General features: G+C 44.9%; 2 protein-coding genes and 1 long non-coding RNA gene across 8 annotated transcripts in view; 1 reads left to right on the plus strand and 2 right to left on the minus strand.

The window, feature by feature from the left end:
* Positions 1 to 32,041: 32,041 nt before the first annotated feature.
* LOC306917027 (protein NLRC3-like) lies at positions 32,042 to 57,435 on the minus strand. 3 transcript variants are annotated; one of them, XM_079495146.1, is made up of 11 exons: positions 57,292 to 57,435; positions 50,694 to 50,718; positions 50,422 to 50,475; positions 38,856 to 39,096; positions 38,102 to 38,166; positions 35,948 to 37,835; positions 34,752 to 34,925; positions 34,098 to 34,271; positions 33,863 to 34,018; positions 33,247 to 33,296; positions 32,042 to 32,817 (listed from the first exon to the last, which is right to left on the minus strand). In XM_079495146.1, the coding sequence occupies exons 1-11, from the start codon at positions 57,325 to 57,327 to the stop codon at positions 32,285 to 32,287; spliced, it is 3,396 nt and encodes a 1,131-aa protein (XP_079351272.1). In that variant the 5' UTR covers positions 57,328 to 57,435; the 3' UTR covers positions 32,042 to 32,284. The 3 variants fall into 3 exon arrangements, with proteins under 3 accessions (XP_079351272.1, XP_079351273.1, XP_079351274.1); XM_079495147.1 differs by lacking the exon at positions 57,292 to 57,435 and adding an exon at positions 56,298 to 56,401; XM_079495148.1 differs by lacking the exon at positions 57,292 to 57,435 and adding an exon at positions 56,298 to 56,401 and having other exon boundaries at positions 50,417 to 50,475.
* LOC306917028 lies at positions 56,745 to 60,007 on the plus strand. Its single transcript, XR_013789085.1, has 3 exons — positions 56,745 to 56,854; positions 57,357 to 57,452; positions 59,707 to 60,007. It is a non-coding gene; the product is annotated as an uncharacterized lncRNA (long non-coding RNA).
* A 6,363-nt stretch (positions 60,008 to 66,370) lies between these two features.
* The window catches only part of LOC306917248 (general transcription factor 3C polypeptide 3-like), a 30,283-nt gene continuing 29,552 nt past the window's right edge, over positions 66,371 to 67,101 (minus strand). For all 4 annotated transcript variants that reach the window (XM_079495388.1, XM_079495389.1, XM_079495391.1 and 1 more), the window contains exon 20: positions 66,371 to 67,101. This exon is cut by the window's right edge and continues 720 nt beyond it. The gene's annotated coding sequence lies outside the window, so the exon portion shown is untranslated.

The following is a 67,101-nucleotide window of genomic DNA, read 5'->3' on the forward strand; positions in this document are numbered from 1 at the left end:
GCCCATTGGCTCTGTGTCTCTCCATTTGATGATGTTTGGCTGTAACCCAAACATGATCTGCAGATCAGCTTCCACCAACTTCTTCTAATAACAACTTCTAATACCACCTTCTTCTAAACACGTCCTTCTAACACTTCCTTCTAACACCACCTCCTACTAACACGTCCTAACACCACCTCCTAACACCACCTCCTTCCATGTTGGTGAAAGCTGATCTGCAGAAGACATATGATGATGTGAATTCACTCACTCCCACTGGTACCAGCGCCTGCCTTCTATGCAGGGGTCTTTAATTCCCAATACAAGGATTGGTGTTACAGCCAAACAGACACAGCCAGACACACAGCCAATGGGCCTCTAACGCCAACACATTGTTTGACCCCAAAGAAGCTTCTTCTCTGCACAATGAAACACCCATACCAACCCAGACCTGGCCTTTGTCGTGTGTCAGCAATGGAAATGCGTCAGTATCTCAGTCATGCCACTTGAACTGTTCACAAAAGACTCGCTAAAGGGTGAAAAAGTGCAGTATCTTGTTGACTTGTTTTGGAAGTCTTGAGGCGTTTGATATCGCTATAAAATTGCCTTGCTATTTTCCATTTGTTTAACCGTTCCGGTTGCTGTGAACTGTTGCTAGGGCCCCACACGCACCGTGTCTGTATGACCAACCACATTAGGTTCTGTTTTAGTCGCAGCCTTTGCACGCTTTTTCCTCTGAAACTAATGCGCTGTCCGTGCTTTTGAACAGATAGGTATTTTCTGATTATCTGGTGAGCGTGATGGGAACATTTTCTAGAGGAAGGATGGACCTAATTTTAGTTCACTAGCATTGATGCTATGCTTTAGCATCCAAGATGGAAGCCAAAAGCGGACACGCGTCATAGTGTTATAGCCTGAAATCACCAGCACCCAAGCGCCATACCACTTTCGTCCAGCAGGCGGCACTCATTGTGTTAACAGCCAACGTGAGTTACATAAATCCTTTATTTCGATGATAAGTCTGTTCTCTCACACACTTACTCAGTATATTGAACCATCTAGTGGCCTAACATTATGGACATTTTTAGGGTCGGGCCGAGCCTCGGGCCGACCCAGTTAGAGCGGTGTAGGGTAGGGTAGGGTAGGGTCGGGCCTGAAAATTAATTAAAATGAATGAGAACTCTATGTCTCCCCCTCCCCATCCCTCCTCCCCTCTCCTCCTCCCCCCCTTGGATGTGTGGTTTTTTTTCCCATCAGTGTGATTGTTATTAACACTGTACAGACTCATGGTCCACTAACTCGTCATCCGGGGAGCCACTCCCCGGAGTCTCTTTTTGTCTCCCACTCTGCAGTTCCATGGACTTGTATTATGGACCCCCAGCTGCCTATCAAGAGTGTGACCGTGGACGAGGCCTCTTCACGGATCCTTCAATGAGCTTATCAAGAGTGTGACTGTGGGCCAGGCCTCTTCACGGATCCTTCAATGAGCCTATCAAGAGTGTGACTGTGGACCCGCCCTCCTCACAGAGCACGGCCATGGACTGCTAGCATAGTATAGCATTATCTTAACATTACCAGTAAGACGCCTGAGGGTGAGGCGCAACCTCGCCCTAAAGGGCGACGTCGCGTGCACTTGCCATATATGGAGCGTGTCTTGAGTGCACATGGTTTGATGAGGTCAGATCAACATGGAATGTCAGAACAGGTCAGCTTTATGGGTGGCAGCGGTGGCATTGTCTTGAGTGTACACGGTTAACACGGAAAACAATACACGTAAGTGTCCGTCTCACAGATGAGGCATAGCTTGTTCACAGGTCTTTCCAGTGCGTTTGTCTTCATCTTGTCCTGCACACATCTGACAAGCCCCTTTCATCAGGTATCATATGTGACTCTTCCCTTTGCATCAGGTATCATCTGCTTGACTCTTCCCGACACCCACAAGCTCTGTGGCACTGAATCGTCCATAATCATAACGTCTGCTGTTGCCAGGTTCTTCCTGATCTGAGTCCACTTTTGTGGCACTTGAAGCAGAGAGAGGTACTCACCCATCTCTTCCAAAACAAGTCAACAATATACTGCACATTTTCTCCCTTCAGCATGTATAGGTGTCTTCTTTTGTGAACAGCTCAAGTGTCATGACTGAGGTGCTGCCATATTTCCATTATTGACCCACGGCAAAGGCCAGGTCTGGGTTGGTATGGGTGTTCCATCGTGCAGAGAAGAAGCTTGGGGGCACTTTTGGGTCAAAACAGTAGTGTGTTGGTGCTAGAGGCCCATTGGCTCTGTGTCTCTCCATTTGATGATGTTTGGCTGTAACACCAAACAAGATCAGCTTCCACCAACTTCTTCTAATATCACCAACACGTCCTAACACCACCTCCTAACACCACCTCCTTTCATGTTGGTGAAAGCTGATCTGCAGAAGACATATGATGATGTGAATTCACTCACTCCCACTGGTACCAGCGCCTGCTTTCTATGCAGGGGACTTCAATTCCCAATACAAGGATTGGCGTTACAGCCAATGGGCCTCTAACGCCAACACATTGTTTGACCCCAAAGAAGCTTCTTCTCTGCACAATGGAACACCCATACCAACCCAGACCTGGCCTTTGTCGTGTGTCAGCAATGGAAATGTGTCAGTACCTCAGTCATGCCACATGTTCACAAAAGACTTGTATACACACTGAAGGGTGAAATAGTGCAGTATCTTGTTGACTGTTTTGGAAGAGATGGGCGAGTACCTGTCTCTGCTTCAAGTGCCACAACAGTGGACTCAGATTAAGATGAACCTGGCAATGGGAGACCTTATGATTATGGACGATTCAGTGCCACAGAGCTTGTGGGTGTCGGGAAGAGTCAAGCAGATGACACCTGATGCAAAGTGAAGAGTCACATATGATACCTGATGAAAGGGGCTTGTCAGATGTACGTGCAGATGTACGTATGTGCATATCACCCAGCTAAGCAGCACAGTCAGTGTAGGTGAAGTCAGGGTTCATATCTACAGGTCACCATGACCACAGCGTCTCCATGCATGAGACATCAGACTTCCCATCTTGTGACTACGACGTCACTACGCTGCCACCACCACCATCACTGTGCTGAACCAACGAGGGGATGCCAACGATCTCCTCCACGTGGGTCATCGTCAGCTGACAGCAACATGGATTCATCTCAGCCAATCACGATAGAACAACAACATTCCGCCATGTTTGCTATAATTGTGTTATTCACGGAATAGAAACTTTATCCAGGACTCAGGAACGGACTTTGTAACTATGGAATAACGCTATGTCAAGCCTGGATCTGTAACATCTTTTCACTGAGAATCAATTTGTATAAATTCCACTAAACTTTATCATTTGGCATGGTCTGAATTCCTGCATCTTCCTAATTAGTTTTTAAGGGTCTTTTACCAAGGTGTTTTTTGCCTGGATTGTGTTCAGGCTTCAAGGGTTTTTCTAGGATTGGCAAAGGTTACTAAAGGATTTTAACCCATTTTGGGTGGGAACCCCTTTTGGTGTTTTAAAGCATGATGTTATACTTTAGCTATTGAAAAATAGCAGATTCAGATTCATTTGGTTCCATTCTAAGTTCTCTGAAAGGTTTATCCATTGTGCTATCTTAAACTGACAGCGCACTATATTTGACAACTACTAAGGTTTTCTAAAATGGTTCTTTAATTACTGCCTTAAACTGACAGTCCTATATTTTAACAATGAATCCATGAATTGAACAAGGTGGACCCTCTTGTAAACAAGTGTAATGCTTAATCGGGTCGTCCACTCACAGTCTTTGTATTGAAATTCAGGACCCTGATGAAGACCGTATAGGTTGAAACATGTCAGTTCAATAAAGTTTCCTCCTTTTAACATTAAGTGTGCCCGGATCTCCTCTTTGTTTTACAGTCGTTGTATTGAGTTTGTGCTTGAAGTGTAATGTCATTCTGCAAACTGTTAATAAATATTTCAATCAATATTTCAATCAAATTCTATAACTATTACCCTAGAGTTGGGTTCTGCTTGACGTTTCTTCCTAAGGGAGGGAGTTTTTTCCCGTTACCACTGTCGCAATATTGCTTGCTCTGGGCGGCTGTCCTTTGCTCTACATGTAAAGTGTCTTGAGACAACTTGTTGTGATTTGACAGTTTAATAAAATGGAATTGAATTGTGTATCAGGCATATATGCATGTGTTCTGACAGGTGGGTGAATATAATTGTGCAGTAAAATTGTACTATAAAACTATATTTGTACTTAAAGTATTTGTACGTATAAAGCTGTTTAATTGTGTTTTAAACCAATGCAAGGGAATGCTTGACGTGTCTCTGTAAAGATGTTTAATTGTTTTGAACCAATGCAAGGGAATGTTGGATGTGTCTCTCTGTAAAGATGTTTAATTGTTTTGAACCAATGCAAGGGAATGTTGGATGTGTCTCGGTATAGCGGATTAATTGTTCTGATGAACTAATGCAAAAATAACAAATGATTTTTTTATTTATTTTTTATTTTAACTCCTGTGTATTGTCTGTTTTTGTTAGACACATATTATAACCCACATTCAATACATCATCAATATATATCACCCACATTCAATACATCAACAAAGCCAATACGAAACAGGCTGTCTTAAACAACAAAGGGACACTACAAAGTGTGTATATTCTAAACATTTAAATAAAAGTACTGTATTTGAAGCCCCTAGTAGTAAATAGTAGTGCAAGTGATAGTTTTTGGTTAAATATGTTTATCGTAATTATTACAGTAATGATATTGGTTCTGTTCAGAATTTGTCGCGTCATGTCTTTCCACAAAATAATAGAAAAAGCTCAAAAGGGGCTCGATAAGACAGTTCGATAAGGTGCTAGTTATGAATACAAAATAACGAGCTCCATCGCTAGTCCTCCCTCACCAGCACGCTGGCGGGAGCTTCTTCACACCCCGACCAATCTATAAATCTTTGTGCATAGTTCAATTTGAACAAGGCCCTTTGCCTTACCAATCGCCCTATTTAGCTTTATTCAATGTCTTTGTTCTTAGATAACTTGATTGACTTTGAATGACGCTACAGGATAATAGGCACCACTATAATACGTTCTTTATGCATTATCTTTCTTGATAAGCACTTTTCTACCTTTTGAGGTTAAAGTAATATTAACGTACAAACATGAGTGATAATTGATTCTTATGCATTCTGTTAGCTGCTAAGCACACTTTACTAATTTAATTTACTCTCATTTTAGTTATACAAAAGTGTGCTTACCAAGCAGCTGTTTTGAAAGAAATCCCGGAGCTGTGTTAAACACTTAAGCCCTATATATACTTTGAGCGGTCACGACCAGAAGTGAGGAGGCAGAGGCAGAAGATACATCAAACCCCAAAGGTGGGCCCGTAAATGTCAGTGTCCATAACATACATGGTAACAATAAAACCTGCATGCATATCGGCCTTTAATACACCCCACCCTCAGGCGCTACCATCCACAGGGGTGCTCTAGCACATGGGTTCCCAAAGTGGGGTCCGGGGACCCCCAGCGGTCCTTGAGGGAGTTCCAGGGGGTCCCCAGCTAAATTATAGTTAGGAACCAAATGGACCCTTATGGGTATGTAACTCTGAGAGTGTACAAATAGAACCAACGGGTCCATTTGGTTCCATTTGCACACTCTCCGAGTTAAATTACAGACAGAGGCCAAACACATACTGCACCCTATAAGCATGTGGTCCGAGACCATGGACTATAGCCTGTCACTTTTCCGTGATTTTCACCTTTTTTTCAAATCCTCCGTAATCGTGAAAAATGGCATCCTATAGCATGCGGTCTGTAACAGCCGTTGGCTGTTTTTGGTATTATGTTTGATTAGTAGTGATAAATATGTATGGAGCTAATGCTAGTGTATCCATATATATTTATCAGTATAGGCTGCTTATTATGAGTTTCCTTGGACATGTTACTGTTTGGCAATTGTCCTCCACAGAAGATGTCCGTCGTGGGCCACTGTCCTGTGGGTGTGACGTAGGCCTGATCATCCGACTCTCCCCATTGGCCAGGCGGTCACGTGACTTTGCTGTCTTCCTGGAGTGTGGGCTTTATAACCACAGTCTGTGGCAACAGCTCTTCGAGTAGCAACGCAGCTCTCCCTGCAGCCGATGCCATGCTCTGTTAAGCCACTTGTCATTAGTTTGTGTTTCTGTTCTGCTTTGTTTGTGCCTGTGAGAGAGAACGTCTGTTTGGTAGGTGTAAGTTGTAGTTTTTGTCCCTGTATGCTTGTTAGGGTCAGATGTCCGAACTCTAGTCTTTTGTAAGTAACTATATTTACATATGCAAAGCCTTTGTAAATATTCTGATACCCAATATTCTGAGCCTTTGTAGATATATATTTCATTCATTCTGAGCCATTACATATATATCTATTTATTCTGTCATGAGCAAGTCTGTAAATAGCTATTTATTAAATAATTTTACATAAGTGACATCAGTTTCGTCCTTCCAACTATTATGGGCCAAGTTTGCCCCTAGACCAAGAGTGGTCCGTAATACGGTCCGAGACCATGGACTATAGCCTGTCGCTTTTCCGTGATTTTCACCTTTTTTTCAAATCCTCCGAAATGGTGAAAAATTGGCATGCTATAGCATGTGGTCCGAGACCATGGACTATAGCCTGTCGCTTTTCCGTGATTTTCACCTTTTATTCAAATCCTCCAGAATCATGAAAAATTGCACCCTATAGAGCGTCGCAGTCCCGCCCCCTACCAGGGCCCAGGAAATGATTCTCCGTTCATTTTCCTCATGGACATTTCAGAAAGTATTTATATAAAGATGTTTACGCCGCGGACCAAGCCAACTCTTGTCATGACAAATCATGACAACAAACACAATTTTTTGGGCCGAACAAATAATTAGAAAGAAGAAAAAAACGGCAGGTTACAACACTTTTTGTGTTGTTTTTCTTCTTTGTAATTGTTTGTTTGGTCCAAAATATTGTGTTTGTTGTCATGAGTTGTCACGACTCGAGTTGGCTTTGTCCGCGGCGTAACCGTCTTTAAATAAATACCTTTTGAAATGTCTATGGGAAAAATACATTGGGAATCATTTCCTGGGCCTGGCGTCGTCATGAAAGGGGGTGGGACTGCGACGCTCTATAGCATGCAGTCCGAGACCATGGACTATAGCCTGTTGCTTTTCCTTGGTTTTCACCTTTTTTCAAATCTTCCGAAATCGTGAAAATAGGTACACTATAGCATGCGGTCCGAGACCATGGACTATAGCCTGTCGCTTTTCCGTGATTTTCACCTTTTTTTTTAAATCCTCTGAAACCGTGAAAAATTTGCACCCTATAGCATGTGGTTCGAGACCATGGACTATAGCCTTTCGTTTTTCCGTGATTTTCACCTTTTTTTCAAATCATCCAAAATCGTGAAAAATGGCACCCTATAGCATGCGTTCCAAGACCATGGACTATAGCCTTTCATTTTTCCGTGATTTTCACCTTTTTTTTCAAATCATCCAAAATCGTGAAAAATTGCACCCTATAGCATGCGTTCCAAGACCATGGACTATAGCCTGTCGTTTTTCCGTGATTTTCACCTTTTTTTCAAATCCTCCGAAATCGTGAAAAATGGCACCCTATAGCATGCGGTCCAAGACCATGGACTAGCCTTTCGTTTTTCCGTGATTTTCACCTTTTATTCAAATCCTCCAGAATCATGAAAAATTGCACCCTATAGAGCGTCGCAGTCCCGCCCCCTACCAGGGCCCAGGAAATGATTCTCCGTTCATTTTCCTCATGGACATTTCAGAAAGTATTTATATAAAGATGTTTACGCCGCGGACCAAGCCAACTCTTGTCATGACAAATCATGACAACAAACACAATTTTTTGGGCCGAACAAATAATTAGAAAGAAGAAAAAAACGGCAGGTTACAACACTTTTTGTGTTGTTTTTCTTCTTTGTAATTATTTGTTTGGTCCAAAATATTGTGTTTGTTGTCATGAGTTGTCACGACTCGAGTTGGCTTTGTCCGCGGCGTAACCGTCTTTAAATAAATACCTTTTGAAATGTCTATGGGAAAAATACATTGGGAATCATTTCCTGGGCCTGGCGTCGTCATGAAAGGGGGTGGGACTGCGACGCTCTATAGCATGCAGTCCGAGACCATGGACTATAGCCTGTTGCTTTTCCTTGGTTTTCACCTTTTTTCAAATCCTCCGAAATCGTGAAAATAGGTACACTATAGCATGCGGTCCGAGACCATGGACTATAGCCTGTCGCTTTTCCGTGATTTTCACCTTTTTTTTAAATCCTCTGAAACCGTGAAAAATTTGCACCCTATAGCATGTGGTTCAAGACCATGGACTATAGCCTTTCGTTTTTCCGTGATTTTCACCTTTTTTTCAAATCATCCAAAATCGTGAAAAATGGCACCCTATAGCATGCGTTCCAAGACCATGGACTATAGCCTTTCATTTTTCCGTGATTTTCACCTTTTTTTCAAATCATCCAAAATCGTGAAAATTGCACCCTATAGCATGCGTTCCAAGACCATGGACTATAGCCTGTCGTTTTTCCGTGATTTTCACCTTTTTTTCAAATCCTCCAAAATCGTAAAAAATGGCACCCTATAGCATGCGGTCCGAGACCATGGACTATAGCCTGTCGCTTTTCCGTGATTTTCACCTTTTTTTCAAATCCTCCGAAATCGTAAAAAATGGCACCCTATAGCATGCGGTCCGAGACCATGGACTATAGCCTGTCGCTTTTCCGTGATTTTCACCTTTTTTCAAATCGTCCGAAATCGTGAAAAATGGCACCCTATAGCATGCGTTCCGAGACCATGGACTATAGCCTGTCGCTTTTCCGTGATTTTCACCTTTTTTCAAATCGTCCGAAATCGTGAAAAATGGCACCCTATAGCATGTGGTCCGAGACCATGGACTATAGCCTGTCGCTTTTCCGTGATTTTCACCTTTTTTTTTTAAATCCTCTGAAATCATGAAAAAATGGCACCCTATAGCATGTGTTCCGAGACCATGGACTATAGCCTTTCGTTTTTCCGTGATTCTCTTAAATTGCCCAGACTCTTCTTCAACAAAGATGGCGAAAGCAAACATTCTTTGTTCGGTACTCATACAATAGTATGGTACAAAACACTGAAGTCCTTAAACCAGAAACCTAACCCTAGTTGTCTGGTACCAGATTGGTTACCAGATGGTACTAGAAGAAAACCAACAAAAAAGCAGTGTGAATTGTCTGGACCCAGTGGCTCAGTGTGTTAGGACGCTGCCACATGATCAGATGGTGAGTTCAAACCCCACTCAAGTCGGACATTGTCAGGACCGGGATTCGAACCCAGGACCTTCTGCTTTCCAGGCAGCCTCTCTACCCATTCAGCTGCCTCTTCTCATCAACACAATGATTCTCAAACATCTTCATGTGAAGGACACCCAAATGAATAATAGGTATTTGGCCAAAGACCCCCATCTATGATTCAGATAGAAGAGCCTTGTCTGGGTTTGAACCCACAACCTGAGGATCATGTACATTGTACACAGTGTCTTAACAGAGGGATCCACCAAGTTCTCTCTAATCATCCACACTTTTAGGGTGTTCTTTGGGTGTCCCTCTTTAAAACATGTGTTGGGCAGAAAGACATGAGCTGGACTTGAACCCATGACCTGTGGCTCACATACACAGCAGTTTAACCCAGAGAGCCACCATGCTCCTCCTCTGCTTTGCATCTTTTTCCAGTGTTCTTCTCCAAAACATGCTCCAGAGTGAAAGAAGAATGAGCTCAGCTGGGTTTGAACTCACAACCTCTGGCTCACATAGACATTGCCTTAACACGGGAGCCACAGAGCTCACTTTGATTCAGCTCTCTGAGATTCCTCATAGTTTGGCTTCTGTTTTAGGTTCTTCTGGTTGTCACTTCAAATGGGGCCTTGGGATCATATACAGAGCATCTTAACAGCGTTTGCTGTTCCATCACATGTGTCTTTAGTGCCTTTAAGTGTTATCATGGATGTTAGTCAGATAATACAGAGGAGAAACCATGACAGAACACAGAGAGCCCGGTAGCTCAGTGTGTTACATGGCTGAACACATGATCCAGACGTTGTGGGTTCGAATCCCGCTCTGCTCTTTGCTCTGAAACTTTACTTTGAAGAACGAAGAAGATATAAGCGCCCGGAAATCTCACTCAGACAGGAGAACGCTGTGGTGGCGCAATGGTTAGAGACCCTACCTGCACCAGCGGAAAGACTCTACCTGCTCCATCACTCGCGAGTTCTCCTACCGGTTGATAAGTCATGGACCATGTATGGGCCCGGGACCATGTATGGGAGTGGGCGGTGGTGCCCCCTGGTGGTCTAGGACAATAAAACAAGGTGGTTATGAAAATAAAATCCAGATCTGGCTGAAATCTTAATACAAGGAGAGAGAGAGAGACAGGAAGTGGTGTGACTAGAGAGAGGAAGTGAGAGAGAGGAAGGGGGTGTGGATAGAGAGGAAGGGGTGTGACTACAGAGAGGAAGTGAGAGAGAGGAAGGGGGTGTGGCTAGAGAAAGGAAATGAGAGAGAGGAAGTGAGAGAGAGGAAGGGGGTGTGACTAGAGAGAGGAAGGGGGTGTGGCTAGAGAAAGGAAGTGAGAGAGAGAAAGGGGTGTGGCAGAGAGGAAGGGGGTGTGGCTAGAGAAAGGAAATGAGAGAGAGGAAGTGAGAGAGAGGAAGGGGGTGTGACTAGAGAGAGGAAGGGGGTGTGGCTAGAGAAAGGAAGTGAGAGAGAGAAAGGGGTGTGGCAGAGAGGAAGGGGGTGTGGCTAGAGAAAGGAAATGAGAGAGAGGAAGGGGGTGTGACTAGAGAGAGGAAGGGGGTGTGACTAGAGAGAGGAAGGGGGTGTGGCTAGAGAAAGGAGTGTGGCAGAGAGCAAGGGGGTGTGGCTAGAGACAGGAAGTGGTGTGACTAGAGAAAGGAAGTGAGAGAGAGGAAGTGGGTGTGGATAGAGAGGAAGGGGTGTGACTACAGAGAGGAAGTGAGAGAGAGGAAGGGGGTGTGGCTAGAGACAGGAAGTGGTGTGACTAGAGAAAGGAAGTGAGAGAGAGGAAGTGGGTGTGGATAGAGAGGAAGGGGTGTGACTACAGAGAGAGAGAGAGAGAGGGGGGTGTGGCTAGAGACAGGAAGTGGTGTGACTAGAGAAAGGAAGTGAGAGAGGAAGTGGGTGTGGATAGAGAGGAAGGGGTGTGACTACAGAGAGGAAGTGGGTGTGGATAGAGAGGAAGGGGTGTGACTACAGAGAGGAAGTGAGAGAGAGGAAGGGGGTGTGGCTAGAGAAAGGAAATGAGAGAGAGGAAGTGAGAGAGAGGAAGGGGGTGTGACTAGAGAGAGGAAGGGGGTGTGGCTAGAGAAAGGAGTGTGGCAGAGAGGAAGGGGGTGTGGCTAGAGACAGGAAGTGGTGTGACTAGAGAAAGGAAGTGAGAGAGAGGAAGTGGGTGTGACTACAGAGAGGAAGTGAGAGAGAGGAAGGGGGTGTGGCTAGAGAAAGGAAATGAGAGAGATAGAGAGAGACAGAGAGGGTGGGGGGGGGGGGTGTGGCGAGAGAGAGAGGGGTGTGTGGCTAGAGACAGGAAGTGGTGTGACTAGAGAAAGGAAGTGAGAGAGAGGAAGGGGTGTGACTACAGAGGAAGTGAGAGAGAGGAAGGGGGTGTGGCTAGAGAGAGAGAGAGAGAGAGAGAGAGAGAGAGAGAGAGAGAGAGAGAGAGAGAGAGAGAGAGAGAGAGAGAGAGAGAGAGAGAGAGAGAGAGAGAGAGAGAGGGGTGTGGGGAGAGAGAGGAAGGGGGTGTGGCTAGAGAGAGAGAGAGAGAGAAAAGAAACTAGAGAGAGAAGAGAGACACTAGAGAAGACACTAGAGAAGGAAGAAAGAAAGAAACTAGAGAGAGAAGAAAGAAACTAGAGAAGACACTAGAGAGAGAAGAAAGACACTAGAGAAGAAAGACACTAGAGAGAAAATAGAGAAGACACTAGAGAGAGAAGACACTAGAGAAGAAAGAAAGACACTAGAGAGAGAAGAAAGAGAATAGAGAAGACACTAGAGAAGGAAGAAAGAAAGAAACTAGAGAGAGAAGAAAGAAACTAGAGAAGACACTAGAGAGAGAAGAAAGACACTAGAGAAGAAAGACACTAGAGAGAAAATAGAGAAGACACTAGAGAGAGAAGACACTAGAGAAGAAAGAAAGACACTAGAGAGAGAAGAAAGAGAATAGAGAAGACACTAGAGAGAGAAGAGAGACACTAGAGAAGACACTAGAGAGAGAAGAAAGACACTAGAGAAGAAAGACACTAGAGAGAAAATAGAGAAGACACTAGAGAAGAAAGAAACTAGATAGAGAAGACACTAGAGAGAGAAGACACTAGAGAAGGAAGAAAGAAAGACACTAGAGAGAGAAGAAAGAAACTAGAGAGAAAATAGAGAAGACACTAGAGAAGAAAGACACTAGAGAAGAAAGAAACTAGAGAGAGAAGAAACTAGAGAGAAAATAGAGAAGACACTAGAGAAGAAAGAAACTAGAGAGAGAAGAAACTAGAGAGAAAATAGAGAAGACACTAGAGAAGAAAGAAACTAGAGAGAGAAGAGAGACACTAGAGAGAAAATAGAGAAGACACTAGAGAAGAAAGAAACTAGAGAGAGAAGAGAGACACTAGAGAAGAAACTAGAGAGAGAAGAAAGACACTAGAGAGAAAATAGAGAAGACACTAGAGAGAGAAGACACTAGAGAAGAAAGAAAGACACTAGAGAGAGAAGAAAGAGAATAGAGAAGACACTAGAGAGAGAAGAGAGACACTAGAGAAGACACTAGAGAGAGAAGAAAGACACTAGAGAAGAAAGACACTAGAGAGAAAATAGAGAAGACACTAGAGAAGAAAGAAACTAGATAGAGAAGACACTAGAGAGAGAAGACACTAGAGAAGGAAGAAAGAAAGACACTAGAGAGAGAAGAAAGAAACTAGAGAGAAAATAGAGAAGACACTAGAGAAGAAAGACACTAGAGAAGAAAGAAACTAGAGAGAGAAGAAACTAGAGAGAAAATAGAGAAGACACTAGAGAAGAAAGAAACTAGAGAGAGAAGAAACTAGAGAGAAAATAGAGAAGACACTAGAGAAGAAAGAAACTAGAGAGAGAAGAGAGACACTAGAGAGAAAATAGAGAAGACACTAGAGAAGAAAGAAACTAGAGAGAGAAGAGAGACACTAGAGAAGAAACTAGAGAGAGAAGAGAGACACTAGAGAAGAAAGACACTAGAGAGAAAATAGAGAAGACACTAGAGAAGGAAGAGAGAAACTAGAGAGAAGAAAGAAACTAGAGAAGACACTAGAGAAGGAAGAGAGAAACAAACTAGAGAGAGAAGAAAAGAGAGAAACTAGAGAAGAAGACACTAACATTGTTTCATAGAAAGTGAGTTTCATAATATGTTTCATAGGAGTTTCTCTCTTAGAAAGTGAGTTTCATAGTAAGTTAGAAATATGTGTGTTTCATAGGAAGTTTCTCTCATAGAAAGTGAGTTTCATAGTAAGTTATAAATATGTGTGTTTCATAGGAAGTTTCTCTCATAGAAAGTGAGTTTCATAGTAAGTTAGAAATATGTGTGTCACAGTCATCAAGTAGACAGGGTTTTTGTATTTTTTTATACAGATTTACAGTTAAATAGTACTTAAAGTGTATCCTTATACCTGGGTGACATTTTTGTATGCATTGCTTATCTCAACACATAACTCTTATTCCAGGGATAAGCTAGCATATCACAAGATCTACCATCAGTGTAGTATCCTTCATGATTTTTTAAATCCTCGAATCAAAAATTTACTTTCCCTGCATTCCGTATGACCTATCCGATTAAAACACACCACAGGCAGAATAGTCCGTATATCGTTCAAAGTCCACCCCAAATTTCATTCACATGGTGGTTTAAGAAATTCCATCCGTAGGGGGGCGCCTATTGCAAAAACATGCTTTTTGGTATAAATCCACTATGTTTGCAACAGCGAGACACTGTACATAATTTGGGTAAATAAACATAATTTGGGTAAAGCCCTTCAGGTACTCTTCTCGATCCACTGCTGGTGTAGAGGTGTCCTCATGATGCATCAGGCAACCCAGAAAAAATAAAATAAAAGCAAAAGATTTAGTACATAGACATAACAATTAACATCCCTAGCTGGAATACTGTAATAGGCATAATGCAGTTGTGTCTAGGTCTCCCTGTCGAGTCTCGACTAATCCAATAGTTATGAAATAATCACTAAGAAAATGAGCTATTGCAGCCATAGTTTGGCTTAATGTTCTCTCCCGTGTCACTGACAGAGTCACTATGTCGTGAAGTCCTTCAGGACCTCCAGAACTTTGAGTAGAACTCAGCTGTATGACACCTTCTTCCAGCTGCCGCCAGCACTATGAGTAAAACTTCCACTGTATGACAACTTGGTGCGGTACCTTGGTACTACACGGCACAGTGACTCTGTCAGTGACACGGACAGAACATTGGAGCAAAACTAGGTCTGCAATAGCTCATTTTCTTAGTGATTATTCCATAACTATTGGATTAGTAGACAAGGAGTCCTGTGCCCGGCCTCGACACAACTACATTATGCCAGCTGTAGACTCTGTCCACTGCTATGTGGTTCACAATTACATTATGCCAGCTGTAGACTCTGTCCACTGCTATGTGGTTAGAACTCAGCTGTATGGCACCTTCAGGACTTTGGTAATTTACAGTATATATATATGGTTAAATTATTACCCTCAGGCAGGGTCTGGTGTTTTCCACTGAGGTCAAACACAAAGGTCATGGGTCACAAAGCGAAGCACACAGTTATATTTATAATCCATTCATTTCAACAGTAGAATAATGAGATGTGTGGCTGTGTGGCCCGGTTGAAAAAAATAAAAAGAATCACCTAGTATTGTCTCAGTTAACTAGGATCACAGGTAAACCAATAACAACATCGGCCTGTATATTAAGTTATTAAACCTGAACCTGTGAACCATGAATACAATAAATAGCTCACATGTCAGTATCAGATACAGTCGCCCCTAAACCATCTCGCCCCGTGATTTTTTTACGCCGGCCGCTCGGTGCCGCGGTTCTTGAATTCTTAATTTTGTTTTACTTAGAATAAGGTTAGAAATAAGTTTAGGGTTAGGCATAGTTTTACTAGGGTTCAGTTTAGGTACAGTGTTAGGTTTAGGCATAGTTTTACTAGGGTTCAGTTTAGGTACAGTGTTAGGTTTAGGCATAGTTTTACTGGGGTTTAGTTTAGGTACACTGTTAGGTTTAGGCATAGTTTTACTGGGGTTCAGTTTAGGTACAGTGTTAGGTTTAGGCATAGTTTTACTGGGGTTCAGTTTAGGTACAGTGTTAGGTTTAGGCATAGTTTTACTGGGGTTCAGTTTAGGTACAGTGTTAGGTTTAGGCATAGTTTTACTGGGGTTCAGTTTAGGTACACTGTTAGGTTTAGGCATAGTTTTACTGAGGTTAAGGTTAGGAATAAGGTTAGGTTTAAAAGATTAAGCATCATTTACTTCAGGAATACCAGGCCGCGCAGTTCCACCAGCTGTACGCCCGGGGCGAGTTGGTAAAGGGGCGACTCGTCTGGTGTCTTGCACTTTGCCTGTGGTCCGTGACACCGTGACAATGCACGTTTATGACAGCCTATGTTAGATAGCCTCGCTGCAGTGGCTGGGGCTGTCAATTATATGAATGCGTAACCTAAACATTAACGTCTGTGGTACTGGTGGTGGTGGGCTGGCTGGCGGATCTACAAGAGCTTGTAGATCTGCTATTTTTGAAAATGTGGCACTATTTTTGAAAATGTGGCGCAAATCTTTGAATATATTCTTTCAGTGCGAACATTTTAACTCAAATCTTTGCATCTGGGGGCGTCCCTGGAACAATCATATTTTCCGATGGGGAAATTTTATATATATTTTGGTGGTCCTTGACATTAAAATGTTTGAGAACCATATTGACATAGAAACAGGTTTTTTCAGAAAACTGTCTAAATGGGTTAAACGAGGACAAGACGAGGAGATTGCACAGAACTCCTAAAAGACACGGGCCTGCTGTAGATCACAGTACCGTTGGGAGACTTGACTCTCCAGCTGCAGCAGTATCCACTCTCCAACCAATCCTCCAATCCTAAAAACAGGGCTTGGGGACAGCCTTACGTTACACCCCTGGGCATGATAAACCATCAGCCTTGATGGCTTGGATTGCAGCCAGAAAATAAGTTGTATGATTTTTTTCCAGACAATTATGGGGAAAATGAAAGTCTTTCAATCTGTGGCATTGCAAAATGGCCGTCACTGCTATGTCCTATTCCCACCTTCTTGTAACGACAGTGCAACCCATTTCTGGAAGTAATGGGACCAATTTATTGGAAATAACTATAATAAGGCAACTTCCAAACCACTTTCAAAACAAATGGTGGCACTGCCACCAAAGACCCCCTCCCTCAAACAATGCAGATCACTTACATCTGTTAAAACAGGCCTGAAAATGCACCTTTCAGGAGGCCCAAGGGAGAGGAAATGATCACTTCTCCCATAAACAGGTGATCGCCCCCCCCCCATTTTTTCCAACTCTGTACATTTTTTCTTGTGATTATATTGAATTTTGTTGTTATTCTTCATATTCATGTCATGTCTATATGAATTGATTGCATAGGACCCAAATGGAAACAAGATCCTTTTTTTGGTGCAATCCCTTTTGGACTATTGTGTTTGATTGCTGTTTTTGCATTGCTGTCTAATAAACTGTTCAAAGATAAATAGTGCTAAATATAGATGGCAACAATTTTGTCGACTAAATCTAAATAGTAACCAAGTAAAAACTAAGCTATGATGAGTGAAACTATGACTATATAGTCAGAACCTTATTGGGGTTGTACTGGACAGTCAGCTCTCATTCAAAGCACACATTACTGTGCCAGCGGTCACTCCATCCTGTAGGTTTACACTCTATAACATTCAAAGGATTAAACTCTTCCTCGGTCAGACCAGCTATTGTAACTCCCTCCCTCCTTACTGGCCTACTGGCATGTGCCTCCAATTGGTCCAGATTGCCACAGCACAGCACACTTGGTCTTCAACCAGCCCAAATTCTAGCATGTATCTCCCCTTCTCCACTGGCTCCACCAATGCCAACACAGAGCCCTCCACTGGCTCCACCAAGGCCAACACAGAGCCCTCCACTGGCTCCACCAAGGCCAACACAGAGCCCTCCACTTGCTCCACCAAGGCCAACACAGAGCCCTCCACTGGCTCCACCAAGGCCAACACAGAGCCCTCCACTGGCTCCACCAAGGCCAACACAGAGCCCTCCACTGGCTCCACCAAGGCCAACACAGAGCCCTCCACTGGCTCCACCAAGGCCAACACAGAGCCCTCCACTGGCTCCACCAAGGCCAACACAGAGCTAGGTAAAACAGCCTTCGGTCTACAAACGGCATCTTCAAGCTCCTGAATGGTCTGTTCATTTCAAAATAACAGCTCACAAACTTTTCAGGCCGTGACCCAAATTTAACTGCTACTTTTACTTTTAAGTAAAACATCTGAGTACTTCTTCCACCACTGAATATAAAATATGATGCTGCGTGTTTGTGCACGGTTAGGCCTCACTCACATGGTCGCAACAGATTGCTGTATGCTTGTTGTATACAAAGGGTGTGACACAGCTTGCCCCAATGCATTTCCAATGAGAGTCACATGGTTTGACACATTTGTGTTGTATGAGGGGGAGGGGCGCAGTCGAAACACAGCCGAAAGCCATACAACAGCTTGTAGTCCAAAATGTGGACTACAAACCATGTGACTTCCATTGGAAATGCATTGGGGCGGCCATGACACTCACAACATTCATACAACAAGCATGCATCAATGTTTTAAAGGTCTGAGTGAGGCCTTAGGGTGCACTCACACGGTTCATGCAATTCTCTGTGCTCGTTGGGTGTTGTGTCATGGCCGCCCAGCGGCCCAATGCATTTCCAATGGAGGTCACATGGTTTGACCCAACATTGTGTTGTGTGAGGGGGAGGGGCGCAGTCGTCCGCCCCTCCCCCTCACACAACACAATGTTGGGTCAAACCATGTGACCTCCATTGGAAATGCATTGGGCCGCTGGGCGGCCATGACACAACACCCAACGAGCACAGAGAATTGCATGAAAGGTGTGAGCTCAGCCTTAGGGTGCACTCACACCTTTAATGCAATGCTCTGTGCTCGTTGGATCAATGCTGTGTAGTATCATGGCCGCCCAATGCATTTCCAATGGAGGTCACATGGTTTGACACAACATAGGGGGAGGGGTCTGTTGTATGGCTTTCAGCTGTGTTTCGACTGCGCCCCTCCCCCTCACACAACACAATGTTGTGTCAAACCATGTGACCTCCATTGGAAATGCATTGGGCGGCCATGACACTACACAGCATTGATCCAACGAGCACGAGAATTGCATTAAAGGTGTGAGCTCAGCCTTAGAGAGAGAGCAGGGGGTCCATTACTGATCATTCAAAAAAGGTTTCTGAGAATGATTTCACATTCAAATCGGTATGAGCCGCCTGCCCCGCTCTTTATTAAATATTCACTATTACCGACATTGACAAAGTAAACGTTTTTCAGACCCGTTTATTTATGTTTAAATTAAAAAAATGCAAACAAGACATTCCCTCTTCTTTTCACATTTTTTTCCGTGTTACTTCTGACATTCACTCCTACCCCACAAGGCACCGCCGCCCCCTAGTGGCCACTCCTACCCCACAAGGCACCGCCGCCCCCTAGTTTTGTGTGTTTGTTGTTGTATTGTTTATTTCCCTTTTTTGTGCAGTCTGTGTTTTTATTTCTTTATTGCACAGCTGCCCCCCTTTGCCAACTTGTAAACTTTTGTACTGTTCTTAATGAACTTTTAATCTGTTTAAATCAATGACCTCTTCCATACAGGAAAGGATTCCAAATAAGCCAGCTGGCTTCTTCCCTTCCTTGCATTGTATTTTTGTTCTTTGATATGTTAATTGTTACTACGTGCTAAATAAATAAACCTAAACCTACTCACTGCATGTTTCTCATCCATCCTGGGTCGTCCATCCTGTCTGCGCAGCGGGTCTTTGCTCTGTCTGCGCAGTGGGTCGTTGCTATGTCTGTCTTCGCAGGAGTAGCGAAGACAACCTTGTTGTCCATAAACTGTTCCCTACACACGTAAAAAATAAATAAAAATGTGTTAAAAGATACTGATAACGGATTCACTCTTCTGTTGAATAATCATAATAACCTTTTTGATTGTCAAGTTAGAATTGATGAGGTGAAACGCTGGCATGTGTTCTAAAAGAAATGATACATGGAAGAGTTCCTGTCGATGAGGGCTAGGTGTACTACAATAGACAAAGTAAAAGATTGCAATTATGCAGATGTTTTAATTAATGATGTATGTAAGGAACCTGTTACGGTGAGTAGGGATGAGGACTCAAATGCAGGATACACCACTGAGGCAGAACAATTAAACTTAGAAGGATTCATTAATCAAACTCAGGATCTTCCATAACTGGGCAAAAGGCAGATAAAACTCAAAATGCATAACAGGAACTCATCCAACAGGGAACTAACAAACCAACAGGAACAATGCAAACACAGGACTTAAATAGACCCAGGATAACAGGGTACAGGTGAACTCAACTGACAATCAACACTGGGATAGGCTGGGGGACTAACAGGACACAGGTGGAAACACTGACCAATTACAAGGTTAGACAAGGCAGGAAACACTAGGAACAATACTACAAAATAAGACGAACAAAACCAGGCAACAGTGTAAAAAAACAGAACAGTCAGGAACACATGACCAAAGACCAAAACAGAGCATACTGAAATGACAAATCTTATCTTAAGTCCAAAACCTAAATAAGGACAGTCAAAGTCCATGGTGCGAGGAGCGGACCGTGACAGAATCTCAATGTTCGAAAACATATCCTAATGTTTATGTAGCAGGGCTAATATATTATAGGAGATAATGACTACACCACCCTCACAGATAGGAGTGAGGGATCCTACAAACACATTAACCATATATTGTATTTATTTTGGACAAGGTAAGTGAACAAAGGTAAGGTACCCCAAATTGGTTAAGTGTTCAGAATGAACAGAACCAGAGGCTGATGTACCAAAAAGGTTTATTCAACATCAAGTTTATTGAATCTTAAAAAGGAAGTCGTGTTAAAATACGAAGGGAAGGAGGGGTTATTATAATCATAAAAAATGGGACTATAAGGCAGCCCACAAGTGTTAAATTGGTGATAAGCAGTGAAGGCTTCAGGGCCTACTGGGGCCTCTAAACGAATCGCACACAGCAAATAAACAAATCAAAATAAGATATATATGCCAACCAAATTCACATAAAGTAAAAATATTGCAACCCTTGTTCGCAGATTACTATGAAAATCTGCAAAACCTGTCGTGCCGTCAGTCCCTGTACACTCAAGACACTGCCCCCGCTGCCACCCTTAGATCTCCATATATGGAGCTGACCTGTTCCGACATTCCATGTTGATCTGACCTCATCAAACCCTGTACGCTCAAGACACACTCCATAAATGGCCAGTAGGCTACAGAATTCATTCCATATGTTGATCTGACGCCCCATGCCAAAGCGCCAGCGCTCGCCCAGCAGTCTGCTGTCACCCAGGTGGATGCGTGCACGCGACCTCAGTAGCCGTCAGGGCACCTTACTGGTTAAAGGAAAACTTGTTAATGGCGTTTAGAAGATTTAGAACACTTTCCTGGGGGTCTTTATGTTTGTAATGTGTGGTTTTAGATTTTAGCAGTGATCCCAGTGTCTCTGATGTCATGTCAATTTTTTTTCTACTTGAAGGACCACTTCACCACATTTCAACCCATTTTCATATAATTGGTCCTCACTAAAACAGCAAATTTTTGTCCTACTCAGTCTGTGTCTCATTGGAGGGCTGTGGGCAGTTCAGAAACCCGTCCAGCAGTGACATCATCGTTAGGCAGATTGTTTTAAAACAAGATAAAAAAAAAAAAAGTATATATATATATATATATATATATATATTCAGATTTTAATTATCGTGAGAACTGTTTTCCATTTTTGCATTGCAACTTTTCAGGAATAGAAAGCCTGCAGTTTCTATTAGCTTGTATTACCAATCGATGATGTCACTGGTGGACGGGTTCCTGAACTGCCCACAGCCCTCCTATAGAGACACACAGGAACTACAAATTTCACGCCCCCAAATGAGACAGCGGCCCCACTTCTGGTCCGTTTCAACTGTGTACTGCAGCTGCCAATGCAATCCCTATGAGAGGCATCATAAAATACCCTAATTTCACTGGTTCATTACTGAGGCTATAGCGATTTCTTTTGTGTTCTAATAAAGTGTCCCATATGTTTAATTTGTCCTTTTCAATGTCACATACCTGCCATTTCAATATACATCCTACAATGTACTATAATATACTCCATCAGTTTGTGAAAAGTGCTAGCATTGTAAATCTCAAGTCAAAGTGGTCGCACGGTATATACGTCACGGATGCATCCCTTGAGGTTTTCAATACCCAGATATATTTGTTGTATTTCGTTTTATATGCTATGTATTTGTTGAAAATGATCTAAACAGCATCTTGCAAGACTATTATTAATACTCATCTGGAGAATTCACTAGGTAGTTGAAAATGTCAGGATGTCACTCCTCCATTTAGCTGGGTTATTTTCCCATGCAACTATTCAGCAAAGTTAATTATACAACAAGTTGACAGCGGTAAAACACACCGTCGGAGCTCCGTGGTAGGTAGAACATATATAGTAATCCTGTGACATGTTCAAAATATAGACATGAATAACAAAGTCAGTCGGGATCGGGATGTATATTGAGTTCCACTCTTCAAAGTCGGCGCTCGTAGCCTCGTAAAGGCAGTGACGTCCCGTAGGTTCTCTGTCTGCCGTCAACCCTCTGCTCCGTTAACATTATGGGTAACTCATTCAAGTGGTAAATTAAATGTGAAATACATCCTCTATTGAGAAAACAACAATATATGTTGACAAAGACACTTCATACATTTGGAAACATATTTTTATTCAAATCAATATAGTCTTCAGTTCATTTCATATTATTTTAAAAGTAGGCTAACTACAGTTGAATTTCAATGGACTTCTATGGGCTGGCCTGCAGTATCCGTGCCAACGGACCAGAAGTGGGGACGCTGTCTAATTTGGGGGCGTGACATTTGCAGTCCCTGTGTGTCTCTATGAGACACAGACTGAGTAAAAAGAAATTGTGCTATTTTATCTTGCTCATTAGTGAGGACCAATTATATGAAGATAGGTTGAAAAGTGGTGAAGTGGTCCTTTAACAATTACTACGAATCTGAATCTCCCGTCAGTCACGCCTCGTGACACGCTCCATATATGGCCAATACCGAATTCATTCCATATGTTGATCTGACCTCATCAAATCCAAAGTAAAATAATCTATACTGCAATATAGAAATACTATGTTACAAGTAAAAGTCTGGAATTCAAAATGTACTCGAGTAAAAGTACAAAAGTATTGACATGAAAATGTACTTGAAGTACCAAGAGTAAAAGTACTCATTATGCAGAATGCATGGAAATCTTTTGAAAATAGATCTACAAAATAAATATGGCAAAGCAAAAGCACAAAGTAAATAAGTAACGACAGCCCAATTAAAACCCAATCTCAAATATACATAAAATATGGCACGGGAACAGTGAACGGTTAGTCCGGACTACAATAAATCACAAATACAACATTTTATGGTTCAGCCCTCAATACCAATTCATCCCAGCAACAAAAATACAAAACAACAAAAAACATACATATAGGCTCTCTCTGATAGAAACATACATACTCAAGGCTCCCTCTGATACACTACAATGTGATAACCCAGGAAGGCTCTGGGAGATAAGAGTATAAAGTAGGCTAACAGCTAGCCGCAATTTGCAACTCTAGATTTTTTTATAATGGGATGAATCTAGAGTTGCAATACCCTCCATTGACTCCCCACTCATCATTTTGCGTTTGCGATCTGCTTGTCTTAAACGACGTTAAACTCACCAACATTGCAGCTGTAGTCCAAGCTTGAATTATTCTCTTTCAATCTGCAAAGCTTGTTTTTCATAAAAATCCCCCGTAGACATGTTATGAGCTACTTTCTGTCAAGAAGAAGAAATGTTGGAGTTTGGAAGCGCTCGTTTGTATTAAGGGGTCGCGCTGCTGCCTCCTGCATTATGTGCAAATGCAAAACAGATGCATGCAGGGACGTTCAGTGACTTACGACGAGCGCTTCCAAACACCAGCACTTAGAAAAATAATCACTTGCACGGAATTTCTTGACAGAAAGTAGCTCATAACATGTCTACGGGGGATTTTTATGAAAAACAAGCTTTGCAGATTGAAAGAGAATAATTCAAGCTTGGACTACAGCTGCAATGTTGGTGAGTTTAACGTCGTTTAAGACAAGCAGATCGCAAACGCAAAATGATGAGTGGGGAGTCAATGGAGGGTATTGCAACTCTAGATTCATCCCATTATAAAAAAATCTAGAGTTGCAAATTGCGGCTAGCTAACAGCAGGCCTAGCATTTTGAACATTATCAAAAATCCTCTTAAAACCCATCCTCCCTACCCTGTATTCATGCCAGTGTCCCAGCTCTGCAAAATACAACTCTATAAAAGGGAATATAGTATATGCCACCGATTCCAAACATATCCCCATATTGCCAAACTGATTAAAGCATCAACATTATTTGCTCCAGGTTTTCTCTCTTCTGGCAAACAGAAGGCCGCAATACTAGCCACCCCTTTTATGCACTCCCCTTAAAGGGGCAGCAGGTCTTAATGGGTTATGTATAATTTTAGATTTGAGCTAAACAGTCCCTCACGCCTCGTGACATGTCACGCCACCATATGGCCGTCAGTGAAGATCATGACACTGTCCTCATCAAACCCTGGATAGTGGATAACCATACATAGAGAAGACTGGATTATCACCTAGATCTGCATATATGGAGCCGGCCAGCAACTCTACATCTGACCTCAAACCTCAAACACATTGATCTCCATATATGGAGCTGACCAGTTTTGACCTTGATCCATCCCTACCCATCCTTCCTCTTCGATGTCTCCCTTTTGACTGATACCTGTCCATTCAAACTCTAGACGGGCCTGCCCCAAAATCTTATGAATGACATTTTAAACATGAAGACAGTCTGTTGCGCGCTGGTGTCTAATCGTGTGGTTCAAACGATTGTCGTGCTGCATTGGGGACCCCCTGGAACCCACCCAAAGACCCCTGGGTGTCCCCAGACCCCACTTTGAGAATCACTGGTGCAAAACAATAATTTCCATGAATAAATCAATGAAAACGGTAAGAAGTAGTGAAAATAGCAGCTCCACCAGAGTGCTCCAGACTTCCCTCTCCAGAGCAACATTAGTGACTTCCTCCTGGGGGATCCCGAGACGTTCCAAGGCCAGTGAGTCGATGTGTTTCCTCCAACTGCGCCTTTGTCTTCCCCGGGGGTCTCCTCCCAGTGGGATGTGCATCGAGGACCTTCCTAGGGAGATGATCGAGAGGCATCTTAACCAGATGCCCGAACGACCTAAGGCTGTCTTCTAAATCCTGACAGTTTTCTGAAATACCTCGTTTCTGTATCAGTGGTTCTCAATATTTCATGTCAAGGAACCATGTAATTGGCCGCCGACCCCCCCATCTGAAAATATGTTGTTCCAGTAACCCCTCAGAAGCTAAGATTTGAGTTAAAAACGTTCGTTCTGAAAGAATATATATTCAAAGATGTATATTATTAAGCATTGGAACACACTAGTGGCACACTAATTAATAAAAAAATAAATGTATAATAATTCTTCTTTACCACTTGCACCACAGCAAACCTATTCTGTGGGAACATTCACCAAAAGCAGATGATCTACAAGCTCACAAACTGTCATGATGAGGTTGTGCAGCCTATATATTTTGGTTCTTTGATTTTGTATATAGTGCTTAAATTAGTCCTTTAATGCAGACCGATTAAAACAAGGCAACATAAACCCATAATAATTGAATAAGTGTAGCAAAAATCATTGGTTTGTGATCAGATTGACTGCTTAATGAACAGTAAAGACATCAGGATTAGGTTAAACCTGGCTGTTAGCCTGGTCCGGAGCAGGCTAAATCCACAGCATTAGTTTCCATGGTAACTAGTGTGGCATTGCTTTCATGAAACCGGTTAATCGCTGATCCAGGATATATTAAACCAGGATAAATTAAATCCCGGTTTAATCTCTAATCCAAGTTTTGTGAAACGGGCCCCTGGACTCAAACAAGCAAATAAAGTAAGATGTTATGACATGATTAGCATTAGCAACACATGGTTAGCATTAGCAACAGGCTTTGGGCCTAGTGTGGCACTAAACTTGACTGAATTCTCTTTGCTTCAGGATCACAGTCTGGACTCCAATATAAAATAATAATAATATAATGGCTCATTAGCTGTTATGAATGATGGAAATGTGTTTTTTCATACCAGTTAGTTGTTAACAGCTTGTTCATCTCAGCAACCATCAATGACCTGGAAGGAAGTGAAGCTTACAGAACAGGAAGCAGTTTCTCAATATATATAGTATAGGGGCCCTCTGGTGGGAACAACATGCAACGACACCTATAAATATTTTAAACATTTGAAAACTTGTGAAATGGGACGTTCTGAATACTGAGTGTACTTTCTACTTTTGGTACTTTAAGTACATTTTGATGCCAATACTTTTGTACTTTTACTCAAGTAACCTTTCACCTTTGACCTGTAGTAACCTCTTCTAATAAATCATGTTTACTGAAGAGACGTTACTGACCCGAGTCTCACCGTTTCACCATCCATCCATCTTCAACCACTTATCCATAGTCGGGTCACAGGGGCAACAGCTCCACCAGAGAGCTCCAGACTTCCCTCTTCACAGCAAACTGTAGTAACTTCCTCCTGGGGGATCCCGAGACGTTCCAAGCCAGTGAGTCGATGTGTTTCCTCCAACTGCTCCTTGCTCTGCCCCGGGGTCTCCTCCCAGTGGGACGTGCCTCGAGGACCTCCCTAGGGAGACGCCCGAGAGGCATCCTAACCAGATGCCCCGAACCACCTAAGCTGGCTCCTTTCCAGGCGAAGAAGCAGCGACTCTACTCCGAGTCTCTCTCGTGTGACTGAACTTCTCACCCTATCTCTAAGGGAGATGAACCTCTCACCCTATCTCTAAGGGAGATGAACCTCTCACCCATCTCTAAAGGAGATGCCAGCCACCTGTCGGAGAAAACTCATTTCGGCCGCTTGTATTCGTGACCTTATTCTTTGGGTCATGACCCACACTTCATGACCATATATAGAGTAGGAACACTTCATGACCATATATAGAGTAGGAACACTTCATGACCATAAGGAACACTTCATGACCATATAAGGTGAGAGTAGGAAGGGAGATTGCTCGGTAGACAGAGAGCTCCCTGTTTTTCATTCTGCAACATCACATCAAGAACATCACCCTCCTGTTGTCATGTAGCTGTGGCCATATGTGATCAGATTTGACTGAGAGCCTGTCATCGTGCAACCTCCAGCTTTTCACCAGAGGAGAAAAACAGATTTATTTATTTTATCCAAAGAGTTAATAGCACAGGCAGACTCTTCACATACTAGAGCATGTCTGAAATAAATGGCAGAGCTGAAATTGACATGTAAATATGAAATAAATGCTTAAACATGTAGCTAGGTGTAATGTTAGAGTCCATAGAAGACATGTAAATATGAAATAAATGCTTAAACATGTAGCTAGGTGTAATGTTAAGAGTCCACAGAAGACATGTAAATATGAAATAAATGCTTAAACATGTAGCTAGGTGTAATGTTAGAGACCACAGAAGACATGTAAATATGAAATACATGCTTAAACATGTAGCTAGGTGTAATGTTAGAGACCACAGAAGACATGTAAATATGAAATAAATGCTTAAACATGTAGCTAGGTGTAATGTTAAGAGTCCACAGAAGTGAACCTGCTGTCAAGCCTGTTTTCTCAACTCGCTGTTTCTCTGCAAGACATTACTCTATAAGCCATATCTCCTAAACTGGTGGGTTTGAATTTGAAGCTGGGAGTCCCTGCTTTCACATGACATGAAAAAAACAAAAGTAATACAAAAGATCCAATGACTTACTGTTGTGTCAAGTTTGGTCACATATATTGTCATGACAACACTATGAATATTAATAAAGAACAATATCAGACGTTCAAGAATCAGTTTATTGAACAATTAAACACTTTTACAAAATGTGATCATCAGAATAATGAATATTAATGATCACACAATAACATCTGAATTCTGAATATGAATGATCAGACAACAACATCAGAATTATCCCACTACCAGAATCACAAGAGGAATCACCTGGTGTCTGGTTGCTAGGGGTGGGGTTGTGTCTGGTTGCTAGGGGGTGGAGTCTGGTTGCTAGGGGGTGGTGTCTGGTTGCTAGGGCTGAGCTTACCAGCACTCCACTTGCCTCCACACTAACACAGACTCTGCCTTGGGTCTAGGCTAATTATCCCTCAATGTCTTCACATATTGTACAGTTAATATAAAACAACATAATTCAGGCACATTTCAGCCACCTCATTTTGCCCATTAGGACCACTAGTCTACGCAACGTCATCAAACAGCGGCGTGCAACTACGGTAACATCATTCTACAGGCCACAGGTTTCTGTGCTACACCTATGGTAACATCGTTCTACAGGTCAGAGGTTTCTGTGTTACACCTATGGTAACATCGTTCTACAGTTCACATGTTTCTGTGTTACACCTATGGTTACATCGTTCTACAGGTCACAGGTTTCTGTGTTACACCTATGGTAACATCGTTCTACAGGTCACAGGTTTCTGTGTTACACCTATGGTAACATATTTCTACAGGCCACAGGTTTCTGTGTTACACCTATGGTAACATCTTTCTACAGGTCACAGGTTTCTGTGTTACACTTGTTTCCCTCCGTGGCGCTAGAGCGAGACCGGCCGCAGGCCGTCGAGCTTCTAGTCTGAATAATGAGAATAATATGGAATTAATATTCAAATGAAAAGAAAACAAAAGAAAACAAAACAATGGAATGACTGCCAATGATTCAACAGATGAACAATGAATGATCTGAATGTCATTAAAGAATGAATGCAGACATTTAGCAGATGTTTGAATCCAGAGTGATTTACAAAGTCCACCATGAGAGTAAACGACATGAAGTCTAGTCGACCAATCAACACGGTCACAGCAGGAAAAAAAGGAGGGGTGCCGAGTACGGAACCCTGTGGGACCCCAGTCAGCAAAGTCAACAGGGTTTCAGTGGTTCAGTATAAAGGTTTATATACAATAAAAGGTTCTAAAACATGTTTTGGCCCACGCAGGGACCACTTGGAGGGGAGAAATATTTACAAGTACCCCTTCATCCTCGCCATCCACCGATGAGCATCTTACAACCTTACATTTAGATGCCACTGGAACGGCTTGTATTAAAAACCTTTCAATCAAAGTCATGTCATAGTCAAACAGAAACCATACTTCAGGGCTGTTCAACTAGTTGTTCAGGAGGTCACGTTGGCAGAAACCCAAAGGGGTCTGGACTGCCCCCCAAAAAGATATTCATCTCATATGTAGCCTACAACTTGATACAACATAACTGACTATTCATCTCATACAGTATGTACAACTGACACAACATAACTGACTATTCATCTCATTATGTACAACTGACACAACATAACTGACTATTCATCTCATTATGTACAACTGACACATCATAACTGACTATTCGACTTCGTGGCAATAAACAGAGTCTGAGTCGACACCAGATTTCATCTTCTTTCGTTTTTTTTCTTCTCATTTTCATCTTCAAGATGTTGTGACAATAGCCTGTTTTACAAACTCACATGCAGAGCTTGTAGATCTGATATATTAAAATATCTGATGTAGAGGTTAAAGTGGTTGAACTGAAGTTGTTGCTATATTAATTTAACTCATTCACTGCCGTCTACCAAGGACAACTTTTAACACCTTTTTCTCTTTCTTTAGCCCCTCCTATATACAGCTTTTGTCCTCACACGTCTCATATTTGCCATTGACAATGAAAGGAGAAATTATTAGGACGAATATCCGCCAAATTTCACGTAAATTTGTGGCAACACAAACATTAAATGCCATTGACAATGAAGGGAAAGTTTACGTGATATGTAGGCTAACCAATCACATACATTCAGTTGTTCATGACATGATGTTTAATGATTGTTACTAAAACATGAGTTTCGGGTAAATTAAAATAAGATCAACGCCTTCAAAATAAAAGACTGAAAGGACAAAATAAGGGGCAAAATAAATCTAGCAGTGAATGAGTGAGACCCTCTGGAGCCCCCTCAAGGACCCCTGGGGGTCCACAGCCATAGACACATGCAACACACACACACACACACACACACACACACACACACACACACACACACACACACACACACACACACACACACACACACACACACACACACACACACACACACACACACACACACACACACACACACACACACACACACGATGAAAACTATGGCGTAGAATGTTGGTCGACTACGTTTTTTGACATGACGTAGTTTACGACTGACGAAAACTAGATTACTAAATAAAAACTAATATGATGACTAAAACTATGACTAAATAAATATATTGATAATTTGGTCGACAAATGTATGTCAAGGAAGGACTAGTGGAGAAGAGATCCAGTATAACTAAATGTTAGGGAGGGACTAGTGGAGGAGAGATCCAGTAGAACTAAATGTTAGGGAGGGACTAGTGGAGGAGAGATCCAGTAGAACTAAATGTCAGGGAGGGACTAGTGGAGAAGAGATCCAGTAGAACTAAATGTTAGGGAGGGACTAGTGGAGGAGAGATCCAGTAGAACTAAATGTCAGGGAAGGACTAGTGAAGAAGAGATCCAGTAGAACTAAATGTCAGGGAGGGACTAGTGGAGAAGAGATCCAGTAGAACTAAATGTCAGGGAGGGACTAGTGGAGAAGAGATCCAGTAGAACTAAATGTCAGGGAGGGACTAGTGGAGAAGAGATCCAGTAGAACTAAATGTCAGGGAGGGACTAGTGGAGAAGAGATCCAGTAGAACTAAATGTCAGGGAGGGACTAGTGGACTAGAGAAGAGATCCAGTAGAACTAAATGTTAGGGAGGGACTAGTGGAGAAGAGATCCAGTAGAACTAAATGTCATGGAGGGACTAGTGGAGAAGAGATCCAGTAGAACTAAATGTTAGGGAGGGACTAGTGGAGAAGAGATCCAGTAGAACTAAATGTTAGGGAGGGACTAGTGGAGAAGAGATCCAGTAGAACTAAATGTCAGGGAGGGACTAGTGGAGAAGAGATCCAGTAGAACTAAATGTCAGGGAGGGACTAGTGGAGAAGAGATCCAGTAGAACTAAATGTCAGGGAGGGACTAGTGGACTAGAGAAGAGATCCAGTAGAACTAAATGTTAGGGAGGGACTAGTGGAGAAGAGATCCAGTAGAACTAAATGTCATGGAGGGACTAGTGGAGAAGAGATCCAGTAGAACTAAATGTTAGGGAGGGACTAGTGGAGAAGAGATCCAGTAGAACTAAATGTTAGGGAGGGACTAGTGGAGAAGAGATCCAGTAGAACTAAATGTCAGGGAGGGACTAGTGGAGAAGAGATCCTGTAGAACTAAATGTTAGGGAGGGACTAGTGGAGGAGAGATCCAGTAGAACTAAATGTCAGTGAGTGACTAGTGGAGAAGAGATCCAGTAGAACTAAAAGACAAGTAATTTCATGTTTGGTTGTGCTCTGAAAAATAACAGACCTACAAGCTCACACCATAGTTGCAGCGCGACACGTTATGACCTTGTAGATCTGCTATTTTCAGTAAAATCAGTCACCATAACGGCAAGCCAAAATGCATTTTAGTCGACTAAATCAACTGAACATTTAGCAGATTAAAATCCTATGATATTTAGTCGACTAAAAATGTAGACTAAAAGCACACACACACACACACACACACACACACACACACACACACACACACACACACAAGTGTTGATGTCGTCGACTAAAACTAAGACGAAAAAAGTTCGTCAAATACCTTCTTCCACTGACGAAAACTAAAAGGAAACTAAATTAAAACTAAGCTATGATGACTAAAACTAAGACTAAATATACTGACAATATCATCAACAAATGAAAACTAGACTAAAATGTTAGGAAGGGACTAGTGGACAAGAGATCCAATACAAGTCATTTTACACTTGGTTGCATGCTGAAAATAGCAGATCTACAAGCTGACAATGCATCGCAGCGCGACTCGTTGTGAGCTTGTAGATCGGCTATTTTCAGCAAGTGTAAAAACAGTCATTACGACAGCATCAAGGCCAGCCAAAATACATTTTAGTCGACTAAATCACCTGTAGATTTAGTCGACTAAAACTATAGACTAACACTAAAACATTCCAGCTGACTTAAAACTAAATGAAAACTATTCAACAGACTATATATGACTAAAACACAAATATGCTGCCAAAAACAACACTGACACACACACACACACACACACACACACACACACACACACACACACACACACACACACACACACACACACACACACACACACACACACACACACACACACACACACACACACACACACACACACACACACGGTCTCAAAGTAAGGTCCAGGGACCCCCGAGACGGTTCCAGGGGGTCCTAAGAGCATAATGATAAATAACCTAAAATAACTTTAACCTAAATACATCACTATTTCAAATTAGCAGATCTACAAAATGGCAGATCTACAAGATCTACAAAATAGCAGATCTACAAGCTCACAACGCACCGTCATGTGACGCGTTGTGAGCTTGTAGATCTGCTATTGAAAACAAATCCTCTCAAAGCCTCTCTGATGTCAGTGTGTCTCTGCTTGTCTTATTTATGATGACATCACAATGATGTCAGTCTGAGTCAATATGTCCAAATATGGAGTTCTATGATGTCACCACGAGTCAGTCATGTCCAAATATGGAGTTCTATGATGTCAGACTTAGCCGCTGTCAAAGGGTCCACTATTAGGCGACAGTGGTAACCATGACAACATGGACTCACCCAAACATGTTGAGTAACCATGGCGACCTGAAGTCACATGGAGACTCTATCTCTGCTCACACAGAGACACAGAGGAGTCATCCCCAACGCAGAACCCAGCGAACAGAGGTTCAGTGAAGGTGTTCTGGAAGGTGTACAGGTGAGTCAGAGTGTCCTCTAACACTCTGTAGAAGGACAGAGTCCCAGCGGGACGGTCCAGATACACTGCTACTCTGGTGGAGCCAGAGGGACGGATAGGAAGGACAGTACCCTTACTATTGTGGCTGACATAGTAACGGTCATCGCCATCACTGCAGAACAGACTCCAGGACTGTTTATACTCTCCAAGCTCATCACCCTCTCCTTTCCTACTGATGTCTCTGTCAGTCACTCCTATCCCAACCAGTCCACTGAACTCCATCTCACTGTAGGAGCATTCATCTAGACTATCTGAACTCAGAACCTGCTCATAGACCTCAAACCTGTCAGGATGATCAGGATATGAATGATCCTGACCATCCCATGTCACCTTCCTGTTGTCCTCAGACAGAGAGAGGAGTCTGTGTGGTGTGTTTGTGTCCAGAGTGAGACGCTGGAAATCTGATGAGAAAACAACCCAGTACACATTATAATATATCATTCACTGAGCGACACGCATGCACACGGTCACACGCACGCACACGCACACATGCACACACACTATATTTTTAACTTTAAGAGTTAAGAGTTAAAAAGCCCTCAGCACGCCACGCAGTCATGTGAGCTTGTAGATCTGCTATTTGACAGACAGACAGACTGTTAAACAGACAGGCTCACAGGCTCACAGGCTCACACACACACACACACACACACACACACACACACACACACACACACACACACACACACACACACACACACACACACACACACACACACACACACACACACACACACACACACACACACACACACACACACACACACACACACACACACACACACACACACAATATTTTTTCAGACAGACAGACAGACAGACAGACTCACGTGTTGTAAGGAGTTGAGGTTTAGTCCAGTGTTCTCCTCCATGATTCACACTGTAGGAAGTAGAACAACAATGAATCAAGTCAAAACCTCTGCTGCTTAATGTTTCACATCGGCCTGTTTCGTCCCACCAAAACACATTTTGTCATCATTCTCCCACAGACTCTGTCCAAACATCACACACACCAATATCTCTATGGTCATGTGATCTCTCAAATTTGGATAGGATTGAGGAGTGTCTCGTTTTGAACAAAATGCAACGCGCCACGCCACACGCCCTTCACCTCCCCGTCTCCTCCCCCTGCCCGCCAGGCACACCCTCCTCGGCAGCAATGCCTCGCAGGGACCGACACAGCGTGCCCCCTCCCCCTTCCCCTGACCCGGGACAACGCGCCCCCTCCCTGGACTTGGCACAGCGTGCCCCCTCCCTGGAGACGGCACAGCGTGCCCCCTCCCTGAGGACGGCACAGCGTTCCCCCTCCCCCCTCCCTGAAGACGGCACAGCGTTCTCCCTCCCCCGACTCACCACAGCGTGCCCCCTCCCTCGACACGGCACTGTGTGCCCCCTCCCTCGGTCGACTCACTGACCAACATGGACACAGTCCTATAGTCGACTCACTTGACAGTCTCCAGAGCAGCAGACAGCTTCTTCAGAGCAGACTCTCCTAAGTGGCTGAAGTTCAAGTCCAGCTGTTTCAGCTGGGAGGAGGGGTTGGAGGTCACAGCTGAAGCCAGATAAGAACAGCCTTCCTCTGTGACTCCACAGCCTGACAACCTGCAGAGAAATACACATTTAACAAAGTGCTGTTGATGTTCGAGTAGAGATCCACACAGAGAGAACACACATTCTTTACCCCAGGATCTGCAGTCCACACTGTGGACTCTTCAGTAACGCAGAGAGCTGGAGCAGTTGTGATTCCTGCAGGCAGATGAAACTGAGGTCCAATTCTCTCAGATGGAGAAGATTAGAGCTGAGAGCTGAGAGCAGAACTTCAAATCCTGTCTGTGTGATGGTACAGCCAGCAAGTCTGTAATTACATATGAAATATCTGTCAGAGTTTTGGAGTAAAGACACCAAGAGATGGAAAGAGAAGGCAGGCCGGAATAATGTGAAGTAAATCATCTTAATCTGAATCTTCCAACAGGTAGTGTGTGTGAGTGTGAGTGTGAGTGTGAGTGTGTGTGTGTGTGTGTGTGTGTGTGTGTGTGTGTGTGTGTGTGTGTGTGTGCGCATGTCAACATGACTCTACATACTGTAATCACTGTACCTCATTAGTTCACATATTGTAGTTACTGTACCGTAGCGTTGATAATGATAATTCCCTAGCAGCCATGATGGATTACATATTGTAGTTACTGTGATGTGAGAGTGTGAACTAGACAACACAAACTCTCACCATATTATTATTCTAATCAATGTGGGATACCATGATGTCAACTTTATTCACACTCTTCTTAATATCAAACAATAAATAATAAAACAGAACTAATCAAAATAATAATCTGACCTCAGTATCTCCAGTTGACAGTTTGGACTCTTCAATGCAGCAGAGAGCAGGTCCATGGATGGATCCGTTATGTCATTATAACCGATGTCCAATTCTCTCAGATGTGAAGGATTAGAGCTGAGCGCTGAAGACACAATCTCATAGTCTGCCTTTTGGAGGTCACAGCCAACAAGTCTGTAAATGTAGATGATGTAAAATCAGTGATTATCAACACAGATTAGATCAAGTTCATGTTCAAGGAAATTAACTATAAAGTGTAATGTAAATGTAAAATGTCTAGTTGGTCAGATATTGACCAACTAGACATTTTGTTGAAAACCGTGAAAACCTTTGAGTCAAAAGGCCCAATCGAAATAACACCATTTTAGTATGTTTTTTTTGGGGGGGGTCATGGCACTCTGTCTTTAAGGAATATCCATTTGACCAAGAGACACTTTTATGTTTTAAATTATGTTATTTTTGAGGGGTGCTACCCCCTCCTATGTCCAGCTTTGAGGGTTTGTGTAAACAAACGTTGAAGACAAATTGTGATTGGCCGGAATGAGATGATGTATGATGATAAGAGCGCCCCTCACTTCACACAGGTGTGATTTTATATAATACAATAATAATAATCTATTATATGTTTTCCTGTTAGCTCCACTAGAGGGGGTTACAGAGCAGGAGGGGAAATGATACATTCATCTTTTCCCGGTGAATCTGTGTGAGACGTGATGTGTCTGCTGTGCCTGTAGCCATGAGGATTTACAATGAACATTCATCACTGTAAAAGCCCTCAAAGACCTGAGGATGCGTCACGTTGTGGGCTTGTAGATCGGCTAAGTTCACCCCGCGACACCGCCGTACGGACAAAGTACAAACCAGGTGTTACCGTAATTCCTCCAAGAATCGCGCATAATACCAAAATCTATTAATACATTTTGTTGGGGGGGGGGGGGGGGGGGAGAAGAGTGGAAAATAATCCAACCTTATCTATCCTTACTGACTGAGAGCGATGAACCCAGTGTGTGTGTGTGTGTGCGTGCGTGCGTGCGTGTGTGCGTGCGTGCGTGCGTGCATCTCAACATGACTCTACATACTGTAATCACTGTACCTTATTAGTTCACATATTGTAGTTACTGTACCGCCTGCCTGCCTGCCTGCCTGCCTGCGTGTGTGATTCCGTGCGTGCCTGCATGCCTGCGTGTGTTACTAACCTTGCTTTTTTGAAGATCCTCACAGCTGGGATGAGTCTCCGTTGACAAATCATGTCTGTGTTGTATGTGTGCAGGTCCAACTCTTCCAGAACCTCCTCTGACATCTGCAGCATGGAGGCCAGAGCTGAACACTGGGTCTCAGAGAGTTTCTTCCCTGAGCTGCTCTCTGACTCCAGGTACTGTTGGATCCCTTGACTTAATGACGGGTCGTTCATCTCCATCAGACATTGGAAGATGTTGATGCATCTGTCAGGAGAGAAGTCGTCATCATTCATCTCCTTCAGGTTGTTGATGGCTCTCTGGATCTCCTCTGGACTGTTCTTTGTCTGACCCAGCAGGCCTCCTAACAGACTCTGGTTGGACTCCAGTGAGAGGCCATGAAGGAAGCGGACGAAGAGGTCCAGGTGGCCACTTTCACTCTTCAGGGATTTTTCCATAGCAGCTTTCAGGAAGTCAGAGAGGGAGCTGAAACTGTCTGAAATGTCACTGTTATCGTTCAGGAATGTCTTCAGGACCTCCATCTTCTTGTTGGTCTTTGTGAACATTTGCCTCTTGTTCCTCTTTGTGAAACAGTGGAACAGGTAGACTGCAGCCAGGAACTCCTGGATGCTCAGGTGAACAAAGCAGTAGACTGTTTGGTCGAAAGAAGCACCATCTTCTTTGAAGAATGCTGTGCACATGCCTGACTTTAGCACGGCCTTGTAGGCATCAAGACCACAGGCTTCCAGGTCTTTCTGGTAGAACAGGATCTGATCTTTGATCAGTTGGTTAAATGCCAACTTGCCCAGCTTCAGAATGAACTGTCCTTCTGCCTTCATGAGCTTCTTTTTAGTCGTCTCATCTGATTTACCATACTTCTTCTCCATCTGCTTTGTCAGAGCCGTCAGGAACTCACAGTACATCTGAACCAGGGTCTCAGGTAGCTTGTCTTTCATGTCTCTGTGCTGCACAACAAAAGCAAGGATCCAACAGAAGACTGGGATTTCACACATGGTGGAGAGGATCTTTGATTTCTTGATGTGTGACATGATTGAGCTGGTCATCGAGTTGGCCTTGTTCTCATCATTGAAGATCTTCATGAACCTCTTCTTGAAGTACTCCTTCTTCTGCTCATCTGTGATGAACCCTTTTATTTCTGTCATCCTGTCAACAAACTTCTTAGGGATCTGATCGACTGCTGCAGGCCGTGAGGTGAGCCAGATGCGAGCGGAGGGAAGCAGTTCACCCTTGATAAGGTTTACAATCAGCTCCTTGACTGGCAGGGATACGTCAACATTAGTGATGGAGGATTCTTTCTTGAAATCCAGCCGAAACCTGTTTTCATCGAGCCCATCAATCATGAACATGACTTTGCAGGGACATGTGTTGTAGTCGTTTGACTCCTGCACTATGCTGAAGATGTCATTCAGAGCTTCTTCCTTAATGCATCTGGTTTCCTTGACACATTCGTGAAGTAGCTTCGCCAGAGAAAAGCGTTTTCCCTCGAGAAGATTTAACTGGCGGAACGTCAATAGGAACACGAGATGGGGGTCTCGGGGGAAACGGTCCATGGTCCAGTCGTGAATAAATTTGTGTAAGAGGAAGGATTTTCCAATTCCTGCGACACCAACAGTGAGCACTGCTCTTTCATTTATTCCAGAATTATACAATTCCGTGAGTTGGATTGGTTCGTCCAGTCCTGCCCTGTTCATCTCCATCTGTCTGACCTCATGATACCTGTGCATGCCTGTGAAGCTGGTGTTTATGTTGTAGATCAGGACAAAGACGTCGTCAAACTTCATCTTGGACTCATTGTCCAATTGTACACATAGATATGTGTTTTTCATCTTGTTCTGAAACATGCGTTCGTAGCCAGTAATGGAACCGCCGGATATTTTCACCAACACATCTGTAATGAACAAAGCAATTCTTAAACAGCTTCAGGAGAAAGAGATCTGCCAGATCAAGCCCTACAACACAATATAACATTTACCATTTAAATCTTTCTTTTCACTAACATGTTTGTTAACAATGTTGTTAAACTCTAAGTCTGGCAGAATTAACTATGGACCTTCCGATACCCAGAATGCCTCTCTATCCATTCAGATATGTCTGCCCCTGTTTCCATGTTTCTTAGACCTTTCTGCTGTGATAAGACACTTATTGTTAGCTCACCTTCAGCAGAGGCAGATGCAGCTTCTGCTTCGGGTTGTGATGGAGGAGAAGACTGAGTGGACCTGCTGTGGAATGAAAAACATGTTATACTGACTATGAATTCATCTACCAATCCTATAGAAATACTACATGTTATACTGACTATGAATTCATCTACCAATCCTATAGAAATAGTACATGTTATACTGACTATGAATTAATCTACCAATCCTATAGAAATACTACATGTTATACTGACTATATAAATAGTACAACATGTTATACTGACTATAGAAATACTACAACATGATATACTGACTATGTATTCATCTATCAATGTCATCAGCTTTTGTCAAAGTTTGCTACATGTAACATTAGCATCAGAGCGCATGCTACATGTAACATTAGCATCAGAGCGCATGCTACATGTAACATTAGCATCAGAGCACATGCTACATCTAACATTAGCATCAGAGCGCATGCTACATGTAACATTAGCATCCCAATGAAAAATTACAACCCTGTCATGATTATGAACATCCTGGCTAAAAGTAACACTGCTATTTTAAAAGGATCTCTGGCTAATAAGACACCTTAAAACATTATACTTGCCCTCTATAACTAACCAGGGATCCTTTTAAGAATTAAGATCAACATGTGACTGTGGAGCATAGTGAGTGTACATTATCTTGTACTGATGTCATTATCTTAATGCATTATCTTGTATTATCTTACAGAACGTAATAGAAAATGTATTTAAATCACAATTACTTACAGATCTTCTAGAAGACACGTCTCCTGTGTCTCAAGACATTGGTAGAAAATGTATTTAGACGTTCTGTTGTTCAGGTGGTCATAGAGTTCCCTCATCTTCTCCTCATTGGTGGACTTGGACCTCACATTATTGTAGCCCTCTTTGGTGATGGCCTTCTTCTCAAGGAGCAGATCCAGGATGGGGTCGACCATTGTCACTCCCTGAATGAGCTTTGTCCGGTGTTGGTCAACAAAGTGACCCGCTGAAGATAAGTGGAATGAACATTTGTTGGTTGTTGTTGGTGAAACTGTTAGTATTTCCCTCCACACCAAATCTCTTCTTCCCTCTAAGACCCTCTTTACACGAGAACGGTGTTCATAAGAACGGCAGAAAAACGTATCGCTTGCTGGGGTCCCTTTAGACGAGAATGGCGATTTCAAAACACAACAAAGTGAAACCACCTTCCAGAGTGGAAGTCTTTGAAAACGCTGTTTCCTCCCGTCTCCGTGTAAACGGACAAAACAATGAATCCGCAAAACTTGTGACATCATCATGGCTCACGTGGGTTCTCAACGCATGTTTTTATTACATCGATGCAGACCCGTAGGCCATATTTGGAGTTCCTAGAATGAGCAAGTACTCCCTCGCCCACTCATCCTACAATGTAGCGACTAGTGATGGTGAATGTTAACCATGAGGAAAACAAACAGCCTTGACAGGAAGTCGGACGGAACGGTGTTTCTTGTACATGGGTGACTGGTCTATCTGGCAGTCCGTCAGCGCCACCTAGCGACCTGGCATGCACCCCACAGTCCGTCAGCACCACCTAGCGACCTGGCATGGACCCCACAGTCCGTCAGCACCACCTAGCGTTCTGGCATGCACCCCACAGTCCGTCAGCACCACCTAGCGTTCTGGCATGCACCCCACAGTCCGTAAGCGCCACCTAGCGTTCTGGCATGCACCCCACAGTCCGTCATCACCACCTAGCGTTCTGGCATGCACCCCACAGTTCGTCAGCGCCACCTAGCGTTCTGGCATGCACCCCACAGTCCGTCAGCGCCACCTAGCGTTCTGGCATGCACCCCACAGTCCGTCAGCGCCACCTAGCGACCTGGCATGCACCTCACAGTCCGTCAGCGCCACCTAGCGTTCTGGCATGCACCCCACAGTCCGTCAGCACCACCTAGCGTTCTGGCATGCACCCCACAGTCCGTCACGGCCACCTAGCGACCTGGCATGCACCCCACAGTCCGTCAGCACCACCTAGCGTTCTGGCATGCACCACACAGTCCGTCAGCGCCACCTAGCGACCTGGCATGAACCCCACAGTCCGTCACGGCCACCTAGCGACCTGGCATGAACCCCACAGTCCATCACGGCCACCTAGCGACCTGGCATGCACCCCACAGTCCGTCAGCGCCACCTAGCGTTCTGGCATGCACCCCACAGTCCGTCAGCACCACCTAGCGTTCTGGCATGCACCCCACAGTCCGTCACCACCACCTAGCGTTCTGGCATGCACCCCACAGTCCGTCAGCGCCACCTAGCGTTCTGGCATGCACCCCACAGTCCGTCAGCGCCACCTAAAGTTCAGGCATGCACCCCACAGTCCGTCACGGCCACCTAGCGACCTGGCATGCACCCCACAGTCCGTCAGCACCACCTAGCGTTCTGGCATGCACCCCACAGTCCATCACGGCCACCTAGCGACCTGGCATGAACCCCACAGTCCGTCACGGCCAACTAGTGACCTGGCATGCACCCCACAGTCCATCACGGCCACCTAGCGACCTGGCATGCACCCCACAGTCCGTCAGCGCCACCTAGCGTTCTGGCATGCACCCCACAGTCCGTCACCACCACCTAGCGTTCTGGCATGCACCCCACAATCCGTCAGTGCCACCTAGCGTTCTGGCATGCACCCCACAGTCCGTCACGGCCACCTAGCGACCTGGCATGCACCCCACAGTCCGTCACGGCCACCTAGCGACCTGGCATGCACCCCACAGTCCGTCAGCACCACCTAGCGTTCTGGCATGCACCCCACAGTCCGTCACGGCCACCTAGCGACCTGGCATGAACCCCACAGTCCGTCACGGCCAACTAGTGACCTGGCATGCACCCCACAGTCCATCACGGCCACCTAGCGACCTGGCATGCACCCCACAGTCCGTCAGCGCCACCTAGCGTTCTGGCATGCACCCCACAGTCCGTCACGGCCACCTAGCGACCTGGCATGCACCCCACAGTCCGTCAGCGCCACCTAGCGTTCTGGCATGCACCCCACAGTCCGTCAGCACCACCTAGCGTTCTGGCATGCACCCCACAGTCCGTCAGCTCCACCTAGCGTTCTGGCATGCACCCCACAGTCCGTCAGCGCCACCTAGCGACCTGGCATGCACCCCACAGTCCGTCAGCACCACCTAGCGTTCTGGCATGCACCCCACAGTCCGTCAGCTCCACCTAGCGTTCTGGCATGCACCCCACAGTCCGTCAGCGCCACCTAGCGTTCTGGCATGCACCCCACAGTCCGTCAGCTCCACCTAGCGTTCTGGCATGCACCCCACAGTCCGTCAGCGCCACCTAGCGACCTGGCATGCACCCCACAGTCCGTCAGCGCCACCTAGCGTTCTGGCATGCACCCCACAGTCCGTCAGCGCCACCTAGCGACCTGGCATGAATCCCACAGTCCGTCAGCGCCACCTAGCGTTCTGGCATGCACCCCACAGTCCGTCAGCGCCACCTAGCGACCTGGCATGCACCCCACAGTCCGTCAGCACCACCTAGCGACCTGGCATGCACCCCACAGTCCGTCACGGCCACCTAGCGTTCTGGCATGCACCCCACAGTCCGTCAGCGCCACCTAGCGTTCTGGCATGCACCCCACAGTCCGTCAGCGCCACCTAGCGTTCTGGCATGCACCCCACAGTCCGTCACGGCCACCTAGCGACCTGGCATGCACCCCACAGTCCGTCACGGCCACCTAGCGACCTGGCATGCACCCCACAGTCCGTCAGCACCACCTAGCGTTCTGGCATGCACCCCACAGTCCATCACGGCCACCTAGCGACCTGGCATGAACCCCACAGTCCGTCACGGCCAACTAGTGACCTGGCATGCACCCCACAGTCCATCACGGCCACCTAGCGACCTGGCATGCACCCCACAGTCCGTCAGCGCCACCTAGCGTTCTGGCATGCACCCCACAGTCCGTCACGGCCACCTAGCGACCTGGCATGCACCCCACAGTCCGTCAGCGCCACCTAGCGTTCTGGCATGCACCCCACAGTCCGTCACGGCCACCTAGCGACCTGGCATGCACCCCACAGTCCGTCAGCGCCACCTAGCGTTCTGGCATGCACCCCACAGTCCGTCAGCACCACCTAGCGTTCTGGCATGCACCCCACAGTCCGTCAGCTCCACCTAGCGTTCTGGCATGCACCCCACAGTCCGTCAGCGCCACCTAGCGTTCTGGCATGCACCCCACAGTCCGTCAGCTCCACCTAGCGTTCTGGCATGCACCCCACAGTCCGTCAGCGCCACCTAGCGTTCTGGCATGCACCCCACAGTCCGTCAGCTCCACCTAGCGTTCTGGCATGCACCCCACAGTCCGTCAGCGCCACCTAGCGACCTGGCATGCACCCCACAGTCCGTCAGCGCCACCTAGCGTTCTGGCATGCACCCCACAGTCCGTCAGCGCCACCTAGCGACCTGGCATGAATCCCACAGTCCGTCAGCGCCACCTAGCGTTCTGGCATGCACCCCACAGTCCGTCAGCGCCACCTAGCGACCTGGCATGCACCCCACAGTCCGTCAGCACCACCTAGCGACCTGGCATGCACCCCACAGTCCGTCACGGCCACCTAGCGTTCTGGCATGCACCCCACAGTCCGTCAGCGCCACCTAGCGTTCTGGCATGCACCCCACAGTCCGTCAGCGCCACCTAGCGTTCTGGCATGCACCCCACAGTCCGTCACGGCCACCTAGCGACCTGGCATGCACCCCACAGTCCGTCACGGCCACCTAGCGACCTGGCATGCACCCCACAGTCCGTCAGCACCACCTAGCGTTCTGGCATGCACCCCACAGTCCATCACGGCCACCTAGCGACCTGGCATGAACCCCACAGTCCGTCACGGCCAACTAGTGACCTGGCATGCACCCCACAGTCCATCACGGCCACCTAGCGACCTGGCATGCACCCCACAGTCCGTCAGCGCCACCTAGCGTTCTGGCATGCACCCCACAGTCCGTCACGGCCACCTAGCGACCTGGCATGCACCCCACAGTCCGTCAGCACCACCTAGCGTTCTGGCATGCACCCCACAGTCCGTCAGCTCCACCTAGCGTTCTGGCATGCACCCCACAGTCCGTCAGCGCCACCTAGCGTTCTGGCATGCACCCCACAGTCCGTCAGCTCCACCTAGCGTTCTGGCATGCACCCCACAGTCCGTCAGCGCCACCTAGCGACCTGGCATGCACCCCACAGTCCGTCAGCGCCACCTAGCGTTCTGGCATGCACCCCACAGTCCGTCAGCGCCACCTAGCGACCTGGCATGAATCCCACAGTCCGTCAGCGCCACCTAGCGTTCTGGCATGCACCCCACAGTCCGTCAGCGCCACCTAGCGACCTGGCATGCACCCCACAGTCCGTCAGCACCACCTAGCGACCTGGCATGCACCCCACAGTCCGTCACGGCCACCTAGCGTTCTGGCATGCACCCCACAGTCCGTCAGCGCCACCTAGCGTTCTGGCATGCACCCCACAGTCCGTCACCCCCACCTAGTGACCTGGCATGCACCCCACAGTCCGTCAGCGCCACCTAGCGACCTGGCAAGCATCCCACAGTCCGTCACCGCCACCTAGCGTTCTGGCATGCACCCCACAGTCCATCAGCGCCACCTAGCGTTCTGGCATGCATCCCACAGTCCGTCTGTGCATCTGGCATGCATCCCACAGTCCGGCAGCGCCACCTAGCGACCTGGCATGCACCCCACAGTCCGTCAGCGTCACCTAGCGACCTGGCATGCACCCCACAGTCCGTCACGGCCACCTAGCGACCTGGCATGCACCCCACAGTCCATCAGCGCCACCTAGCGACCTGGCATGCACCCCACAGTCCGTCACGGCCACCTAGCGTTCTGGCATGCACCCCACAGTCCGTCACGGCCACCTAGCGTTCTGGCATGCACCCCACAGTCCGTCACGGCCACCTAGCGTTGCCAGAACCTAGCGCTAGTATCGCTGCAAAGGTCTACAACCGTATGATCCTGAACCGGATACGTAGTGGAGCAGATTAAGTCAATATATCATAAGAATCGTTCACTTGATCATACAAGCACCAAAATTGGCACACAAGTGCTTCGGAACCTACTCTCTCAGAAAAGTACGTTGTCCACTTGAAAAAACAAAATGGACACCATTTTTCAAGATGGCCGCCATTTGAGGTGGTTTTAAACAGTGTTTGAGCTATATTGAGCTTTAAAATCCTATTTTGATGGCCTATACATCAAAATATATGTTTCTGCGTATGAGAAATCCAATTCTGAATTTAGAACATCAAAATTATTATATTATGATACAATGGGAATTAAACGATAAGGTGGGGCAGATTAAGTCCATATTCCATTATAAACCTTCACTTGGTGGTACAAGCACCATATTTGGCACAAATGATGTCCAGGATGTACTTTCTAAGAAAAGTACATTATACAGCTGAAAATCCAAGATGGCTGCCAGTTTTCAAGATGGCCACCTCGTCAAATGAATAAGTAAAACTTTAATGAACAGAAATGTGTGATCCACACATTGATCCAAACATCAAAATGAATGTATTCTGACTGTAAGAACTGTAAGAATGGTGTCAATTTAATTCCAATATGGCCGCCAGTTTTCAAGATGGCGGCTATTACGCAACTCAAAATTAGCGTTTTCGGAAGCTGTCTGATCGAAGATATTGTTGAAGGGCAACATCAATGCTGTGATCAAGCTCTATTGGTTTGTAATTTTGTATATAAGAGTGATGTCAAAGCACAACCAGGACACACTGGTGACATCAAAATGAATGTATTCTGACTGTAAGAACTGTAAGAATGGTGTCAATTTAATTCCAATATGGCCGCCAGTTTTCAAGATGGCGGCTATTACGCAACTCAAAATTAGCGTTTTCGGAAGCTGTCTGATCGAAGATATTGTTGAAGGGCAACATCAATGCTGTGATCAAGCTCTATTGGTTTGTAATTTTGTATATAAGAGTGATGTCAAAGCACAACCAGGACACACTGGTGACATCACTGCTGTGAGACTCAGCATGGGGTTCAGTGTCTGCTTGTAGCGTACTAGCTGTAGTTGTGGTTTACTAACTGTTGTAGTGGTGTACTCACTGTAGTTTGTTGTATACTTTAGTGTCCTAAATGCTATCTAATAAGCCCCTGTATATATCTCAACTAGAGGTTTAGTTAGTTGTAGCATTGTAGTTGATAGCTGCACCTGAATTGACAGGATGTGTCAGCGTGGGAGAACTGAGACATAGCTGCACCTGAATTGACAGGATGTGTCAGCGTGGGAGAACTGAGAAAAGGGTAACAGGGATTCAGTTACCTGGATGTTGTACAGATCGCACAGGACTTGCAATGGATGAATGGTCGGGCTAGGTGTAGGGCACCAGATGCTTGAACATATTTCAATGTGCTTTGATGTTTTGTATGGTTGGGTGGTAAAAGGATATAGCCCTTGGCCTTTAACCGTATAACACAAGATGTTCTGCTACTAAAACTGATTGGAGGAAGTGTTTCCTCTGTCAAACAGATACGAAAGAGGAGTTGAAGTCTCCCCGTATTTGAGGCAATGCACCTGTTGCCCATCATGTTAGACTCATCCAGATTGGATGATGGAGGTGGCAGTGAGGATACATTGAGGCAAAACAGTACAAAGTATCACCAAAATTGTCGGGCAAATGTTTAGCAACTGAAACTCCAGCGTTCCACGATGATGATGATCCTGGTGAAGGACACGCAAAAATTCAAAGAGTGCAGTGCAGCGGATGTGATCTCCCCCCCATCAAAGCCCTGTATGACGATCGTTGTGTCGGCAAAGCTCGTGGAATTATGAGGGACCAAAGCCATCCCAACCACAGACTGTTTGAGATGCTGCCACATGGAAAACGTTTTCACAGTCTCAAAGCCACTGGAAACAGACAGCTTCTTTCCCCAAACAATCAGATACATGAACGAACTGATAAGAACCAGCTAGGGCGAAAGTTTACCTAACTTTGCTACTACAGGGAAACATGCACATGTGTTACTATTTTTCTAGTATTCTTTATTCTATCCCTTTGTTTGCTGTGCTTGCAGTGTTTTTTGTTGTTTGAATATTATGCTATCTATGCTGCTGCATCGTCTGTAAGGAGGCCAAACAAAAATAGGTTTTACTCGTATGTACCTGTACACAAGATGTAACAATAAAGTCCAACCTTGAACCTTGATCTAGGTTCAAGCATCTGGTGCCCTACACCTAGCACGACCGTTCATCCAGTGCCATTTAAGTCCTGTGCGATCTGTACACCATCCAGGTAACTGAATCCCTGTTACCCTTGTCTCAGCTCTCCCACGCTGGCACATCTTGTCAATTCAGGTGCGGCTATCAACTACAATGCTACAACTAACTAAACTTCTAGTGGAGATATATACAGGGGCTAATTAGCATAGTATACTACAAACTACAATGAGTACACCACTACAACAGTTAGTAAACCACAACTACAGCTATACGCTACAAGCAGACACTGAACCCCATGCTGAGTCTCACAGCAGTGATGTAACCAGTGTGTCCTGGTTGTGCTTTGACATCACTCTTATATACAAAATTACAAACCAATAGAGCTTGATCACAGCATTTCAATGCATGATGATGTTGCCCTTCAACAATATCTGTGGTCAGACAGCTTCCGAAAACGCAAATTTTGAGTCACGTAATAGCTGCATCTTGCAAACTGGCGGCCATATTGGAACACCATTGAGTTCTTACAGTCAGAATAAATTCATTTTGATGTTTGAATCATTAACACATTTAAATTCTACTTTGAAAACCTTTTTGTTTTGTTTTTTGCATTTGACGAGGCAGCCATCTTGAAAACTGGCAGCCATCTTGGATTATCAGCTGGATAATGTGCTTTTCATAGAAAGTACATCCTGGACATAATGGGCAGTATTATGCGTGTCTTAAGTACCAGGTCTTATTACTTAACTTAAGACCTGGAGGCGTGATCAATGCCATTTGGCTATCATCATAATATTCAATAAGTTTGATTTGCTAAATGCGGAATTGGATTTCTCATACTCAGAAACATACATTTCGATGTATAGGCCATCACAATAGGATTATTCAATCAAACTATAGTTCAAACACTGTTTAAAACCATTTTGAAAGGCGGCCATCTTGAACAATTGTGGCCATTTTGTTTTTTCAAGTGGACAACGTACTTTTCTGAGAGAGTAGGTTCTGAAGCACCTGTGTGCCAAATTTGGTGCTTGTATGATCAAGTGAACGATCGTTTCAGTAATCTGCTCCACTAACGGCATGCCATCGACCCTCACCTGAGGGAGAACCAAAACGGCTTTCGAGAGGAGAGAACCACACCCAGATCCTGGCCCTGAGGAGACTGATCGAGGAGGTGAAGAAGAACAACCTGACGGCCGTATTGTGCTTTATTAATTTCAAAAAGGCTTTTGACTCAATACACAGAGGCACCATGATGAAGATCCTGAAGGCCTCCCAACTTGCTCCGGGCAATAGAGACCATGTATGCAGGAACAAGGGCCAAGGTGGTGACCCCAGATGGCGACAGTGAGGAGTTTGACATCCTGGCTGGGGTAATGCAAGGAGACACCCTAGCCCCCTTCCTCTCTGTTATCGTCCTGGAATACGCGCTCAGGAAGGCCATCAATGGATGAGAGCAGCATCTGGACTACGCGCTCAGGAAGGCCATCAATGGATGAGAGCAGCATCTGGACTACGCGCTCAGGAAGGCCATCAATGGATGAGAGCAGCATCTGGACTACGCGCTCAGGAAGGCCATCAATGGATGAGAGCAGCATCTGGACTACGCGCTCAGGAAGGCCATCAATGGATGAGAGCAGGATCTGAACTACGCGCTCATGAAGGCCATCAATGGATGAGAGCAGGATCTGGACTACGCGCTCAGGAAGGCCATCAATGGATGAGAGCAGGATCTGGACTACGCGCTCACGAAGGCCATCAATGGATGAGAGCAGGATCTGAACTACGCGCTCAGGAAGGCCATCAATGGATGAGAGCAGGATCTGGACTACGCGCTCAGGAAGGCCATCAATGGATGAGAGCAGGATCTGAACTACGCACTCAGGAAGGCCATCAATGGATGAGAGCAGGATCTGGACTACGCACTCAGGAAGGCCATCAATGGATGAGAGCAGGATCCTGGCCTTACTCTTACACCAAGGAGGTCAAGAAGACACCCTGCAGTAGTCCTGACAGACCTAGACTACGCGGATGACATCAGCCTGCTCTCTGACCACATGGAGAAAGCACAGGAGCTCTTGAGCAGAGTGGAGTCTGAGTGTGCCAAGGTTGGCCTTCGGCTGAATGCCAAGAAAACTGAGGTGATCACCTATAACATCCAAACGGAACATCCACCTCTCACAACAACAGGAGGCACTGCTCTGAAGGAAGTCAATGACTTCAAGTACCTGGGCTCCCATTTACTCCCATTCACTCCCTTTCACTCTGAATGGGAGTGAATGGGATGAATGGGAGTGACAGTCCCATAGTAACAGTACCTCCCATTCACTCCCACTCACTCCCATGCAGTCCAGTTCACTCCCATTCACTCCCATTCAGTCCAGTTCACTCCCATTCACTCCCATAGTAACAGTACCTCCAATTCACTCCCATTCAGTCCCATAGTAACAGTACCCCCCATTCAGTCCCATAGTATCAGTCCCATAGTAACAGTACCTCCCATTCACTCCCATTCAGTCCCATTCACTCCCATAGTATCAGTCCCATAGTAACAGTACCTCCCATTCACTCCCATTCAGTCCCATTCACTCCCATAGTATCAGTCCCATAGTAACAGTACCTCCCATTCACTCCCATTCAGTCCCATTCACTCCCATAGTATCAGTCCCATAGTAACAGTACCTCCCATTCACTCCCATAGTATCAGTCCCATAGTAACAGTACCTCCCATTCACTCCCATTCACTCCCATAGTAACAGTACCTCCCATTCACTCCCATTCACTCCCATGCATTCCCATTCACTCCCATTCAGTCCCATTCACTCCCATAGTATCAGTCCCATAGTAACAGTACCTCCCATTCACTCTCATTCACTCCCATGCATTCCCATTCACTCCCATTCAGTCCCATTCACTCCCATAGTATCAGTCCCATAGTACAGTACCTCCCATTCACTCCCATAGTATCAGTCCCATAGTAACAGTACCTCCCATTCAGTCCCATAGTATCAGTCCCATAGTAACAGTACCTCCCATTCAGTCCCATAGTATCAGTCCCATAGTAACAGTACCTCCCATTCACTCCCATAGTATCAGTCCCATAGTACAGTACCTCTCATTAACTCCCATTCACTCCCATAGTATCAGTCCCATAGTAACAGTACCTCCCATTCACTCCCATAGTAACAGTACCTCCCATTCACTCCCATTCAGTCCCATTCACTCCTATAGTATCAGTCCCATAGTACAGTACCTCCCATTCACTCCCATAGTATCAGTCCCATAGTAACAGTACCTCCCATTCACTCCCATTCACTCCCATTTAGAAAGGTGTGTTAAAATGGCCTAAGTCTCACTCTTGACATAGGCCATTTTTTAATAGGGTGTAACAGGGAGGCCTTTTACGTTAGGGCTTAGGCGATTTTACCAGAGGTGGCCAGCATCACCAGGAGTTGATTTAGGCCAAAAACTCATTTTCGGCAAAAAAAGACTTAGGCCATTAGTTTAATAAGGTGACGATATGTGGATGTACTCAAGAACGACGCAGGAGTGCAAAGCACCAACGAGCTGGCTGGATGTATGGAGAACCAGGATGACTGGAGGCGACAATGGAGGGCTCGTCTGAGGACGACCTAGAGAGATTAAATGGTCGCTTTCGTGTAAAGGGTCGATACAAAATGAGAACGCAACGGCACTATACCGTTTTCTCTGGCGACCGTTCTCGTGTAAAGGTGGTCTAAAACCTAATTTATGGTTGGAGGGACAAGTGTCCAACAACACATCACACCATCAAAGTTTTGTCAGCTGTTTGTCAGCTGTGTATGTTTTTACCAATGCACCACAATTTCCCAAACAGCTAAATTAACTACTTCTATTCAATCAATTATGAACCCAGATATGTCTGCCCCTGTTTCTGCACACACACACACACACACACACACACACACACACACACACACACACACACACACACACACACACACACACACACACACACACACACACACACACACACACACACACACACACACACACACACACACACACACACACACACACACACACACACACACACACCTACCTCACCTTCAGCGGCTCCTACCCTTGTAGATGTTGAACTTGACATTGGTGGGTCAGCGCCTGTAGCTCCATGCCAGAAAAGACAAAAGACTTGTATAAGAAACACTGTGCGTGCGTGCGTGTGTGCGTGCGTGTGATAACTGCTTTTTTAAGAACAATAGTTGTGTCAGACCGGCTTGTGCTCGTGTGTGCGTGCATGCATGTTGGGACAGGATTATATCTATTGATAGTGTCAATAATCAGTTTATTTTTACTTTATTAAGACATTATCAGCTCACCTTCAGCTCTGCCTGGAGCTTTATGCTGGAGATGAACATAGAAGAGAACAGATTAGATGAACATAGAAGAGAACAGATTAGATGAACATAGAAGAGAACAGATTAGATGAGACACACAAACAACTGAGGAGGCTTTTCTATTTATTTTAGGGGCGCTGGCCCCTCTTATGTCCAGCTCTGAGGGTTTGTGAAAACAAACATTGTGTTAACACAAATGTGGAGGAGAGAACAAACTCTCAAACTCTGCCCGAACTCTACCCTCTGTGATTTTCCGTGATTCTTTCTTTTTTCTCTTTTTTTAAGAATGTTATTATAATAAAAAATAGCAGAGTAAAAGCAGCTATGTCTTTCCGGCACCCCAGAGCTTCTATTTTGAAGGAATGTGGTAACTTGCCATATGCTTAAATGTTTTATAAGACCAGTCGGATTATTACACGATAAAGCGTCAGGTTTTCGTCATGTTAAACTGAGCTATCTCGTTAAACCACGTGATGACCACGCAATCATGTCACAGTCCACTGTGTGATGACCACGCAATCATGTCACAGTCCACTGCAGGCTACATTTGATTTCCAAAATGCTTAGTATTATAACCACCGTCCGTCGGCGTGCCTTATGTGCCCAAAATAACGGATCTGTAAGTTGTCGAGACACGCCATTATAGCCATGTTGGCAGTTGGTATAATAATATTGTCACTCTGTTTGGGACTGTTGCACAACAGTGAATGATTGCACTTTGCGAACGGGGACAATACTTCATATACGTCACTAAAGGACAATACTTCATATACGTCACTAAAGGACAATATATATGTCACTAAAGGACAACACTTCATATACGTCACTAAATGACAACACTTCATATACGTCACTACAGGACAACACTTCATATACGTCACTAAATGACAACACTTCATATACGTCACTAAATGACAATACTTTATATACGTCACTAAATGACAATACTTCATATACGTCAATAAATGACAATACTTCATATGCGTCAATAAATTACAATACTTCATATACGTCACTAAAGGACACTACTTCATATACGTCACTAAAGGCCACTACTTAATATACGTCACTAAAGGACACTACTTCGCATACGTCACTAAAGGACACTACTTCATATACGTCACTAAAGGACACTACTTCATATACGTCACTAAAGGACAATACTTCATATACGTCACTAAAGGACACTACTTCATATACGTCACTAAAGGACAATACTTCATATACGTCACTAAAGGACAATACTTCATATATGTCACTAAAGGCCACTACTTCATATACGTCACTAAAGGACACTACTTCATATACGTCACTAAAGGACAATACTTCATATATGTCACTAAAGGCCACTACTTCATATACGTCACTAAAGGACACTACTTCATATACGTCACTAAAGGACAATACTTCATATACGTCACTAAAGGCCACTACTTCATATACGTCACTAAAGGACACTACTTCATATACGTCACTAAAGGACACTACTTCATATACGTCACTAAAGGACACTACTTCGCATACGTCACTAAAGGACAATACTTCATATACGTCACTAAAGGACACTACTTCGCATACGTCACTAAAGGCCACTACTTCATATACGTCACTAAAGGACACTACTTCATATACGTCACTAAAGGACACTACTTCATATACGTCACTAAAGGACACTGCTTCATATAAGTCACTAAATGCCACTGCTTCATATACGTCACTAAAGGACAATACTTCATATACGTCACTAAAGGACAATACTTCATATACGTCACTAAAGGGAAACTAAAGGGATCAGCTGCTATTCATGTTTACTCACCACCACTGTCTGGAATCCATTAGAATGATGGAAATGGGTTTTTTCGGGCTTCGGGTTTATGGTAATTTTTAGGGTCGGGCCGAGCCTCTGGCTGCGGTCTGAATATGGCCAATGGGGGGGAAGGACAGCTTGCCCTGTCTCCTCGCTGCTAACGTGCCTATTGGACAAGGACGGGTTGGGGAGGGACTTAGTGTTGCTAACGTGCCTATTGGACAAGGACGGGTTGGGGAGGGACTTAGTGTTGCTAACGTGCCTATTGATGATATTCACACGGCTGCCATCTTGCAACTTCCCATAGACAGCCCATTCATCCAAACAGAAAAGTCCTATCCAATTATATTAAACAATGTCAAAATCACCAACATTGCAGCTGTACGAAAAGCTTGAATTATCCTCTTTCTATCTGCAAAGTGTTTGTTTCATAAAAATCCACCGTATACATGTTAAGACCTACTTCCTGTCAGAGAGAAGGACAGAGGACACTGGCAAGGAAAAGGTGACGAGAAACGGGCAGAAAAGAGACAAGACCGAGTAGGAATCACGCACACAAGCAATCAAGAAGACGCACACAAGGGTAAAGACATCCAAACAGGCATCACACACCAGGTGAAAAGCTGACAAACTACAATAAACCAGGAAAACACTGCAGGCTACAGACATTCCACAGGACAGACAAAGAGAGACAGCGGAACGCACAACCATACAACCGGAATCACGTTGAAAGACAAGTGGGCAAACACACAGACAGACATGCAGATAGGCACATAGACAAGCAGACAGGCATCAACTCAGACAAACCAACAGACAAACAGATTAACTGACACACAGGCAGACAAGCGGACAAACAGGTGATCTCACACAACATCAGGCGGGAACGAAAGTCAGAGGGTAGACAGGAGGACTGGGGGGTAGACAGACGGACTAATAGACTAGCAGACAAACTAGCAGACACACAGAGAGGGAGACAGGCAGACAAACAGAAAGGGAGAGCAGTAGGCAGACCAAGCGAACCCTCCACCAAAGGGCAGGACATTTCAGAACGGAACAGAGGAGGCTGGGAAGAGGAAGTAGCTTGGGGAACAAAGGGGCTGGCATACTGGGACACAGGGGAGAAAGGCTGCAAACCTGGGGAAGAAAGGTGGCCAGGGACAGGGCTAGAAATGGGACTATGATGAGCAGTGCTGGGTCTAGGGCAAAGAGGCTGAAGAGGGCTGGGACATAATGGCTCTGTAGAGCATGGGGACAAAGGCTCAGGAGGACATGGAGACAGGGACTGGGGTAGCTGACACTGAGACAGGGGCATAGGGGAAGAAGATCATTGGTCAGGTGGTTGAAGGGGTACTGGGAGAACACAACAGGCCTCACATGGCTGGGGAAACACTGGGAGGACAGAACATGAGTCTGGTGGCTGTGGGGACACTGGAAGCACAGGACAGGGTTCCGGTGTCAGTGGGGACACTGGGAGGACAGAGCAAGGGTCTGGTGGCTCGGGGGACACTGAGAGGGCAGAACAAGGGTCTGGTGGCTGTGGGGACAATAGGTGCACAGAACAAGGGTCTGGTGGCTGGGGGGACACTGGGAGGTCAGAACAGGAATCTGGAGGCTGAGGGGACACTGGAAGGACAGAACTGGGTTTGGTTCAACAGCGACAACCAGAGGCAGTTCAGAATGTTCAACGGGGGTGTCAGCAGGGTAAAGGGACAGGGTTCCTGGCAGACTGTCAACAGAGACAGCCAACAGGATGTCTGGCCGGGCGTCGGCATAGTCCGCTGGCAGAGCATCGGCGAGGAAAGTTGAGCACAGACAGGACAGAAGCGGGGACAGATGAGGACACAGACGGGGACAGATGAGGACACAGACTGGACACAGGCGGGGACAGACGAGGACACAGACTTAAAGGCGGGGACAGACGGGACAATCTCAGGCAAAACTGGGGGCAGAGTCACTGTAGCGCTGGGCAGCAGTGGAGCCTCTTGAACGCTGGGCAGTGACACACACTGGGCACTGGGTAGCAAGGACTCCAAGGCGCTGGGCAGCGAAGCATCCAGGACGCTGGGCAACAGGGAGCGTTGGCAGTATCGGGAGCCATGGCACTCACGCCCCCTTCTGGAGGTCCCACAGATTCCCCTGAACACGACCAAACGAGACCCCTCAAAAGGGTCTTGGGCTGGAGTCGGCTCAGGGTAGACGGGTACGGAGTCATTACAGACAGGATCTGGGAACTTCACGGAACAGGCAGGTGTAGGGAGGGCCAACGAAGTGCAAGGCTGCAGAGTGTCAGCGGCGCTGGATGTATCTCACAAACTGCCCAACACTGGGTGAGGAAAGAGTCACGTCTCAGGATTACCTCCATAACGCTCAGGGTGAGGAACGTGGAGCCCAGGGCTCCAGCGTGCGACCTATTAGGTCGCATATGCGACTTAATTTATTAAGGGTGATACTTAAAATTGAATGAGGTCGCACAGGTGCGACTTGCTGGAAGGATGAGTGGAGGGAAAAAAAACATCCCGCAGTGCTTGCCCGTTCCATTGATTGAAAACATTGGACGTTCGCCTGACGCCCAGTGTTCAAAGAACGATCGTTCACGAAAACCCACAAATAAGCCCTTCAGACTTGGATGGTCAGAGCGGCGCGATTACATACAAAGTCAAGTCAAAGACGAGAATTGCGCAAACGGGCGCGGCGCGACCTGCCGCGGTACAAACTGGACGAACCGAGGCGAATATATATTCAGGTCTGAACGCAGCTTATCCGACACAAATTAACTAATCTTTCTCAGCTGTACAATTTCACTGGAGCGCGCAGCGCGCATATCTAACTGCATGATGATCAGTCATGATCTACACAGACAGCCGACTCCCGACCCAAACACTGAGTGAAACTTAGTAAACGTGTTGTTTGATTAAACATGTGCATCGAGGAGGTAGCCTATGTGTCCATACCATAGGTCCATACATGCTGATCGGCCAACAAAATACATTAATCTCCCTCCCAGTGAGTGCCTGATTTATTCTTCGTGTTCCGTGCTGAAAATAGCTGATCTACAAGCTCACAACGTTGTGAGCTTGTAGATCAGCTATTTTCAGCACGCGGAGATATGCAGGCTCTGAGAGCATTCAGAAACTTTTGCCTTCACAATAAAAGCATGCAGCTTTCACAAGTTGGCCAATAAAGACAAGGAAAAGGATTAAGAATTTGGTGGCATTTCACATTGCAAAAGATTTTTTCCAAAATGTAGAAATATTATAATAAGGAATTAATTTGGATAATGGTAATGGAGATATTGTACAAATTGTCACTTTATTAATCCAAAAGGTTTGGACTGCATTTAATTTTCAACACAAAACCTTAAACTGACTTTCTGTGTGTGGAATATAAATATTGCCTTTATTGACTGAGTGACTTTGTGGTGGGTTGAAACCATCTACAGTGTTTTGAAGTATAACCAGGTAGGTTGCTGTTTTTTACACAGTGACCTTTGTAGGGGGTTTTATGATTCAAACCTTTAATGGTGGAAACCACTACATAAATAAATGGCACCCGATGTGGGGGAATGATAAGATCATGTATTAATACCACGCTATACAAAGAAAAAAATGGTGCTACCTAATTTGTGGTGGCGCTACCAAATTAAAAGGTAGGTGGCACCAGTGCTACCTGTGAAAAAGTTAGTCTGGAGCCCTGGTGGAGCCCCTGGGTGGGCAAGGCATGGGCAGGAGTCAGAGAAGGCAGAGTACAGGCATGTGTCACAGGTGTGAGCACTGACAGACCTGGGCTTACTAGTGGCTTGCTCCAAACTGCTGGCATCTTGGAAAAAAAAGAAAAAAAAAACTCTTCCCGCTGGGTCCGACGTGGTTGGATTATTCTGTCAGGGTGTAATCCAAGAAGAACCCAAATGCGAGGAAGTCAGAATCAAGTGGAAGTTTATTTAACAGAGGTTTGCAGGAGAGCAACACCATCAAACAAACATAAAACAGACTTGGAACTCAGGTGACAATACAATAATCCAACAGAGAACACAACCAAACACAGGGCTTAAATAGGCACAAGATTAACAGGACACAGGTGAACTCAAATCAAATCAACACAAGGATTGGCTGAGGGGAAAACAAGACACAGGTGAAACAAAGAACCAAAAATCAGGGAAGGTGAGACAAGGCAGGAAACTACTACAAAGGAGGACAGGAAACACAAAAGCATCACTTCAAAATAAGATTCAGGAACACCAAACACAACACGGAAGGCAGATCCTGACATACGGTGGATTTTTATTAAACAAATAAATAGAAAGAGGATAATTCAAGCTTTCCGTACAGCTGCAATGTTGGTGAGTGTGACGTTAGATACAATTAGATAGGACTGTTCTGTTTGGATGAATGGGCTGTCTATGGGAAGTTGCACCTAGTTAGCACCTTGCTGGCAAGATGGCAGCCGTGTGCATATCATCAATACTGGACAAGGACATGTTGGGGAGGGACTTAGCGAAGAAGGGCTAATTGACCTCTGTGATGTTAATGTACAGATGCTACTGCCTACAGTCTGTATACTAACAGTGATGTTAATGTACAGATGCTACTGCCTACAGTCTGTATACTAACAGTGATGTTAATGTACAGATGCTACTGCCTACAGTCTGTATACTAACAGTGATGTTAATGTACAGATGCTACTGCCTACAGTCTTTAGACTAACAGTGAATGTTTGCAATACATTTAAACAACTCAGCTCTGGTCTTCAGTTAGTCTGCTTTGTAAATAAACTTACCTTATTTCGTCTGCGTCTGCCTGGGAAGTTCCCCATGTTGATGTCTTCCTTGTTGCTTCTAACAGTTCTGGTGACAAATGACAACAACAGTGACTATTGTGTTCACTAGATGTGCCCGTCGGCCACCGGCCTACTTGGGAACGATGCAAGTTGGGAACCTGGTATGCAATACCCGTCATCATAGCACCCGCTTTAACTATGTCAAGTAGTTAAGTAATAAATTGGCAGGTGTGGGGGTTGCCATGGCAATCATGAGGCAGAGGGCTGGGAAAGTCTACAGGTGAGTGGACTTAAACCAAATTCCAATACCCAAAATCTCGCTTACTCGCACTCGGTCACTCCAGCATGGCGGTGTTACGGTGAAATTGGTGACCTGCTGAAATGTATGACCATCTTGTGGACTTCACACAATTTACATGGAGGTCTTTAAGTATGTGGCCTAAATACAGCTAGGTGGAACTCTGCTAATGAACAAACTAAATACAGCTAGGTGGAACTCTGCTAATGAACAAACTAAATACAGCTAGGTGGAACTCTGCTAATGAACAAACTAAATACAGCTAGGTGGAACTCTAGCTAATGAACAAACTAAATACAGCTAGGTGGAACTCTAGCTAATGAACAAACTAAATACAGCTAGGTGGAACTCTGCTAATGAACAAACTAAATACAGCTAGGTGGAACTCTGCTAATGAACAAACCACAATGATTTACATTCGGAGTGGACACTGACGTTATGTGATGTCATCGATGACACGATTGTCACATATTTCAGCAGGTCACCAATTTCACCGTAACACTGCCTTACTGGAGTGAGCGAGTGTGAACGAGCGGCCGAGATTTTGGGTGTTGGAATTCAGCTCTAGTGTTTGGCAGATTATTCTGTGTACTCACAGATTAATCCTCCTCTCCTCTCCTCTCCTCTCCTCTCCTCTCCTCTCCTCTCCCCTCCCCCCACACACACACACACACACCGGGTACCCATTACAATAATTCAATTTCGGTTCTCTCTATCGGTTCCCACAGACACGCAGTCACACGCTATTTATTTATTTTCTTCCCTTTTAATAGACGTGCAGGGAACAGAGCTACAAGCCCACACCACGTTGCATCAGCGACGCGTTCTCACCTATCGGCCGGAGATGCGCTGTGTGTGTGTGTGTGTGTGTGTGTGGGGTCGGCATGGCCCGTAACATTAAGGCCCTAGCTGGTCTGTTCATACAAGTTAAAATGATTGATCAGGAACTGTTGATACAAGTTAAAATGATTGATCAGGAACTGTTCATACAAGTTAAAATGATTGATCAGGAACTGTTCATACAAGTTAAAATGATTAAGTGCTAAATGTCAATAGCATGTGTGTGTTACAGTGCTTAAAGGGAAACTTCACCCTTTTTGCAAAAGAATATATGTTAATGACAAGATTTAGAACTCTTCCTTCCTGGACTACATATTGTGTCAGTAAGAAATCCCTCCCCCTATCCACAAGGAGGAGCAGTGCACCAAAGCATTATGGGAATTGAAGTCCAGGAAGGAAGTGAGCCCAGTCACAAGTGTCGATGACATCAGAGACATACTGGGCTCACTGCTAAAATCTAAAATATCTAAAACCACAAATTACACACATAAAGACCCCCAGGAAAGTGCTCTAAATCAAAAAGGGTGAAGTGTCCCTTTAACCCATTCATGACGGGAACCCCTTCTGGTGTTTTAACCATTATTTTAAACTTTTTCTTTTGAAAAATAGCAGATCTATGAGCTTGTAGATCTGCTATTTTTGAAAAATCGTATAATGTGGCACAAATCTTTGAATATATTCCTCTGTGGGGGTGGTGTGTGTGTGTGTGTGTGTGTGTGTGTGTGTGTGTGTGTGTGCGCGCGTGTGTGCGTGTGCGTGTGTGTGTGTGTGTGTGGCAATGCTTAAATGCTAAATGGTTAGTCATAGAATGGGAAGGAGGAAAGCAGAAGTTGGAAAGTATGTCCTGTACAATGGGCTGTTTACCACACATGCAAGCACGATAGCGTATGGTGCACGTGGGACTGTGTGTGTGTGTGTGTGTGTGTGTGTGTGTGTGTGTGTGTGTGTGTGTGTGTGTGTGTGTGCGCGTGTGCGTGTGTGTGTGTGTGTGTGTGTGTGGTCACATGACCCCTCCCATGCAGTACTCTTCATTGACGAACACAATTACCCCTTCGATAAACCCCACCCCAAAAAGCGATTGTCCAATCAATGCCAATCAAAATAGTTTAGCAACTGTTGCAACAGTTATAAATATAAATAGAGCACAACCTATGCTTGCTGATGTTAAAAGAGTTAACAGTGGCGGTGTTTGAAATACAGCGGTCGGATGTTCCAGAGGATACATCCGTCCAATAGCTTCTCTGCCTTACGTTGTGACCAGGCTTTTCTTTTCGCAGATAAGTAAGCCTGGGACCGAGGCTAACCATCTACAGCCTGACAGATACAACACTGTCTCCCAGCTGCACCAGCTTGGTGAAGACTACTCCTGCCATTACCAATTTTAAACAACAGCTTCCACATATGGAGCTCTCACTATGAGGACAAGTGAATTACAATTCACAATTACAATTAACAATAAATTCACAATTAATCAACAAAATCTGACAAAACAATGCTCTCTCTCCTTCCATGAGAGCAGCAGCATGTGTTCGCACCATTCAACACCCCCACTACACTCACCACACATCCACTCACTTACACTGCTGATCTACTGATTAACACACCCCACTTTGTATGTTAGTATTGTTTGATTCATATGTTTGTTTATATGGTAAATAAATATTGGTTTGTGCACTTTTAAACAGCCGTGTGTCTTCCTCCTTTGTTATGGCCCAAGAGCCAGGTCATAACAGAGTGTGTGTGTGTGTGTGTGTGTGTGTGTGTGTGTGTGTGTGTGTGTGTGTGTGTGTGTGTGTGTGTGTGTGTGTGTGTGTGTGTGTGTGTGTGTGTGTGTGTGTGTGTGTGTGTGTGTGTGTGTGTGTGTGTGTGTGTGTGTGTGTGTGTGTGTGTGTGTGCGCGCGCGCGTGTGTGTGTCTGTGTGAAACCGCAACCTGAAGGTCAGCACCAAAGTTGCCGTCTACAATGCAGTTTGTGTGTCTACCCTACTCTGGGGCTGAGACATGGACTCCATATCGACGGCACCTCAAAAACCTGGAGGCCTTCCACATCCGCTGCCTTCAGAGGATCCTTGGAATATCCTGGGAGGACAGAGTCCCCCACACTGAGATTCTAAACAACACAGAATCCACCTGCATGGAAGCAGCTGTGGCCAAAAAACACCTGCGGTGGATAGGACACACTATCCGCATGCCTGACCACCGCCTGCCCCGCCAAGTCCTCTACGGCCAACTGCATGATGCAAAGCGTGCCGCTGGTGGACAGAAGAGGCGCTACAGGGACTACACCAAAGACCTCCTAAAGCGCACTACCATAAACCCCACGCAGCTCGAAGCTCTGGCACACGACCGCTCAGCCTGGCGGGTCACATGTGCCAGGGCAATTTCGCAGATAAGCGACAACAACCAACAGAGGAGGCTCGAGAGACGCGCCCAGCGACACCGGAGGGAAGCCGGTGTTCCTCCAGCGGGCGGGATCCCCTGTCCCGCCTGTGGAAAGATCTGCGGCTCGCGCATCGGCCTCGACAGCCACACCAAGTGACCCCCCCCCCCCCCCCCCCCCCCCCCCCGACCCGAAGCAAGCGTCATCATCGGACACGATGGTCAGCTAAGATGGTGTGCGTGTGCGTGTGTGCATGCGTGCGTGCGTGCGTGCGTGCGTGCGTGGCCCTGTTGTTGAACACACACACAGTTTAACGTCATGGCTGTGTTGTTGAACACACACACAGTTTAACGTCATGGTTGTGTTGTTGAACACACACACAGCTTAACGTCATGGCTGTGTTGTTGAACACACACACACAGCTTAACTTCATGGCTGTGTTGTTGAACACACACACAGCTTAACGGCATGGCTGTGTTGAACACACACACCTTAACGTCATGGCTGAGTGTGTTGTTGAACACACACACACAGTTTAACGTCATGGGTGTGTTGTTGAACACACACACACAGTTTAACGTCATGGCTGTGTTGTTGAACACACACACAGCTTAACGTCATGGCTGTGTTGTTGAACACACACACACAGCTTAACGTCATGGCATAAAGAGTATGCACATGCATAAAGCGAATTGAGTGGCAAAGTGAGTTTAACATTGTTTAACGTTGTTTAATGCAATCAGACTTTTCTGATTGGATGTATGGGCTGTACGTCGAGGCCAGAAAGTAGTTTTTTGGCACTCAGGCGTTCCTGCATTACTTCCAGATATGAAGATGATGTCACTCACACGCATACCCTCTTTTGCAAAGTTTCGCAAAAAACGACTGCACGTTTCAGACAGAACTGCTATTTCTGGAGGAATTTGAAAAAACCCCAGAAAATACCTTCGGGCTTGGTCCCTTATTAATAAAATAAATAAATAATAATAAACTGCTACATGGGGTCTGGATTGATTCCATGATGTTTCTTACCTGGCGTTGTTGTGCTGCAGTCTAAGAAGACGTCCTCAGTGCTATGGCAGGACAGACGTCCTCAGTGCTATGGCAGGACAGACGTCCTCAGTGCTATGGCAGGACAGACGTCCTCAGTGTGACAGGACAGGTCTAGGCCACTGCTTTAAGAAGGACTCTACTCCACCTGCCCATGAAAGGACAGGAAACACGGTGTCATTGGAGGATGCAGGTCTGATTGGTCAGCGTGTTGCTCAGGCCTTGCCTACTAGCACAACATTCAGCTAAACCATCCGTTCTAACTCACACCAATAGCCTCGTCAGCACATCCCCCCCCCCCCCCCCCCCCTCTCACGGAAAACAACCGCACTGGCTTCCTGTCAAGTTCTTTATCTATTGCAAAACAGAACCTCTTCCTCCTTCTCTCACCTACAGATGTCGAAACGCCCTCCCTGTGTCCCCACATGCAGTCGCTCTCAGGCCTAAACCTCCATATATAAAGAATTGTGTATTTGTAGGTCTCTAAATGTTATGATGAATTGAACATGGTGTGGGCCCTGTTGTAAACAAGTGTAATGCTTTTATGGTATCGTCCAGTTTTTGAGTTGTGCTTGAAATGTACTGTAATTCTGCAAACTGTTAATACATACTTCAATCAATCAACTTCTACATCGACACGTTGTGAGCTTGGAGATCGGCAATTTGAACTATTCAATATTTTCTATTGTGCTAAATCAAATCAAATCAAATTAAATATCTTGACTTGGGTTTGTTGTGTCGACCACAATGGTAAGAATGTAATGTAGATAACATGTCATTTAAACATGTAATGGTGTGTGTGTGTGGGGTTGTGTGTGTGTGTGTACACATCGTTTCTGCCTGACAAACAATAATGTCACTTCCTACTTCTGCTGCTCTGTGGTAATTACCCCCCCCCCCCCCCCACACACACACATTTCCTCTATCTCTCTATGCAGCGCCACACACACACACACACACACACACACACACACACACACACACACACACACACACACACACACACACACACACACACACACACACACACAGAGTATATTAACATTCTCTAGCTACAGGAACAGGATAGGAGAAAAAACGAGTCTGCACAGGCAGACTCTTCACATACTACAACTAGAGCATGTCTGAAATAAGTGTCAGAGCTGAAATCGACATGTAAATATGAAATAAATGCTTAAACATGTAGCTAGGTGTAATGTTAGAGACCACAGAAGTGAACCTTTCAAGCCTGTTCTCTCAACTCGCTGTTTTCTGCAAGACATTTCTCTATAAGCCATGTCTCCAACACTGGTGGGTCAAACTGAACAACCAATATGTCAATTTGAAGCTATGATTCCCTGCTTTCACATGACATGAAAAAAACGAGAATTAAAAAATGTTCAATGACTTAGCCTCGGTCAGGAGCGGACACACACACACACACACACACACACACACACACACACACACACACACACACACACACACACACACACACACACACACACACACACACACACACACACACACACACACACACACACACACACACACACACACACACACACACACACACACACACACAATCGTGCTTGCATGTGTGGTAAACAGCCCATTGTACAGGACATGCTTTCCAACTTCTGCTTTCCTCCTTCCCATTCTATGACTAACCATTTAGCATTTAAGCATTGCCACACACGCACACGCACGCACGCACAAATGTTGTGTCAAACCATGTGACTTCCATTGGAAATGCATTGGGGCAAGATGTATCACACCCTTTGTATACATCTAGCATGCATCAATGTTGTATGCTAGATCGAAAGGTGTGAGTCGGACCTTAGAGAGAGAGCAGGGGGTGCAGAGTTGTACTCACTGGCCCCATTTACATGCAGAAATTCATTCGTAATGAATGGATTCATTCCAGTCATCAGAATAAAAATGCTCATGTAAACACCTCGATTGGAATAGAATATCCCATTCCGAATGGATTTTCATTCTGGTCTAGAGGGGTGGTATATACCGTTTTAATCGGTATAGATCACCATATATTGCGACCCTGGTTCGCAGATGACTATGAAAACCTGTAAAACCTGTCTGTCGTGCCGTCAGTCCCTGTACACTCAAGACACTGCCCCCGCTGCCACCCTTAGATCTCCATATATGGAGCTGACCTGTTCCGACATTCCATATGTTGATCTGACCTCATCAAACCCTGTACGCTCAAGACACACTCCATATATGCCGGGGTGGTTTAATCAACCAAAAGCCAAAAGCAATTCCATTTTCGAAAAATGTAACCGTTTCTTGCAGAAAAATGATTTTTGGGGAGATAAATCCCCTCCGAATTACTTACGCATGATCGCAGGTGTGACGTGACATTGTAATTGGCTGGCAATATTAGCGGGAGGGGCATATGTAAGCCACTGCAGCAACCACACTTTGCAATTTTTTTAAATTGCGACCTTTCTAGTTCATTATGTGCATCTATGGAAACTCAACAAAAAAACAGTTATAAGTCAAGGTTTACAAACAAAATGCAGCACAACAGATGAGAATATCCAACATGACATAAGGCTAGACATGCGAGTGAACCTTTTCCCCACATTGATCACAGCAATAAGGTTTCTCTCCAGTGCGAATTTTCTTGTGTGTTGAGGTCAGCCATGAGTGAAACCATTCCCACGCTGGTTACAGCTGTAAGGCCTCCAGTGGGAGTTCTTTGGTGTCATTTGAGATTTTAAGCTGAAGTGAAGCCTTTTCCACAACTGACCCAACTTTATACACTTCACGCTATATCGAGCATAGCAGTGGGCGTGGTTTTCTGGACCCACTGAAAAATCGGCCATAGGCATAGCCTACGTTTTTCCCATAGAAATTTACAAAAATATTTGTATCAATTATTTTAAGCCTAGAATCAAGCCATCCAGGATCCTGGTGAGTCATGACCATAAAACTTTAGATTTTGTGAAAATACAATTAAATATCAGATTATTATTTTTCCACAGAATATTATTGCACTTTTCTAAGCAAAGCTTTAATCATTGTTTGTAATGTTTTAGGACAGGAATCATAATTAGTGTGGTTGCCACCAGACTAATTGTCACACTTTGTGGGCTTGCTCCAGTGAGCATACTACTTATTGACAGTTTATATTTATTCATTCTATATTCCACCACATTTTTACTTCCACACATCTTAAACTCTTGAGCGCGTAAAATAAAACCAAATGGACCCGTAAACATCTGCATTACTTAATTCAGGAAGAAGTCTACACTATTAGAGAATGTAGAAGAATTGTTATTTTGATCGTTTAATTGCCTGTTATGTCTCCTAATGGGGAATTGTGGACAAAGTCTTATCAAACAACAACATATTCAAAGTGTTGGGTCTGAGAAGCTAATGCTCAATGAATAATGGACCTCGACATGATAAAGGGTTGAAAACCACAGCATACACAAAATCTGAGGAGTGTTATGTGGGATCAGATAATCCCGCCATCTCAATCCTCTAGTCTGGAACAGGGGTTCTCAACGTTTTTGGCCAGGGACCCCCGGAAATGCTTTGGCAATGTCTCGGGACCCCCGCCCCGCCCCCCAATATAAATTGACTGCTACAATAACCTTAAACCATTTTGGGCGGGAACCCCTTTTGATGTTTTAAGCATTGTTATAATTTAGCTATTGAAAAATAGCAGATCTACAAGCTCATAGCGCGCCACCGAGTGGCGCGCTATGAACTTGTAGGTCTGCTATTTTTGAAAAATCGTGAAAAATAAAATTTAATTTTTTTTTGAAAATATTTTGGGGACCCCCCAAAATAATTTGGCGACCCCCCGAGGGGTCGCGACCCACGGGTTGAGAACCCCTGGTCTGGAAGACCAGTGGTTTTTAACCCTTTTCATGTCAAGGTCCATTATTTATTCTGCATCTGCTTGTTATCGTTGGATACGATTTTGAATAACAATTATACAACATTATCTAATTGTGTAGACTTCTTGTAAATTAACTCTTGAGAGCGTAAAATTAAACCAATTTGGTTTAATTTTACACTCTCAAGAGTTAAAAGATCTATAGGGCGGCGGTGGCTCAGGGGTAGAGTGGCTGGATGGTAACCGCAAGGTTGCCAGTTCGAACCTGGGCTCCCCCAGAGTTAGTGTCGAAGTGTCCTTGAGCAAGACACTGAACCCCAAATTGCTCCTGATGTGCTGGTTGGTGCCTTGCATGGTTTCTTCCACCATCGGTGTGTGAATGGGTGAATGTAATGCACAAATCTATGTAAAGCGCCTTGGATAAAGGCGTTATATAAAAATGCACCATTTATATATAACAATGCACCATAAGGGTCCATTTGGTTACCATTTCTCCATTATTTAACTGGGGACCACCTGAAGGACCACTGGTTTAAAACCACTGCTCTAGAGAACAAACAAAACTATAGTCCATCCCATTATTTTCTAATACATTCATGGTCCATCCATCCATCCATCCATCCATCAATCACAGCATAGAACACAAATCTCAGTTTCACCTATTAAAAAAAAAAGAAACTCCAGTTATTTATTGACATGAGAAAATATACACAAAATATACATTTTCTGTAACCCAGAAAAAAGATCTGAGTTCAGAGTAATGCATGTGGTTAGGACAGGTAACAAAACATTACACGTAGATAGTAATTGTAACATTATACCATTGAAACGTACTGTAAAAAGATCCCTTTTGATTCATTCATCCTGTTCCTAATCTTCTAATTGGCTATTGGCTGTGGGAGGGGCCAATATTTCCGAAGGCGATCGAGGCAACCACATTTCCCCAGATATGCACCTTTCCTGTACTGTATCAGAGAGACCCTTAACGGATGCTTATCTTCACTACACACAGCCTCTGATGAAGTGTCAACTCTGTGCCTTCCTACTGAAGCAGAGTTCCTCAACAGTGACCCCATTACAGGAGTCCTCACAGCTGCCACTGTGCTGCAGGACCGCTCCTCCACCAATAATAAGACTGTTGAGACAAAGGACGTCGGTACCACCGACCAGCTGGAAGAGCCCCCGGAAGACCCAGTTGAAATCTGGTCCCCTAGGATAGGAAAGCTAACGCGCAAGAACAGGAGCTGGTCAATGCTAAGCTCCGATGCCAAGTTGACGGTGAAGAGAAACCGTATGAGTTTTGTTTTTGAGTGGTGCAACCACTCCAACGAACAGCAATGTCCGTGTCCGTGTTTGTGTGTGACTATGTGACCAGTACCAATGAGTACCAAAA

The sequence above is a fragment of the Electrona antarctica genome, assembly GCF_951216825.1.
Source record: "Electrona antarctica genome assembly, chromosome: 24".
In the NCBI taxonomy this organism is placed as follows: Eukaryota; Metazoa; Chordata; class Actinopteri; order Myctophiformes; family Myctophidae; genus Electrona; species Electrona antarctica.

Coding starts and splice junctions, on each gene's coding strand:
- LOC306917027 (XM_079495146.1), bottom strand. CDS start 57,327: ATGGGGAACTTCCCAGGCAGACGCAGACGAAATAAG. Junction 50,719..57,291: donor GCAGACGCAGACGAAATAAG/GTAAGTTTATTT, acceptor GTTCATCTCCAG/CATAAAGCTCCAGGCAGAGC. Junction 39,097..50,421: donor AAGGGTAGGAGCCGCTGAAG/GTGAGGTAGGTG, acceptor ACTTATCTTCAG/CGGGTCACTTTGTTGACCAA.